The sequence below is a fragment of the Pygocentrus nattereri genome, chromosome 15 (genome assembly GCF_015220715.1).
Source record: "Pygocentrus nattereri isolate fPygNat1 chromosome 15, fPygNat1.pri, whole genome shotgun sequence".
Lineage (NCBI taxonomy): Eukaryota > Metazoa > Chordata > Actinopteri > Characiformes > Serrasalmidae > Pygocentrus > Pygocentrus nattereri.
In genome coordinates, this window is record NC_051225.1 from 30381249 (window position 1) to 30453337 (window position 72089).

The window sequence follows — 72089 nt, forward strand, 5'->3', positions numbered from 1 at the left end:
AATGGGTTTTTAAAAAACGTTTTTGGGAGGTAGCTAGGTTTTTCAGACGTCTGGTTCCTATCATCACCACTGTGAACAATTCTTACCTGATAATGTGCTCCACAACTGAGCCTCTCACACCAAACCGCCCCGAATGACTTTGTTTACGTCTCAACAGCTGACTTAACCATTTTGAATGTTCCTCTTTATTATGTGTTGAAGTGCATTTTTCCCTTTAATTCTTTTTTTAGTTGGTTTTGGTTGCTGCTTTTATTTCCTATCTTCTCGAGGCGTTTATTTTTTGAGGTAACAAGACCTTTATTTAGTTGAGGCTCCTCTACACGCCTCTCTGACTGTGCCCTCACACTCAGCCGCGTCATGTGAAGGTGGAGGCGGTGTGGAGAGGAAGGGAAGGGACTCTGTGGCGTGGTTTTTATGGAAAACAGCGGAGGAGAGGAGAACTTCATAACGTTACCGACTTGCTTCAAAAGGGAACGCGAACCGGAGAGCCTTCGTTTCAGTCCGAGGTGTTGAAAACGATGCTGAGCGAACGCAGAAAGGGGTTTGTTGTCACTTTCTGAATCCACAGCTGTCCGAGTCTGAGTCAGTGAGTGAGGAACTCCACTTCTCCCCAACTGAGGTAAACAGCGCTCGGCAGGTAGAGCGAAGCCGGAAAAACTCGCAGTGCAGGTTGGCGAGTGTGTGTTTACCTTCTGCTTCCGACCAAATGAATTAAGCGACAGATTGGCGAGATTTTTCCAGCTCCAGCCAGAGAAGTGAATCATGACGAACCTGAGGAAAAAGAAGCTGTTCGTCTTGATCGACGTGTTGTGTGTCATTGTGGGTGAGTAGATGGTCCAGAGTACTGCGACCCTGCGAGCTCCACACATGTGGAGTCAAAAGCCTATTTTAAAACGTTTTAGAGAATTGAATTCCTATTCGACTTTTCCGTTCCACCTTAACTGGCGCGGAAGTTACATTATGGACAATTTGGAGCCTGTGCACGCGCCGGGACGTAATCGCTGGAGCATTTAAGGTGGAACGGAAAATTTGAATAATAGCCAAATGGAGCTTCGTAGCTACTAAATCACTTTTTATAGTGACGAGAAAGATGGCAGTACTTGTATATCTTCTATGTTTTCAGCATGACAACAACATATTATTCTCAACCGTGTCGACGAGAGAAGCCTGTTGTTGATCTTCGGGTGCTATCGCTGTCATTTACGGTGAACCATATAATAATATTCAGACTACAGCAGGCGGATTTCGCTGAACTTAAACACGACGTTCAAACGTGTGTGTGGTATCACACTATATACGTCTAACGTGTTCTTTCTAATGCTTAACAAACGGTAACACCTAGCTGTGTGTCCTTTGGCCACTTTTAACATGCGTTAATTAGGTCAAATAGACTTGTGGCTAAGGTCGAGGCTAAAATAATGTGGAACCATGTTTGCCAAGTCAGTGCCAGCAGCCTTGAGGAGAGCATTTATTCAGAGGTGTGTTCACTTGGTGTTAGTTTGTTGTGTTGACTCTTCCTAAGGAAAAAAGAAATGCTCTCCTTCCTTAACGTTGTTCAGACTAACTTTACTTCTACAGGAGGTGTTATGTTTGTGTGAGAGCGTGACCCACAGGTCTGGGCTAACCGAAAATCATCATTATTTCTGATGAATCATCACTAGCAGTGCAGTTTGTCCCCCTGCTAGGCTATTCAGTGGCAAGGAAACCAGCTCAAAATGTCACATTCTCACATTCTTTTCCCTTGTTGTAGTTTTTGCTCATATTGTGGAGACCCTCTTCTCTAGTCTGACACTATTTTGCATGAGTTCAGTCAGGACCAGCTTGGCATATGTATAAACGGTGTAATGATTAGGAGCCAATTGATTACTAGTAATCAGAGACACCGATAACTGATATTTGGGCCTGCAATATATTCGCCGTTCTGTTAGATTTTTGATATATTATGTATGCGTGTTAAAATACAGGGGGATTCACTCGAAAAAGGCCCCAAATATTCTGTTGTAACTCCCGTGAGGATGAAGCAATCTGAACCAAAAAACATACACTATATTGCCAAAAGTATTCACTCACCCATCCAAATCACTTAATTCAGGTGTTCCAATCTCTTCCATGGCCACAGGTGTATAAATCCAAGCGCCCAGGCATGCAGACTGCTTCTACAGACATTTGGGAAAGAATGGGCCGCTCTCAGGAGCTCAGTGAATTCCAGCATGGTACCGTGATCGGACGCCACCTGTGCAAGTCCAGTCGTGAAATTTCCTCGCTACCAAATATGCCACAGTCAACTGTCAGTGGTATAACAAAGTCGAAGTGATTGCGAACGACAGCAACTTAGCCATGAACTGGTAGGCCACATAAAATGACAGAGCGGGGTCAGCGGCTGCTGAGGCGCATAGTGCGCAGAGGTTGCCAATTTTCTGCAGTCAATCACTACAGACCTCCAAACTTCATGTGGCCTTCAGATCAGCTCAAGAACAGCGTAGAGAGCTTCATGGAATGGGCTTCCATGACCGAGCATCTGCATCTAAGTCTTACATAACAAAGCGCGATGCAAAGTGTCAAAGGGGTACAGGGATACGGGGGTATGCACCTGAAAGTTGCAAACAGAGGTTAAATGTAGTGATGGCTGTCCGGCGCCTACCTCATCGCTCCAATGCAGGGGCGTCCCGGCTTGTTCAAGGCTCCATATATTGAGGAGTACATTGCACATTGTTTTGATCAGATTGCTTCGTCTCATCGAGAGTTATTACAGAATATTTGGGGCCTTTTTCGAGTGAATCTCTCTGTATCTTCTTTCTACAGAACGTATACTGGTTTCATACTACTCAGAATGGTTGACTGAGAAAAATGCTAATTTTACTTCAGAACTAAAGACTGCAAAGCAGCTTGTCCTTGTGCAAAATGGGGATTTTACAAAAATATACAAGAGCGATAAACAATACAGAAAACCTGAACTAGGCCTGTCACCATGAAGACATTTTAGCTAACCATGAATTGCCATATAAATAATTGCAATGAATAGTTTGTTTTTTGATCATTGTATGCAATTATAAAGTCCAGGTCTTTAGTGGCTTAAAGCTTCCTATTTGGTAGCACCCAAGTGACAATAGATTCAGCTTGAGCCCAAATAATACTACTCTCCTGTTACTTGCTGTAAACGTATGCTCGTGAAAGCTTACAGGACTGTGGAAAATAACTGTGATCAGCTCAAATAATCTTGATTCTGCTTTTCTGATACGGTGTCGAAAATTTTACACCCATATTTTCATCACATTTCTCATTTTCTTTTAAATGGAGATTTCGAAATGTCTCATTTGAAAAGTTGCTTATGCATAGTCATTATGCTGTCAGCGGCACATGTGTTGATTCGTTTGTTGTGAGCTGGTAAGAGCCTGTTCAGGAGAATGATGATGATGATGCACGAAGGCTGCTCTTAAGAAGCTGTGTTGTGTCTCATACTCAGCCTTTGGCTGTAAATTTAAGTGCAGATGCAAGATTGGAACAAGGAAAATGAATAATGGCTATTTGGAACACGCTTCAGGCAAATCTTCACGCAATGAGGGTGTAGGAATTCCTGTCTGTTGAGTACAGTGGCTCTTGCGTAACTATGTACTCTAGTAGTACATACCTGATTGTGGGTAGGCAAGCTGATGTCTTTTTGCTGTACCTTCATAGAAGAGAACCTTTAGGGCTCTGTGTGTTGTTTTTGAGCATCTGTTTGTGGCATTGTGCCATATTGGTTTTGGTTACATATGCTTATTTTCTTATTGCCACATGATCTTAACAGTGTGATACTTTGTGGTGAAATGCATACAGAGTAGAAACTTTAGCAGGTTTTGTATTGCAAAAAAGAGAGCTTTATGGCATTGTTTCCAAGCATCAAAAGGGTAAACAGTGTGATATTTTTTTTTTTGTTTTTTTTTAATGTTTTGATTTTTTTATGCTTTAGTGTGCTTTTTTTGCTGTTTTCAATCATCTTTCTGCTTTTATTTTATGTTCCAAATTCTCCTGCTATGTTTTGCGTGACTTGTTTCGATTATTGTTATTGCACTAGGTTGCAATAACCCCAGGAAGAATAGCAGCTGTCATGATAGCAGCTAATGGGGATCCTAGAAATAAACAAATAAGCAAGGGTAAGGTTTTAAAATAACCATGCATCCACCAAATTTGAATACTTTTTATCATGATCAGATGTATTCATTTAAAGAATTTATGTCAATAGAATCTGTTTCTATGGTTGAAATTAGAGATGGCACAATACAACATTTTTTCGGTTCAGATGCCGATACTGAAACCTTGAATATCGGACGGTACCAAACCGATAATTCCTCTTTAAACACTACTAAAGATGAGCACCAAAAGGTAGGCTATCATGCTAGTTAAACGCTCATCTGCCCCACAGGAAGAAACGCGTAGCTGGCATCACATCACACAGTGTGAGTCTCCGCTGTCTCACGATAGATTTGTTACAAGATTGAATCCGATTTTTTCTCTAGAGATGCACTGAAATTTCAGTGACCAAAAATCTTCAGCGGATAATTATTATGGAATGAATGGCACAAGAATGGGGGGAAAAAGATGAAACTGATGAAAGAAAATACAAGCATTAAGTTTGCCTACAATGTAGTGTCAAAATTGAAGACAAAGAAATGAAATAGTAATGGAAAAGAGGAAATAGATTAAAAGTAAAAAATGCTGTTCCATCACGGCACTCGCATTCAAACAGTTTGAGCAGCAGCAGATCAACAGTGAATGTTGACTGTTTGGCACTGTTTCACAGTTTTTACAAAGGGCATTAAACAAGCATTCTGTAGTTACTGTTCATGCCGAGTACCTAGATGGTAAACAACACCCGAGAAGTTCTCCATTGCAAGTATAATACCATTCGAAAACACAACATCCTATTGGATACACAGAATACAGTAGAACAACAGAAGCAGGAAAGAAACTACCTGCTACTGCTCTGATGCCATCTGTAGCCTCAGTGTTTGAAAAGTTCAAAAGTGCAACTTATAAATACAAAATCGTGGAATTCACTGGAAGACTAAACTGTTCTTGGTTTGTTTTCAGAGTTTTTTTTGGTTTTGAAGCCCGTTTTGAATGTGGGTTTCGGCCATGGATTTTTATTCCGATCCCTATTTTTTCCCTTCGATATCTAAGCCAGCGTTTTCTGCTGACTTTTCCAATACAGTGTCAGCCAACAATGCTAATTCCTGAACTACTAATACTGATACTAAGTGAACTACCGCTGTTTTTTATTGACTAGAATTCTAAAATACTGAAACAGAGAATGACCAAATGGTAATGCATGCCCATTATCAACAATGGTGAATCACTGCCAAATTAATAAGTCTGAAATCTATTGAAAAGACTTGTATCTCTGAGGTAATTGTGGACATCTGGCTCGTAACAAAAGGTGGGAAATTCCCTGCGCTGATTCAGACATTCTCAAATAAATAACTGCTTCTTAGATTGCCTTAGCAATAACATCAAGACTCAGTAGTGGGTCCAGGCAGCTACCAGAGGAAATTCTGCAAACGTGCAGGACTTGGCCACCTCTGGCTGCTTTAATCCTTTTCCCAGCCTTGTGTTTGACATTCTATCCAGGCCAGTCGGTCCCCCACCCTCTACTGTCCTCCTTCTGTCTGCATAAACCCCCTGTCTGCCCAGACACACAGGCTGAGTGTTGGCTCACTGCACGGCCTAGCATTTTGGATTTAAGCTCGCACCGTCTGCTGAAGAGGCTGCCCTGTAATGATTGGGGGCCAGCTTTTTGAATACCGGTCAAACCAAGCGTCAGACCAAATTATAATGTGATTGGTGATTATCTGCTGAAAAGGACAAATCCTTTTTAGCCTAGGACTAGGCTTAGTCTGTGTCCAGGATGGCACTCGTCCCATCAAATACCTCTGGCATTGTGGCTCAGTCATTTGGCAGTCATGCATGTTGATTTGGCCGTTCTTCTGACTGAAGTGTGCGGCGAAATCCTGACATGGAGTAGAATTTACGAAACTGATCACAATGAATTAAACAGTATAAAATATGATTTTGTTCTACTTTTGAGCTTGGTACAGCAGAATTATCAGAGGCAGAGCATGACAAATGGCAAGTTTCAACACTTTTTAAGCAGCCTTTCTTTTCTTTGTGCTGCTGAATTTCAATATCGTGTAGAGCCCTTTACGTGTTTCCACATTCGCATAGCTCTGACCTCTCTCTTCAAGTTCAGAATCACAATTCCTGTAAGCCTCCTGGGACACATGCGCTATTTCCACTGCTTTGGGAAATTTTCGTCATGAGTTCTCATGTGATTTCCACGGGAGAGAAAAAAGCAGGCACTGCTGCAGAAAGACTTTCCTTGTTCGTGAAAATATATATTTACAAAATGAGACGAATTGTCATTGAAATGATTCCAACTTTTATTCGAAGATGAATTATATCATTTAAAATGTTTGCCTTGCCTTGTTTTATGCTCATTTTGTAAACCTTTAAATGATGACCGTCTTCACTGAATACCCATTATTGTCCGCAGATTATAAACTGTTACATACTTTCCAGCTTACAGAGCACTGCTGCTTGGTTTGGCTAGTCTAGCCAACACATCATATATCGTCCTGCCACATCTTAAAACAGATTGTGTTGTTTCGTTTGAAAGCTTAAAAGCATGTGAGCAGTTCAGAACTAACCTAGTTAGTTCTAATGTAGTGTGAGTTACTAATGTTTAGTGTTGCACTGGTGCCTCATTGGCATTGACTCCAATACTGGCTTGAATACAGTGAGTGTGTTTACATGCACTTGATAATTTGATAACTAGGAAATCAGAATTTGTCAGTAATGCAGTCAACACATTCACATGCACTTTTCATAATCAGATCAGTGTGAAAACTCTGGGTCTATGTGAGTCAGGCAGTAATCAGATTTCTGCTTTACAACCAGCCAATAAACTCACAAGAAGATGGGACATCAACGTAATGTAAAACTCAAACTTCATTAAAAAAAAAAAAAACCGCACCATTTTACCTGAAAATATGAACATGCGTCATCCAGAAGACAAAGAATATTTATATCCTTCTTTTTATCAGGCATGTGTTTTGTTTCAGTGTTGCTCCCGTCCCGCAGCATTGCCGCTCACTTATTTCTGGTACTCCGGTCTGTTTTCACACATGCACAGACTGAGAAACCCGAAAGAAATCAGAGTAAGAATTTACATGCACTGAGAGATCTGATTACTCAGCTAAAATCCATCTCTCTTTATCAGATTTCTTAATTGCATTTCTAGACCTTAACCAGATCTAATAAATCGGTGAATGATGTTTAGTTGACCATTTGAATAGTCAGATAACTGCAGAAATCTGATAATGATTAGATTATTGAGTGCATGTAAACACACTCACTGTCGATGTTGGCAGTAGAGAATACCGATACCATGAATCATTTTCTGACACATACATGCACTACTAGTGCCGCTACTAGGGCACCTGTAGATGGAGCTTAACTGAAGCAAGAAACATGTCGTTGCTGTGGGATCATTTCACGAAAAGCAGTTATAAAAACACACAATGCAAATTCTGTAACACCAATATTTCATGCATCATTTTAATGCATCAAATTTAATTAAGCATTTAACTATTAAACCATGCTTTGAAACCATCCAGATGTGAAGTTCTCCAACCTGTGAGTGCTGTTTATTCAAGCTTAATATGCTTTATCTATGACACACAACACTGCTTTTACCAAAATCAAATATTTAAAAAGCATAATAGTATAAATATCTAGATTTATATGTTATGTAGTTAGGTTAGACAGAGTTAGGATCATATCGGCAGGTACTTGAGGATCAGGTATCGATATCGGAAGAGAAACAGTGGTATCAGTGCAACCTACGAACATTAAAAAGCACAGTGGGAAAAAAGATCTTACTTGTGATTTAATGTACAGTTTTTCAAAGGCTCCTAAAATCTGAGATCACATTGAACCTCTGGAATTGTTTTATTTAAACCTGGAAGTTTTAGAATTATGAAAGATTTAAAGCAAAATATTGTTATGAAAAGTAAAATGAAGAGAAAATATTGAGGATTTTGCACTTCCAGGTCACTCGTCAGATTTAAGCAAATTTGTGATCCTGACCTTATTAAGACCCTTGTTTTTAAGTCTTACCCTCTCATGATCAAGCTGTTTGGACGACTCTCAGGTTGATTTGATCTACTGATCAGAGGCTTTTGCAAGAAAGGAATTCAAATTAGAAGCATTTGCTCTGGTGGTCTCAGACTTTTGGACCCCACTATACTCTTTGTTGACTTGAGGCTGGAAAAGGGAGATTTGCTACAGGTCAAATGACCTTCAGGTTGCTGACAGACTCTCTCATCTGCTGTTGATCTTTGTAATGTGTCGTGTGGCCCTACCTGAAGATATAATGCTGAAGGCATAGTTAACAGTGGTAACATCGCGTTGACTAAGTACAGTCCTATCTTGAGCAAACTACGGCAGCGCTGCATGAGTCATAGCCATATAAATCTAAACTTTGTCATGCCTTTCTGCTATAGCATACACCCTGCACAAGTGGCTGAAAAAGCCCTGTGGCCTCTTTGAGAGCTTTTCTGCTCTAACTCACCAGGTGTTGTTTAAGAAGCACTAGTGTGAGATGAGGGGTTTGAAAGTAGAGTGAGCCGGGGGGATTACATTAATGAGAAGGAAAGAGGAGGGCGTTCCTGCGTGAAGCAGAATTCCAGACCCACCTGCAGAGGCTGTACGTTCAGCACATACCTTCCATATGAGCCAGGCTCATTCAGACTGCATCACCGCAGCAAGATGAGCATGCCAGCTCAGTTCTAAGTGTCCAGCTGAACCTACAACGCCGGGCATAAAACATTCCACCGGGTTATTTACCCTCTGATGCTCTGGAAGAAAGGAAGAGACATGATGTACTTTAGGCTTGATTAATCTGATAACATTACTACTGAGATGTCATGGCGATATTTTTCTTTTTTGCCTTTGAGCTCTACTTATGACGTTTGTGTGGTGTTATGTAACAAAAACTGTCAAATATTTTCTACCAACTGTTTTGCAACCTCTTTATTTTTTTAGAATTAAACAAGCTGTTTTTGTTACGGTGCCTTTAAGACTGATGTATGTAAATGAACTCTGTTCTGGTTGGCAGCCATGTATTGTACCTCATTCTTAAAGCAGTCAGGGCTGAAATTCTCCTCATAGCTTCAGTGTGAGTGGGCTAAGAGTACCTCACTCAAAAAGCAGCCAGGGCTGCTGGCGTTCCTCCACAAAGTCATAGCTAAGTACAATTATATGCAAAAGTTTGGGTACCCCTCATCAAATGTTTTTGTTAGTTTTCTAAGTGACAGTTAGTTAACATATCCTCTATTTCTTTACATTGTAAGGCACATTTACTGTTTATTTGCAGAATTTAACATATTTGGGGAACAATATTAAATGTGACTCATGCAAAATGGTTAATAGTTATGGCTGTTTTATAGTTTGTTTTATTTTTTTACAATATGTTCAATAACCAGAAAACAACTAAATGTGCAGAAAAGATGTTATATTCAGGTTTACATTCATATTAGCCTTATCACTTAGTTCTAGTTTGGCTCAGATCTAATCATTGTGCCTTGATGGTTCCTTTCCTCCTGTGGTTGGTAGTGACCTATGTATCCCACATATTCATACTCATTTTGCCAATAAGTTAACCAAACACTGGGTGTCCACAAAGCTATGCGTGTGCACTGTCAAGTGTGTAAGTTAAAAATAAATAAATAAAAAATTCTGATGTAACTGTTCTCATTACATTCATGTGACCTCTTATCAGATATATGTCCACCTGTGACCGCATATGTAAATGGCTCGATTTAACCCTGTAATGTAAACTTGTCCTATGAAAACACAAGGTGTGTATGGCAGAATTGGCTAGATCAGTCTCCGGGTCAAAGTCCCACTTAATATGGAATAATCTACCTCCTGTGGGAATGTGTTAGACAAAACACATGGTATGAAACAGTTAAACGGGTCTGCCAAAATCTCACCAATGTTGTATTGCTGTAGAGTAGTCGTCCTGTGTGGGTGGGGAGCGTTCATGATGCTTCAACACCTGCGTTTTACAGACACTATATAAATAGCACTTGAAGCAGAGGCTCAGCTTAAATATAGCTTGGAATCAAAGCCTCAAGACCTATAATAATCTTTCCGGTCTTCACATGTTAAAAGTACACTTCGTTCCCATCTCTCAGATTTGTGTCCCGCAAGTGCAAATTCAGGAAGATTGCTAGATTCATCCTTTTAATGAGTCTAGCTGACTTCCACCAGGAGCACTGAAGCCATGAGCGCTCCAGACTCCCTCTGTTTTAAAGAAATTGCTGCCTCTGTGCTGTAATTGCACATTATTTTGAGCTAAATAAAGCAAGGCCCCATTCCACCCTGTATATTTTTAGTTGTGTGAGAGAGTGGGAGGATGTGCACAACAGGGAGGAAAAGAAGAATGAATGAGGAGGAGAGTTCGAGTGATCACATACATTGTGTACTGATATATGCAGGGCAACAGTTTTGCTCAAGCTTGTGAATTTCTATCTCTAGACTGGCTGTGATAGCTAGGACCTATTACAGGGAGAAGACACTTGATTATTATAAGTGGTACCTCGACAAAACAATACTTTGTAGAAGAGTCCCGCCTTACAATGCTTTACACTAATTTTATCTCATCAGCTCAGGTATTCATCACTAAGGACCATCCCATTTCTACCCCTTTGTTTAACACGTTCACACCTAGAAGCAGGGTGGTCCCGGTTTTGTTGAGATAAAGGGGTAGGGTGAAGTGTTAGGTTTTTGTGTTAGGTGGAGTCTCACTCCAAACAGTGTTATGAGGGCCAAGGAAACCCAAAAATGTGACTATTTTCTCTATTAAAAAAATTCTGATAACCATTGTATTATTCAATTTTTCAACATATTATGGTCCTTTTCTTTATGACAGGCATACAAATTACTACTAATATGCTGATGTGATAGCTACTTAGCTAAATTTAATAAACAAAAACTGAAGAATAGCTGACTTCAGCCTCATATTACCTTAGAATTAGGGGTGAATGATAATAAATACATGATGCTCTAAAATTAAGTAAAGCTCAGCACAGAGGTTCTGAAATTTACCCTCCTCTGCCTGTTAATCAAGTAATGTTCTTCTTTATTTGAGTGTCCCATTTCATAGGGAAGACCACTACCCCTTTAAACTCAGTTTCAAGTGGCAAAGTGACATTTAAAAGCAAGGGGTAGGGATAAAAATAAGAAATGAGATTGGGCCTAAAGCCTTATCCAACAAAAAACACTGACTCACAGTGGCTAAAACATTTCCCTTGTCCATGTTTGAATAACAAAACTTGTCTTCAAATGTCCTCCTGTATGTGCTACTACATTTTCGTGCTACTGAAATATTCAGCCTATACTCTTAAAAAATGTTTTTTAAATAAAAGCAATGACTCTATATAGAACAACGAACATTCATAGAACTATTTGCATCCTTAAATGGTTCTCTGCATCATGATGTTTCTTCAGCTTGATGCAGAATGTGTTGTATGTAGTTCTGTGTAGAACTTTTTTTCTTTTATTCTTTTTTTTTATAAAACAGTAGAAGTTGTGCTAATTGATGCTGATTCACTAGTGATGGTTCATTAACAACTGAAGTGGCTTTAGTAGACCTTACAGACCGTTATGTAAGCCCTGTGACACAAAGCATCTATTCAAAAACAGCAGCTTTTTCTGCCATTTTAAAAAAATTGGTTTTCAGTTTGCGTGATGGACTGTGGATGATTAAAGGTCTTGGAAGGAATGCATCAGTTGTGTCCTTGGATTTTTCAGAAACATCAGCTGCAGCTAAAAGGTTCTACAAAACCGAACGGTCAACAGTGACGCAACGGCTTAAAAATGCAGCCCGCCGCGACTGCATCCTTGGCTTTGAGACGTGTTTGTTGATTTTACAGGAGCCCCAGGTGTTACGATGGTTGCTGGGTGTGGACCAGAACCCTCGGAAACCACAGCTCCAAAGCTCTGCATTTCCAAGGTCCAAACATAATTAAATAACTGCTTAATTCCCACCTGTGAGATGAAGGCTTTGAAGTGGAGACATTTGAAGTGCTGGCTTTTCAGCCTACACATACAGCTACAGAATAAATGAATGTTTTGAAAGAATGGTCAAAAATAGGTAACTGGTTTGTATGTCTGACAGATGGACTATCATAATGAGTTTTGTCAGTGTGGATAAATTGTTGGGGAAAGCATTTGTCCAGGAAGAAAGGCCCCTCGTTAGATTGTATCTGAGAGTGGACTGTGGAAATGTTTAGTCATCGTCTCTGAAACAAAGCCATGTATCTTTCATCTTCATTCATTTCTAATATTATGTTCCAGGCAGGCAGTAATCTGGAGGGGGGAAAAAGGGGAAAAAAGACACATTTGTTTATTCATGGTTTGGTGGAAGAGAGTTACGCTCCAACTGGCAAACAAAATGCAGAGGTTGCAGAGAGCCGTGCAGATCCTTTGTCTTTCAAAGTCTCAACTGGGTGTAAAAGGTATCGCCATTGTTATGGGATCTGCTCCAACTGCATGCCGTGTCGGGCCTGAGAGAAGGTGCTGATGTTCAGCATTGTTGGCTTCCTGCAAAAAAAAAAAACTGTGGACAACGAGTAAATAGGTTTGCAAGTGAGTGGGTGAGCCTTTTTTTTGTTGTTTAATGGGTAGCAGATGGGCTCCAGCTGTTCCTGATGACTGAATAGAGCCTGGACAGAGTCGAGCTGAGTTGAAAGAGATGAAATTTGAATAGTCTGCATTTGGCATTGAAAGGCTTTGCCGTTTGCACCCATGTGCTTCAGAACTCACATCTGTGTTTGATCGGTTCAGTAATGTCATTAGGCGGTTAAGACCTCCTTCCATGTGTCTCGCTGTAAGCAGATGAGCCTTGATGAAGGATGAAGCGAAGCCTTATGTTTTTTCCAAACCGTACATGAATTCATTTTGAAATTACCTTCAGATTTTTTATAAACAGCACATGTGAAACGTATTTCCTATAAAATCTGTTAATTGTGTTGGCTGGTTGGACTTCAGCCACTTGCCATGAAAGTGATTTGCGATGCATCAGTGTGAAAAGTAGCTGTTCAACTGCGTCAGTTGCAATCACCTATAATAATATTCAACAATCGCGCTTTTTTTATTTTTAAAAGTAGAAATGCAAAAAAGCTTGTTTTGATTATATGAAGTCTGTCTGTATCTGTGTGAGCTTTTCTTAAAGAATCATAATCAAGTTTGAAAGTTGAGAGATCGGAGACTTACTCTCCTGGTATTCATGACGTTTATCCCCACATGGAGCCCTTTAATGGTTGTCTTAGGAATTTATCAGTCTCTCTTTGAAGGCTGTGTGTCTAATTAGATGAGTGGAAGAAGTTCAATTTTTTTCCCCCTAGGCTGCAGTTGAAGCTACTGAAGTAATACAATATGTGATCTATAAGACTAGAAAGTCATAGACCAACAGCTACTGAGTAAGGTTTTTACTAAATTAAGTTTCAGCATCAGAACAAAAGTTCAGAGTATATTTACCAGCCTTTGCAAGCTTATTGTGACTTTTATTCAGTTTATCAGAGAAATCTGCAGGGATATTTTCCCACACCTCCAAAGTTCAGTCTTAGAAGTTGGTTACATTTTCTACTCTTCACAATCAAATGAAATCCCTGAGATCTGGACTCTTAGGTTCTGAGAACACCAACAGTTTCTTTATTTGATGTGCAAATTTTCTTCTTCCTTTTTTGTCTTTTTCCTTTGCTTAGTAAGGGCTTCTTTACAGCTACACATGCTTTCATTCTTTCAGCCTTGTAGTCTTCTTACAGTGGAAGGATGGACAGAAAGGATGGATTTTCCCCCTCCTTCTCAAATATGAAGGATTGTTTATCTAAGGGTGACAGTTTTGGTGGTCTACCAGGTCTTGCATGGTTGGTTGTTAGTGGTCTCATTTTCTCTGCATCATTTAATCATTTTGTTGAATTCTGGAAACTGCAGTTTTTTTAAACTTTATCTTTCCTTATGCAGATGGATTATCTTACATCTATATTGTACTCAAAAGTATCTCTTGAAAAAGGAACAATTTGTGGTTAAAGGCCCTCTTTTACTGAAAATTAAATAAATTAATGGTGGACTTTGACTTCAACATCATTTTGGTTATCGAAATATTGTTATACGTGCATATTTGTCAAGGTGATGATTGTTTTTGGCCTCTCTCTAGACTCTCTCTGTCTGAGTGGTTAACCACGAGAAGCAGGACGTGTCTGAAATACCAAACCAAAACATCTCCATTTTATGTAATTGATAATGATAAAAGCTGTAATGTGATGTTTGTAGCCTAGCGTGTTCTGCATTTCTCACTGCAGAGCAAAAAATGAGAGGCATTTGCTCATCTGTTTTAGACAGCATCTGTGGATTACTATCGTTTCACTGAGCTGCTGGTGTTGTTCTCAGCTGAAGCGTTGTAAACAGGGCTTGAATCATAGGCTTTGACAATGGGGGGCATCTTGTGTAGGCCTGTCATTATAGGCTTTATGGTTCTCAAAATCATAGAACTTCTCTTGCTTTGTGTTAAATTAATTGGCTATCATTATGAACTGTCTGGTTACTGTCTGGTGATAATTTGATTTGCATTAAGGCCCTTTGGCATCAGTTATCTAGGTCCATATGGCCTTATAGTCTGACATCATGTTCATCATTAGGGATGAGTATCAAATCCAACTGAACGAGGTAGGTAATCCTGTAAATAATCTGTTAAATAGAAGAATAATAGCCGTGTAAACGCCTGTACATGATTACAGTCCTAATTGGAAAGTTTAAGTATGTTCTGTGCATTTGCGTCGAGTCAGAGCCAAAGTTTATAATGCCCAACATGGCGGAGCAGAAACTGGTCTGCAGACGAGATGAGGTTTATGCTGTGACCTTTAAAAGATGGCGATGGGACGGGCGTCCAGCTTGTGTGTGTCGGAACAGGACGCCTTCCTTTTACCCTTCTTTCATAAGTACATGTGAAGGACGTTTTCCTGAGTTTGACATCATTTTAAAGTAATTGAAAGCACAAGCACATCAGCTGAAAACTCAGGTAACAAACTATAGCTCGTCTCACTCTGACTGGACTCGCATGATGCTCACTGTCATGGTAACGTCTACACTAAGTGGTTCTCTATGCATGCGCGTAATTTTGCATCGTATTACGTATAATGTGCATGTAAATGGAGTCAGGTTGTTGAGTAGAGTGAGCATATAAACACATCAGTCTTAATTTATAATCGGGATGTATTTAATTGAATTGGCAACAATTAAAGTCACTTAGAGAGGTGATTGTACGTAGTATATTGTTGGATCGTTCAGTATGCTGCCCCCCTGCGGTTCACTTCACCCACTTGAACCATGGTGCTGCCTTATGTCTGTTACTTTTCTATAACTTCCAGATGCCTGTTGTGCTGCCAAATTAGGCTCATTTTGTAATCGGGCATGTAGTTAGTCAGTGTACTTCAAGTACTGATGATATCCAAGATATGCTCAGGAACAAGTATTGTAGCATACTTTCCTATATTACTCACCACTGTGCAGGTGTTCAGTGACGCTGCACTGACTTTGATGCATTGATATGAGCTCAGTTCTGTTCTCAAATGTGTTGGTGATGGTAGTCATTCTTGATGTCTCGCATGGAATAACAGATGGCTAGACTACAATAGTTGTCTTTTACACTCTAGTCATAGTAGACTAGACGTAGACTTGAAAACAATGCAGCTTCAGCCATGGGTGGTTGGTGGTGAGCTCTTTGGTAGAGCCTTTGGAATGTGGAATGGCAATGACACGTTACAAGTTATCCCTCATTTAGTGTTTCCTTTGGAGTCTGTTGTTTTTCATACGAATCATAGATAACATAATGGATGACATAACGACCCGCCTAACCAAGGTGAAGATGGAGACATGAAAAGCTGTGTTTTCCTTTGTGTGTTAGGACTAAGATAGCACCAAGAGGCCAGTTATTACCCTCTTAAAAGGGGAAGGTGCCAAAATGGGTTCCTAAAAAGCCCTTTTAACTGAGATTTTGTGTTTATATATGGGTGTTGGTGTAGTCATCAGCAGATATGTACATGATAAATATTAAATATAGTCTTCTATCCCCAACTTCCAAAATCTGTAATGCACCCACATACATGTACATGCATGTAAATTTCTTTATTCTTTTCTTTTTAAATACTTTTGCATCACATGTGCATCAAGCTGTAAACCAGCTTCCACTTGTGTATGCAGGAGCTCCAGGTGGCTGAAGACTGTCTGTGTCATTAAAATGGGCTACACAGGGAAGGGACCACCTGTTTCAATTCAAAGCAGAGCCAAGACTGGAGTTTATATCATGCACTTCATAAGGAAGATTTTTTGCCATCATGCCTGGGAATGTGATTTGGAACACACAAAAAATATTTGTTGATTTTGGTAATTTGGCTAAAAATGTTGAAAGGCAGATTGACAGTCTTTTTGGATATAAAGAGCCGAAATCCAACAGTTTTCTTGTACTTTTTCTTCCCTGACGTCTACTTATGACATTTGTGTGGGTTCATCTGCCAAAATGAATTTGTTTATATATGAAAAATTTCCAACTTTTTCCAGATTAGAGAGAGAGAGAGAGAGAGATGCTTCTTCAGATTGATGGAGAATGTGCTGTAGATGGTTCTACATCTATATTCTGTAGATTCTTTTTCAAAAAGATTCTGTATTACACCAATATATAGCATCTGTAACAATAGAGGAATGTTTTTGTTGCTATGTAGAACCCATTTTAATCTGAAGAACCCCTTTATTATACAAAGAACCCTTATTCATGTATGTTTTTTCTTTCTCCTGTATATACATTATATTGCCAAAAGTATTTTCTTAGCTGCCTTCACGCGCATATGAATTTGAGTGACATCCCATTCTTAATCCATAGGGTTTAGTATGATATTGGCCCACCCTTTGCAGCTATAACAGCTTCAACTTTTCCCACAAGCATTAGGAGTCTGTTTATGTGAATTTTTGACCATTCTTCCAGAAATGCTTTTGTGAGGTCAGACACTGATGTTGGATGAGAAGTAGTGGCTCACAGTCTCCACTCTCATTCATCCCAAAGCTGTTCTACCAGGATGAGGTCAGGACTCTGTGCAGGCCAGTCAAATTCTTACACACCAAACTCGCTCATCCATGTCTTTGTGGACCTTGCTTTGTGCACTGGTTCGCAGTCATGTTGGAACAGCAAGGGGCCGTCCACAAACTGTTCCCACAAAGTTGGGAGTATGAAATTGTCCAAAATCTCTTGATCTGCTGAAGCATTAAGAGTTCCTTTCACTGGAACTAAGGGGCTGAGCCCAACTCCTGAAAAACAACCCCACACTATAATCCCCCCTCCACCAAACTGTACACTTGGCACAATGCAGTCAGACAAGTACTGTTCTCCTAGCAACCGCCAAATCCAGACTCGTCCATCGGGTTCGGATTGCCAGATGGAGAAGCTTGATTCATCACTCCAGAGAACACGTCTCCACTGCTCTAGAGTCCAGTGGCGGTGCTTTACACCACTGCATTTGACGCTTTGCATTGCGCTTGGTGATGTAAGGCTTGGATGCAGCTGCTCGACCATGGAAACCCATTCCACGAAGCTCTCTATGCTGTTCTTAAGCTAATCCAAAGGCCACATGAAGTATGGAGGTCTGTAACGATTGACTCTGCAGAAAGTTGGCGACCTCTGCGCACTATGCACCTCAGTATCCGCTGACCCCACTGTGTCATTTTACGTGGCCGAGTTGCTGTCGTTTCTAATTGCTTCCACTTTGTTATAATACCACTGACAGTTAACTGTGGAATATTTAGTAGCAAGGACTTGTGTTCTGATTGGCTGACATCAAAGAAATAATTACTTTAAAATGTGCTGTTGTTTTTGCAGCTTAGTTTCCATGTATGACTGGATCATGAATGGTACATTTTGAAGTTTACATGCTACATTTAAGTGAGGAACATACATTTTTCCATGATATTAACTTTTTAACAAACACTGGAAATATGACCCACATTCCACAGAGATGTGGGTTTGGCACAAGCAGCATCTCTTCAGTGGAAGACCCTCTGTGGGATGTAGTTCTAAATGTCACTGAACTGTAACCTAATTGCAGTTTAGAACATGTGGATTTGCAGAAATGAGGGACCAGTCAGATTTAGCCAGCTTATTTGGTTACGAAACATGAAATTGATGAATGTTGGCATCGTTCTGTGCAGTGTGTGTTCCACTTGGACCATGTGAGTCTAGCAGTCTGAATGATTCAACTAATGGAACAAGTCTTGAATTGCTGTATAACAAAGCAAAAAGGGTATGTAATATTCTCAGCATGCTCGTTATTTCTTATACTTTATGACCTTTTTTGGTTGGTCTATGTTGTAGGTTGCCAGTTTTTCTTCACAGCCTACTGATTTTGCAGGTTTTACCTCTTTGCTCTCATGCAATCATGAAAACATGCCCACATAAGATGTATAGGGTTATAGATTTTAACCCAGAAAACCATACACATTTAAAAAAGATGGTTCCCTTAAGTGTTCTTTAGAAAGGAATATGGTTCTGTATAGAACTTTGAACACTCAAAGAACCCTTTGCATGATTAAATGGTTCTTTTCTTCATGAAAGTATTCATCAGATTGATGGAGAACGTGTTTCAGATTTTTACAAAGAACCTTTTTGAAATGGGTTCTACAATGCACTACAAAGGGTTATTCTATAGTTACAGGCTTGACGTTGGACCATCTACAGCACAGTCTCCATTGCAAGAATGATTTATTGATGCAAAGTACCCTTTAATCATGCAAAGGGTTCTTTGCGTGTTCACGGTTCTATACAGAACTGTTTACTGTACTAAAAACTCTTGAAGCACCATCATTTTTAAGAATGTACACAAAAGACTGTCTTCAGAGAAACTTGAATTTATTTCAGGTATCAGATACAAGCAATTCACACGTACCATGTATACGAATCTCTCTCTTTCCAGAATTACTGGTTATACCACATTGTCAAGTGCTTCGGTAAGCTTGCTGGAAAGGCTTTAACCTTTTTAACTCCTTAGGACCACCGGTGGTTCCAAAATGCACTGTCATATTCTTCATAACTTTCATATTTCATAAGCTACATTCAGAAGGTGGGTGTCGTATGACGGCAGTAACTGTCTTCATTCCAGTTAAATAGATGGGTGATGTACTTCTTTTATGATATAAGAAACTGAACTCTCAGTTTTTTGTTCTACTGAAAGTCGACCCATTTAACCACAAATCTGGGCTATAAACTGTAAACAGGTGGCTTTTCTTCAGTGGACCACGGTGTCTTTGCTTGTTTAATTTTCGTATGAAAGTTTCAGGAATCAGATGCAGAGTATATATGTATAGTTCATACGTCACCAAAAGTGTTATGTTACAAAAGTTTGATTTTATGAGGTCCAATGCGTTTCTAGATGTAAAGAAAATAATGTACATAAATGCAGTAAATACTATGTCCAGTAAATTTTCTGCATCTTCAGAAGCCCCACTGTGTCATAAATGAGTGGTTCTGAGACTAAAGAAAAAAGAAAAGGGCCTTTTGCTGACAAGGTTCACTCTTCTCACAGGTTAATAGGTGCATGAGTGAGAGCACATGTACACCAAGTATAGCAAAAACAAGTACAGAAGTCTGTAACTGGCACCAATGGCTGTGGTAGCTGTGCAGCAGTGCTTAGCCGAACAGTTAAACTAGCAGCTCACTTTGCTACCTTATAAATATTACTTCACTGTTGACTTACTATACTGCAAAACATCTGTACTTGAAGCATTAGCTTCTTGGTTGGAGGCTGCCAACTGATATAGTATAGGGCATATTCATATTATTCTGTCTATAAATCAGGCTTTGAGGCAGCGTTAAACATTTGAACAGACTTTATCTTTGATTTTGAAATCTGAGCTGAGCTGGGATTCAAACCTCAATATCTGCTGTTGAAGTTATAAGTTGAAAATGCACTTTTTGAGAGAGATTCTTTTATAATATTCAGTGACACCATATTACCTTCAATAAATGTGGCATGTAAAGGTTAAGGTGAATGCTATGCAGAGGTGTCATTTGAGTTTAACCGGATCGTTTGTAAGATGCCAGGAATGTTGGACTTGCTCTCGTACGATAATCAGAAGGAACTGCAGTAATGTCTTCCTCATTTCTGGGTTGTTGTTGGGGATCATATATCCATATGTCAGCGCTTTTGGGGTGGTATCAGGATGTTACGGCATGTCTCAAGGATACTTTCCATTCATCAAAACAGCCTAGCAGAGACTATATTTATTTATCTATATCACCAACCGGCCGCAAGTTGGTCTTATGTGGCCTTGTGGTGAGGACGTCTGGAGTGTGGGAATGTGCACGAGTATGTATTTATGAAGCAGCTGACTCTACATATGACTTCCATGTTAAATGTATGTCTCACACACACTTTCATCTTAAGTCTCACTGCTTTAGCTCCTTGGCAGCTCTTATGACTCTGTATATGCTCCACATGACCTTCACCGATTGTATGTTCCGATTAAAGTGTGATGCAGTGCCAGTCAGTCTGTTTGTAGAAAACCAGATCTCGAAAACATGATTATGCAACACAAGAGGAATGAATTTGAATGGACAGTCACATTTGTTGCATCGCAAACTCTGCTTTACCTTTGGAACCACACCAACTGATTAATAGTGTCAGTTACTATTCTCTGAAATTCAAGCGTGTTCTATATAAGGCATTATTTAAAGTTTGTTTCAGATTGTAATATGATAACACTACAATTTTGATGAGAGATTATCTTGTGCATATGAACGACACATTCTTATCTACTTTGTATATCTGTTTTGATGTTTTCAGAGTTTGTACACTGCCAGAAATACATAACTAGCTTGAATAAGTTTCATATGAATAAGGCTCAAACTGAGTCTCTCTCTTTCCCTCACAGCCTCCCTGCCCTTCGTGATTATGAACATTATTTACCGGCCGTACCAGCGCGGCATCCACTGTGACGATGAGAGCATTATGTACCCTCTGAAGTCCGACACCATCACACATGGACTGATGGCCGCCGTCGCCATTTCCTGCACTGTTATCATTGTGAGTTCCCCCTCCGTCCCTCCTCTTCTAACCATTGTTCAGTGTCCTTTCTTCAGAGAGTGTAAAGCCATTTGTTGTAGAAGCTTGGCTTGTAATCCTAATGATCTGTCCATGCTCTACCCATGAACACAGCTTATTTCTCAGCTGTTGAGATCTGTATAAACAAACTTCACGGAATGCTAGCAAAAATTCATCAACCCAGTGAGGAAATTCTAGTGATCCTTGTTTAGACCAAGGGTCGGCAACGTGCGGCTCTTTTACTGCCCTGTTGCAGCTTCACAGCAGAAATAATCCTCCTTTGCAGTAAAATAAACTTCTGCTGATCTTTTATGATCCTGATACGTTTAATCTGCAATGAGAAACTGTCAGAGTCACAGAGCTGAAAGCATAATCACGTTCACTGGCTTCTTGTTCAAGTTTTCCTGTTTCACCAAACGATGCAGCAGTTCCGGCACTTCAGGCAGCATTTAAGGTGGAACGGAAAAATTCAAAGAAGCTGGAGAATGAGAAGCTGACTTCAGCCTTGTAAAAAGTCAAACATTTTATAAGAAACTCCTATTTTTTGGAAAAGTTTCCTGCCAGAGATGTGAGAAATGCGGCTATAGCTGAACTAAAGCTTAAAGCAGAGCAAAGTCTGCATTTTCGTTTATATTAAATTTGTTAGCCTACATCAGCACATACTGAGACATTTACAGCCCAGATGGTAAAATGGACATAAAAATAGGTGGCTTGATTTTTGTTGAAAGGACAAAATACCTCCTCTAAACATTTCGGTTACTGACCCCTGGGTTGTTTTTGTTTTTGTTTGTTTGTTTTTTTACTTGGGCAGTTCATAGCTATAGGCAATCTAAGAAGTTTGGAAACAGTGATCAATTCTAATGTTAGCTTACAGTATATTACAGTATATTAGTTAGTTTACAGTATATTACATTGTATTATATTACAGTAAAATATACAGTAGCATTAACAGTCAGAGGCCATTCCTATTCTAAAATCATATTTAGTTGTTGAGACTTCTGTGCAATTTTATATTAATATATTAAGTATTAAATATTTATATTAACTATTTTATATTCAACGTTTTGCCTACATTAATTACTTAATTACATGATGGCTGTTTTTACTGGAAATGATATAAATGAAGGGTGATTTCTGACTTTTATATCAAACCACATACATGATCTATCCTAAATAAGTATGATTTAGAAAATATTTAAGAATATTTTAGAATTGTTATTGCAAAAAATGTAGTTAACACCCAATAAACACCCTCTAAAGCTTGTGCAACCTCACAACAAAACTGTAAAGGAACCCATTTGTGGGACAAGATATAAGATAAGATAAGATAAGATAAGTTTACAAGTATAATTAGTGATACATAGACATCTCAGATTTCGGATTTATTTCTGTAGTAATAGATAATGAAGATGTTTTATACACTTTTTTTTCTTATTCTCTCTCTGTCACTCAGCTGTCATCGGGTGAGGCCTATCTGGTCTACAGTAAGAAACTCCAGTCTAACTCTGGATTTAACCAGTACGTGGCTGCCCTTTACAAGGCAGTGGGCACCTTCCTGTTTGGAGCCGCTGTGAGTCAGTCACTCACAGACCTAGCCAAGTTCACCATCGGACGTCCGCGCCCCAACTTCTTAACAGTCTGTGCCCCCAAAATCTGCAAAGGCTATGTGGCAAAAATCAACTGCACTGGTGACCCAGGTGATGTCACAGAGTCCAGGTAATGTATGGGGCTTTTGGTAAATGTGTGGTCAGGAAGATTATTTTGCATTTGCATTGTATTGGTAAAAACTAAATTTGGTCTTAAAATTCTAGGCTGTCCTTCTACTCAGGGCATTCGTCCTTTGGGATGTACTGCATGCTGTTCCTGGCGGTGAGTACATTCACTTTGTGTACCTAAGAAACTGCAGATTTCAAGGCAATCGGAGCTTTCTGAGAGCCCTTTGGGCACACTGTGTTACTGCTTTGTAAAGCTAACAGTACTGCAAGATCCAAAAGTAGAGCTGCTTGTTGTTAAAAATTGAAATGTTTCATTCCAAAAAGCATTATAGACCACTTTAAAATTTTTCCTTTTTTCTTTTCTCCATGATGTGGGGCTGGACGAGAAATATCAAATGCTATGTAGTGATTAATACCACCTTTATTAGAGAATTGTGTTTTCCCATTATATGTCAACTGTTACTCTTGTGAAAAACACACATCCAAAATTGTTACAACTGGTTTTACAGCATTTTGGAATAAAACTTATTAACTTCTTTACATCTTAAAACATCTTAACTTCGATATTGATTCCTGAATATCTTCTCAAACTCAATATTTTTTGTTATTTAAAGAGCATATATTACTTTAAAATTTTTAAAAATCTGTTTTTTAAATACAACAATAGATAAATATAAAAATTCCAGTTTACTAAAATGAAAGTTACATGATTCATGTCTGTTAAAACTAAATTTGTTGGCTAACGGACTTTTTGTATTGAAGGACAATTAATTTTTCAATACACTGTGGTACCATTTTTGTTACTTAGTATCATAAAGCATTTACATAAACACGTACTAATACAGGGTGATTCAAAACAATTCATCCGATTTCAAAATGATTTATTTCACTTGTAAATCATTACAGAACAATTCAGTAAATTGTAAATGGTTCAATGAGCATAGAGGTTTATGTAATTTTACAAGTGCTCAATATGAACCTCCTCCAGCTGTACGTACATCAACATCCATAGTCAAATTCATCCCACACTCGAATGAGCATGTTGGGTGTCGCTGGGTGTTTCAGTGCGATTTCAGAGATCATCCAGTGTTGTGGAACCAACAGCGAACACACTGAGCTGTTGGAGCTTCACTGCCCACGAAAATCTTGCAACGTTATGACGGTTTCATTCTTATTGAAGTGGAGAACGCAAAACGCTTTCTGCTCAGGGGTCTCCCATCTCCTCACAGACTGAAGGGGGAGCCATCTTCCAGTAACACTCAGAGACCCTATGACCCTCTTTTTCAATTGGTATATGATTGGTTCCCAGGGGCTTCACGGTTGTAAAATATGGCACTTTGAAATCAGATAACTTTTTGAATCACCCTGTACAATTTTTTTGTCTAAATACTTATCTCTCAACTATATTTTCTAGTATTTACTGAAAGTCAAATATCTCCGTATTTCTTGCCATTTGTCTTAATAGTCACCTTGCAGATCTGGTGAAACCTCATTGCTGCTGCAGCCTAGACACAGCGTCTTATTGTATTCTTGAATAATAAATATTAGTTTTTGAAATATGGTTCATAATAGTTTCTGGTAAATGAATAAAAACAATACTTGACAGCCTTTTGGATGTTGGGGTGCATCCAGTTTTTAATTTAAAAATAAGAATTTAAGAATTTAAAATTCTCATTTGCTGTCAGTCCAGGTCGGAAGGCCTAGAGATATGTAGGCCTATTTGTGAAGCCACTGAGAAAAAAAATTAATGCCTGTGCATTTCGTTATGCGTAAAAGGATGATTTTTATATTGATTTTAAAAATGTTTTTAAAGGATTCTTGAATAAATATTTGACAGAGAGCTCTGGTCATGCACAAGTAAGGGCAGAACTACACTGAAAAGTGCCCCTGAGTTAATAAAACCTTTTTCTCTTTCTCTTGAGTTGGGCTTTTTACCCCCTTCCGTCTCACTCAGTGATTCTCGTTTTTTGGTGTCACCAGTTTAATTCATATAATTGGCAGTTAAAACATTCCATTGGTTCTCCTGCTAATGGTATCATTAACCCTCTAATGTCCTCTAATGTAAGTGTGATTTTAAACGACTGTGTGTGTGTGTGTGTGTGTGTGTGTGTGTGTGTGTGTGTGTGTGTGTGTGTGTGTGTGTGTGTGTGTGTGTGTGTGTCTGTATATCTGCCATAAGAGGCCTTGGAGTTCTCTAATGCCAGCCATTACAATACATTCCAGCTCTAATTGTTCTCCTTTTTAAGACTTTTTTTCTCCAAAGTAAACTATATTTAGTATACTTAGATGTGCTGTGTACTGTTCCTAATGTTCCTACTTCAACTCAGCCGAAGTAAAAAGGAATGAATGACTTGCATGGGAATGGAATGGTTTAGAGATTTCCAGGATAAAACTGGTTGCACTTCCAAAGCTTTCTAAACCTGTATACAGTTGAGTAGAGAAATCTCTACGTACTAATTTTGATTGACATCCAGGAACTAAAACATTAAAACAAGGTAGAAATGTCTGCATGACCAGTTAATTTCTCCTGTTCCTCTCTCTCCACAGCTGTACGTGCAGGCTAGGCTGAGGGCCAAATGGGCCAGACTCCTGCGGCCCACCATTCAGTTCTTTCTGGTGGCATTTGCCGTGTATGTGGGCTACACCCGAGTGTCGGATTACAAGCATCACTGGAGCGATGTTCTCGTTGGGCTCCTCCAAGGGGCGCTAGTTGCTGTCCTTGTTGTGAGTATTCTGACTGTTTCTTTGAGAACCGTTCACAGCCCTCCATAAAAACAGCCGTGCTGAGCTAAAACGGAGCACTTTCATAATAGCACAAATTGTGTGCAACTACTGCAGTAAACTTGCTTTTTCACCTACGATGGTTCTACACATTTCTACACAAATTCTACACATTTTCATCTGAACATATTCCATTGATGTTATTGAAGAATAGAAATGCATATTTCGACTGCAGCACCTCCAAAACAGGGCAGTAATCTACTGTGAAAAAGATTAAGCTGATCTGAGTTCAGTTTTGCCCATTTTCAGGAAACACTTTTGGCTAGTGCTTCTGTTTTAATCAGTGGAACTAAATCATTCTCATGGAAATGGAATAGAAACCTGTGCTCTGCGTTGGTTAAACAAAAGGCATAGGTTCCTTACATCTGTAGGTAATAAGTGGTTGTAAGATTCCTCATTGAAAATTGTTGTGCCCAGAAGCCCAGTGATCGTTACACTGCAGTACTTTTGGGAAACTGAAGCCTGCTCTTTAGGGCTAGTTACTAATTTGTGTTTTACCAGCTTTAAGTTCCTTTCCTGGTAAGTTCCTTTTACCAGCTTTAAGTCTGCAGTCCATGTGGATTTTAAAGCTCTGGTTCAACCAAAATCCAAAGTTTTTCCCAAAAATAATCACAGTTCATCACAAATAAAGTCAACCCATAAGTAATGAAAGGTCATGTCCACCAATTAGCACAGTGTAAAGAGCACGCCTAAATCATTGCACACTTGCCTCAAACCATTGAGTTGTTAAGAAGCCTCAATTTTTGGTTCAACCATCGTTTTAAAAGGCAAGTATCTTGAAAAAGAGGTTGATATAGTATATATCACTATAAAAGTTTTAAAACTAGTCACTCCCCAGACTGTTCAGTTCAGATATGAAATGTAACCTGCAAAATCATCCTTACTTACAAGTAGACATTGAGGAGAGAGATAAATAAACATAAAATAGAAGAAACATAAGATATAGGCTGTTTTAAAGTGTTCCAAGTGTTGTTTGTACTGGCTTAAAGATCCTCTTTCACACTTCACAATTTCACAATTCACACTTTTCCTCTTTACCGTCTATTTAATGTTATTGCTACCACATGGGGTCTGAGAGTAACGTAGTTTCAGTACACTGTATTTCCTGTATATATTGTAGTATTGATGATAAAGCTGACTTGACTTGACTTTCTGGCCTCTCTCTCGTCCAGGTGCGATATGTGTCAGATTTCTTCAAGCGACATCCTTCAACTCAGTGCTCAAGTCCAGATACAGTCGAGAGTGACATGCTGGAGAGAAAGCCCAGCATTCAGGTGGGAGATTTGGAGCACAACAACCATTACGGCTACCACAGGCCTACATGAGACAGTTTGCCGTACCACTCAGACCTCATCTCCCACAAACCACTGAAGTGACTGGAGCAACTAGAGCACCACACCACCTACTGCGGTGGCATGCTGGCCTCCCTAAACACAATCTGCAATGATTCTTTCCTTTCTGTGTGTTTTTATGTGTAAGCAATCTGTCCGATGTTCAAAAACTGTTTTTAACATTTTTCATGTTATTACTTTAATAAAAGAACAGATTACAGCCTGGCCAATAAATTAGTTGACCGATAATGAGGTCCCACAGGTTGTATCTGCAAAAATTCCTGCAATAAGGCACCGATATGTATTGACTTCATTTATTTAGTGAAACAACAGATGTGTAGAAATACATTCTCATTATAGTTATATCTCAATATAGTTATTGAAAACCATAAAAACATGTAAAATGCAACTCAAACCCATAGCATGACGATAATTTGGGGTAACCCTAAAAAACTTGAAGAAAATAAGAGTTTAATTAATTGTTTAGAAATGAACAAGCTAAGACTTCTGGCTCCACCCCTGCCCTACAATATTTTTTATTATTTAAAGCTTCTATATTATTTAAGGATTTGGCAATCATATTTGAAAATGTTTACAGTTGAAAGCTGACAATCATATTTACTAAAGCATTGTTTAACCAGAACCATTGGAGTTTGTTTGTGTCAATTGATTTTATCACTTGTCACAATTTTTAGCTCCTTAAAGTTGATATTCTGTCAGTCAAAGAATGTTCATACAGGCTGGGCCCTAGATCAGCTATTTATGATCTGAAGATAAAGTGTTGAGGGTAGGAGCAAACATTGACTAGTGTACAGTGAGTTTTGTACAGTCATACTAATTTCTTCCTTATTTGAGCTGGAAATTGCTTTAAGGCAAAGGCTGGAGTTTGGTTTACATCACCCTTTCATCTTCAAATTAGAGTTGGGGGAGACATGTGGGCATATCCAGTGGAAAATGCTGTGCTGTGGTTAAAACTCATCCCCAGCTGCTCTCAATATTGCTGCAGTAATGGTTGCCATTCAGATTGCCGTCATTAAACTTTATGTTGGGCACCTTGGTTGCCTGTGTTGGTGGGCTAGTGAGCTGGACAGTAACATATAAAATTGATGGCAAAGATTTGTTCCATGCAAGATGATACCACTACAAGCCCTTTGAAATGCTATTCTTTTTCCTCTCTTAATCTACCTTCATTTATAATAATGCTGGTTTTTCATTTGTTTTGCACCAACTTGGTTATTGCTCATTTGAATAGCGTTATCTGGACAAGGTTTGTACCAAACAAAGGCAGTGATTAGTGTGTAGATGTCTATGTTTAGCATATTGTTTAGCGTGTCTCTTTCTGATAATGCACCATTTAGGTAAAGGTTCTGTTCTTGAAATGGCAGTTTGCCACACCTGTTGTCAAACCATTGGTACTTTTATTCATATTAAAGCGTAAATTAAATATTTTCCATAACAAACACTTAATATGCTCCTGATATCCATGTTCTTTATAGTTTTGTTCATTCACTGGCTCAAACTGCCTGTTTGTATGTGAAATCATATTTGACTTTGTGTCACATTCTGTTCTGATGTGAAACGTACTTTTACGTTGAATTTGCATGCAAATGTTTGCTGATGGGAACCAGGATTTGATGTTCCAGAGGGTACTTTGATTCAAATTCTTACATACCTATGTGAGCTATATGCCTTAAGTCAGATTGAACTCAAGCAGCGTCAAATGCTATCTGCAAATTTTGCTTGTGCTCTATGAATAATGGACATTATTATAATGGACAATTATGCTTGTATTCATTTACATTGCTTTGTTTCTCTTGTGCTCAAGTGCATTTATGTCCCAAAGATATCCGCCGAGCAAATGGTCAGCCTTTTTTTTTTTTCGATCGGCCTGTGCCTTCAGTTCAGCATTGCCTAGTTTTCAGTAGCCTTGCCATGTTTCCAGTAAAGTAGCCAGGCGTCAACCCAAATCTGAGACTGTACGAGAATACCTCTTTATGAGTGGACAGACTGGATTCGACACCAGAAGCATTCTCCATTAGCTGCATAGAGAGAGTCCAGGAAGTCTAATCTGTGTACTGGCATGATATTTTGGACTTCATCCAGTCAGAAAGAACTGACATGGAAATGCCTACTGTCCCTTTGAATAAGGATTTCTAAACTGACCTTGACATGCAGGCCATGCATAGAGTAAATACACATAGAACATTTTGTATGGAATGGGTTGATTTGCAATAAATAGTTGGTATGCGTGAAGTATGTTGTGTCTACTTCATCATGCAAACTTATGAAAACAAGAACAGAGCAGAGAACATATTGTACAACCACACCCAGCTTAAACATAAAACTGCAAATGAAAATATTTAGTTTTGCACAGAACTACAAATATAATGGAAATGTAATCCACCCATATATTTCAGTGGTTACATTTATAATCCAAATTCCAGAATGAAATACACTATATACACTTTTCCTAGAATAAGAATCTGTGATTATTTCTGGTCACAGTAAATTTCTACATTACTACATTGGTGTCAGATGTGGGCGTTTCACATCATTGTTTTTGAATTGGGGCAATATGACTGTTACTACATTTCAGACATGATAGTGGCGTGGTACTGTGTATGAGTAGAAGTACAAGTATTTGATTTCAAGAACATTTCAGTAAAGTACAAATCTTGCAAAATAAAACCCAGGGAACCTAAATCAATGTTTTCATTCTACATAGGTCAAATTTGCTCTTGTGGGTCCACCATGTACATGAAAAATATGTCCTGTTAATAACGCTAATGCTTGAAAAATAGCTAGTGTATTTTGCTAACATTGCCTTGATATTAAGTGGGCAGTCTTAATAACATAAGCATAAGCAGTGCCCTCACCGATTACAAGGCTCCTCCGGTCCACACAGCTTTAATAGTACTTTTGTCTGCTCTATGTTCAAGTCGGAGAAACTTAAAGTAAGAACGCTAAACTAACCTTTCAAGCTTAACTAAGCTAGCAAGAACGTCCGTTCATTCAGCTGGCCACACCAGCATTCCTGGATCTACATCCAGCAGTGAAAAAGTACCTTAGCAACCACCTGGTATAGCCTAGCAACTGCCTAACAACACCTTTACAACCACCTGGGATGCCATAGCAACACTTTATCAACCACCCAAAACCACCAAGCAACTAACAACAAGCAGAAATACCATAGTAACTACTTGGAAATACTGTATAAACTAAATTAAGCAATAAAAAAACAAGGAATTATGTAAAATAAACAAATTTATCAGAAGTTTCTAAAAGACCTATAGGCTGTTGTCAGCTCTAGCTGGTCTTCTTTAAGATCAGGCTAACTCAGAAGTGACACACATTGTAGAATTAATTTGATACTACTTTTACAGCCTTAGAAACAGATTCTGCTATACCATTAAAACATTTAAACACAGATTAATATATCATAATGTCTCAGTTTTTTAAAAGTATCATCAGCTCTCACATGGTCACAATCTATTGCTGTGACACCAGCATTTGGAACCTAAAGATCGCAAGCATATATCACCTAGATTTATACACCCTTCTTACTTACAAGGCCGAACACACTGTTAAGATCTACAGGTCTTTGTAGGTTTTTGATCATTCCGGACAGGTTTTTTGATTTATAGCACCCTGAAGTCGGTGCCGCCCAACGGGCGCCTCATTCAGAAACAGTCTTCAGCTGCATGGTCTTGCTTAAGAGCCGAGACAACTGGATTTACTTCTGGCTCTTCGACAGCACAAATCAAGCCCAAGTGCCATGAATGGGCATGAGCTCTGCTGAAATTTTTCTGCTGAAAAGTCCCTGGACCAAAGTAAACACAGTTTATATTGAAATAAACAGTAATCTTTGGAGATTTGTTGCCTTCTATATTTTGGCAGGCGAATAAGAAAATGCTGTCAGTTCTAATTTAAAAAAAAAAAAAAAATCTTATTTTTTCATGTGGTTTGGGTTTCTGGTTGGACAGTGTGAACAACACACAAGGCTACAAACACAGCTTTCAGGCTGAGAGCCACAACTGGTCAACTTTACAACTTTACTTCTACTGACAAGAAGTAGCTTCCAATAGGCAGGCAAAAGCACGGGTTAGAGATGAGGATGAACCAGAGGGCCTTGATTATTCAGCTGCAGATCATCTGTCAAATTTGTTTTCTTGATGTTGTCATGTGGTCACGGTCAATATAGACAAAGGCAGGGAGATCACTTTCAACAGCTAAGGCGACTGAACCAGCCTGCAGTGAATATGGTTTCCCTTATAGTTCTACTGGACCTCTTATGATACTGCTTACAGTATTGCTTACAGCGACATGGAAAATACAGATGTTCTGGTGACTTAAGTAAAAAAACACATCTTTAAAAAATTAATTAATATTAACAATTAATATTCATTTGCTGAATTTGACAAATTGAGGGGGGAAAAAATGTGGCTTCTGCAAAAGTAATGGCACATTTCATATTTTAACTTTAATATTTGTCCAATATGTTAATGTTACACTCATCAAATAAATCATTCACAAACCAGAAATAAACACATAAACACCTATATATATATATATATATATATATATATATATATATATATATATATATATATATACATATATATACATATATATACAGTACTGTGCGGACGTTTTAGGCATCAAAGTTAACTTTTAAACAGTTTACCTCGGCAGTGAGTTTATCACAATATACATTAGAATAAAGTCATATTCATAACTGAAATAAACATAAAAACAATAAAAAGTAACAAGAATTTCTTGGGTCCATATTTTTCCTTGACACCTTCAGAGCCACTGCAGAGACTTGTTAATATCATCAATTACACCATGAGGCACATGAATTACATACTGAAGCACTGATTGGTCAAACCAGGAGTTGCTTTTTAACTACATATAATACTGTACTTCCTTAAGGAGAGGTTTGAACAGTTAAACAAACACACTAACATTCCTAATATCACTATTTACTGTTGATATATATATATATATATATATATATATATATACACATACATACATATATATATATATATACATACACACACACACACACACACATATATATATAACCATGATTAATATTCTATAAATTTAGTTTATTCAAATATTAACACTTTTCTCAACAAATAAACACATACTACACAAATAAATAGACTTTCACACAGTTATATATATATATATATATATATATATGTGTGTGTAATTGTTAGATTTTTTTCAAGTATTCAGACCTAGATAGACTGAGGTAGTAATATGCTAAATAAATAGACCGTATGTTGGTGAATACAGGTTGAACTCTAGTCCTAACTTCTTGCTGCCACTGTATGGATATATATAAACATGACTCAGAGAAAGTGAGGACGGCTGTTGGGCGGTCTGGCTGTTGGGAACATGCTGGCTGTGGGACTGTGGGATGCTAAAATACATCTAAAACAGTACATCCCACAAAAACGCATCCACTAAAGGAATCTCAGTAAACGGTGGTGTTTCCTGTAGGTTTACTGCCTCATTTCAGTCCCATAACTGTGAGTGGGAACCAAATGCAGCAGCAGCAGCAGCAGCAGTAACGCCTGAATTCAGCTCTGCCAGTGTTTTCAATACAGTAACCACAGATCATGTGTGAGCTGCTTATAAAGCTTCCTTCCTTTCATCATGAGACGCTGGGGTATTCAGGGCATCATGCTGGACTGCACCCTGCTATTGTTCTCTTTTGTCTCCATCTATGTGTTTATTCTGTGGGTTTCTATTTTGTGAGGTTCCTGTTTATGCCTGTGTGTGTGTGTGTGTGTGTGTGTGTGTGTGTGTGTGTGTGTGTGTGTGTGTGTGTGTACCAGGTTTACATCACGTTGTGGGGCTTTCTTCCTTGTGAGGCCCATAAGCTGGTCCCCACAGCGTAAATCATTAGATTATAAGGTGGCCCCTTGATTTAAGGTTAGGGTAAATTTAGGGTGAGGCTAGTAGTGTTTATGGTGAAGGTTTGGGTAAGTTAATAATTTGACTCATATTATTTGACCTGTATGTGGCTATTAGTTTTTTTTAAGAATGAGTACTTTTGTGGAAAACAGATATGTGCATCTTGTAAAAGTGATTATGTGATTATGAAATCTATACGGCATGTTGTTTGGCGCTATCCACCATGTTTTTGCAATCAATTTAATACTTTATTTGGTACCCAAAAAGAAAAGCTTTAAAGCATTTATTTAGATATGAACCCAGCCCTGAATGATATACACAGCCTGTGGAATTTTTAAGCAATATTGTATGTTTAAATTGCTGGGGTGTTGTTCCCAACAGAGTCTGATCAGGAGTACCAATCCTAGTTTAGAACCCGTCATTCATGATCTCTCATTCTTTAAGCAGGGTGTTTTTAGGCTTTACATGGAGGCCTACGCACACTTTCATGTTCAGAGAGGTCTAAATGTGGCTACTACAAATGACATCATTCAACTTTGTCGTTGTTTATAAGAGGCTACCACTTGAAAAACCCATGGACATAGGAGTGAATCAAAGTCAAAGTTTACTCCAGCACATGCCAGAGCTCTGCCTTCGCTGTATTATAAGGCTGCAGTCTGAAGTGTAAAAATATTTGTTTAGCCTAAACAAAAACAAAAATGGAATGCTTTTTACTGTGTTATTTCATGTCCTTGGTCATATTAAGCACAACTGATCAGATCACGTCATTTAAGGGACAAAATTTCTTGTTTTCTAATCATTTTTCATCAAAATGGAAAAAAAAAAACATTGACAACATCTTCAGATTTATGATGACATCACCACGCACCAGCAGGCAGAGATAAATAATACTAACCAATAATATCATGTTTCACCTTCCCTTCCGTTCTCCCCAGAAAAACGCTCAGCTAGCTCAGAGACCACTCACAGTATGGGTGTGGGATTATTTAAACAGGCTAATTTAAACTGCCAGTTTGTCTCACTAAAGACAAACAATGTTATTGATGCTGTTGCTAACAGAAAATACTGAAATGTGCTAATGTGTTTCATGTACACACTTAGCAACATAGCGTCTGCTTCATGAAGTTGAAAAAATAATAATTTGGTAGCAGAAGATTTATATCAGCCATAACAGTTCATGACCAGTGCACCTCTCTGCTTCAGTCATTTTCATGGAATGAAACACCGTCCTTTGCAATTTCACCATATTTTTGTCCATCGTTGACATTTGACATGAAACAAATGGAAAAAAAACAAACTTGCGGACGCTAATCTGTCCATACAGAATGTTAATTGACTCTTATTGTAATTCAGCATCTATGTAACTACATAATTATGCAAATGTATTACTGCGTTTATGTAATAATGAAGTAATGTAAATCAAATATGTTCCTAACTGACAACAGCTACTCTAGATCTCTAAGGCCTTCAGGCCAAAAGGACCTTTCAGGGAAAAGTGCGGTGGATATCAGCGTTTACCCTCCTCTAACGCTCTGAATTCAGTTTGTTTATGAAGGCCTTGCTAATTAGCTGAAGACCTGAATCAGGTGTATTTAATAAGGCAGTTTGCTGAAGTCTGCAGTGCTTTGACCTGCGAGGACTGGAACCTGATACTTGTGTTCTAAACTAAAGTTGCAAGTTTGCATGACCTTACTCACATCAATGACATCGACCATTAAGATGCATGTGAGGGGGCTCCTGAGTGGTGCAACTGTCTAAGCATTGGCCCTACTGCAAGTCTGGGCTATGTAACAGCCATCCCAGACTGGGAGTCCAAGAGAGCAAAACTGTCTTTTCTCTGGGTGGGTAAGATGCCCCTCCCCCATCACTCAGCACATTGCTAGAAACAGCAGGCATCTGTTAGCTGACTCGACAGATTTAACAGTTAGTGTTCTCCTCCAAGTGCATTGATCCTTCAGTGGTGTTGTGTTAGCAGCAGTTCCAAAGAATGCAGTGACGCTTCGTCTCAAAAAGTGTTCATGCACGCCTTCACCCTTCCGTCTCGAGAGCACTGTGAGATATAAGCCTAACTAGGATGGGAATTTGACAAGACTAAATTAGATAAAAATAAAAGAGTATATACATCTGTCAGTTGTGGTGGTCTGTGACACCAACTGGTGATTTCAGTACAAATGTGTCATTATTATGATAGTAAAACTGACGACAGCAGTTTTCCAGCAGGCCTCACTGCTGCCAATGGAAGCCTACGTGCCCTTTTTCTGAGCTGCTGCAGGTAGGAATGTCTCTGACAGCAACAAGGCCTTAACCAGCAAAAGTAAACCCAAGCAGGCAGGGATCTGTCCTCATTCTGCATGTCCACTTTGGACAGGAGTGGCGGCTGAGGCCTTACGGGACAATGCTGCACTTCTTTGGGCCTGGAGAGCAGCAGCGTCTGGCTTCTGGCTAGCAGCCATCCCTACCTCTGACTCTGTCGACAGATTTATATGTGTATGTATTTATACACATTTACTCTCTGAGGCTCTGTGCACTTTTATAGCACAGAGGGCCAAGCGTGGTCAGCGGTCATAAATCTTGCCAACGGTTGGGAGACGACTTTTGGGTTAAAACATACAAATGTCTTCACAAGGCTGCAAACAGAGAGTTCAGATCTCCTTCTTAAGAGAAGGTGCGGTGCATGTTTGGTGATGACGCAGGCCTTCAGGAGGAATCTGGTAGTTTTAAAAAGAAGCGTGATGAGTGAAAACCTTGTACACTGTCTAATCAATACACTTCATCTGTTTTACAGCAAAATAACGATAATACTCAATAAAAGGATAAAAACAATAGATACTGGTTGGACTCTGCTGCTTGTTTTCTGCTGTAACTCATAATGTATTTTTTGTTTAGTGAAATGTGCTGCACCCACTACGCCTCAGCACGGCCTTCCCCACAAGCTGTTTATAGCACTGGTACAGTGTCATGTCGTGACTTGGATACAGACGCCTAGCCAAGTGATGCATCTCTGTTATGCAACGCTATGATCCCAAATCAACATGTTTGATTTAGAAGAAAGGAATTGACAGAACTAATTAAGTCATAAAATACCATCTGTCTTGAATAATAAAGTGTTAAATACTCGCATGATTACTTTTATATCCATGATCTATAAATATGCCACATTATGCTAATTATTACCACCCCCTTGCTGCCCTGTTTCTAAACTGCACCCATTCCCTCACTACCCTGTATGGTGTCTCTTTATTGAGATGAGAACAGAAACAAAAATAAGCTCCCACTGTAACTTTAATAATCAGAAAGATTCTGCCTTTCTGCCACTACGACACCTGTCACTCGATTTCACTCCATTAGATTTGTCTTTATTCTACACACTTGCATCAGTGTAGCATCAGTGAGCCTGAACTGCTAGTAGTTTAGCCTTCTTGATAAGCTGCCCTTAACCTCTGGTGCTAACAAGGATATGACTCAAAAGAACCTGAAGCTAACAGCCACACACAAAAACACAGGCTTACCTGCTCAGACTTGAGTCTTTATTCTATAAACTTGCATCAGGAAGGCTTCAATGAGCTGGAATGATCCTTGTTACACTAGCGCTAGCTTCTAGCAAATGCATAGAAAAAGTGGCTTAAGATAGCAGGTCCGCATACAAATCCACAAGCTTGCTTTCTCAGATTTGAGTCTTTATTCTCAAAACCTGTGTTAGTGAGGCTTCAGTGAGCCACAATGAATCTGTACACGAGGGACATAAAAGACTTTATCACATATAGTCTATTACATATACAACCTTTCTTTATACTTAAAGCCCAAACGTCATATTTATCTTTTTTTCTATCAAAATAAGGTACCAAATCAGATGTTTCCTATAGTGGTGGTGATATAAACATTCAACACAAACATAGCAATTCTATTTACTACTCAAAATGACCAGTAGGTAATGTTGATAGTGATAAAACAGCTGTAAATCTGAAAAAAATACTTATAATTCAGGTAATGTTTAGCCCCAAACTTTTGCAAAACAATCATAAAACAATGCATTAGTCAGCATATTCATTACCATTGTATGTACTAACTTTCTGTGAGGCAGCTGTTAGAGCCATTGAAGTTTTCAGATGTCTGGTTCCTATCACCACCAGTGTAAACAATTCAGGCTAAGGATCTCTGGAACGAGGCATTTCACATCAAACCACTCTGACTGGCTTTGTTTACATCTTAAGGATTTAATTATACTTTTTGAAAAATCGGTGGAATTTCCCCTTTAACTTCCTTCCAGCCAGTTACCCAGTTAAGGGGATCTGGCTGGTCATACACTGTCCTAAGTGCTTGTCTACTGATTCCAGTCTCTATGTCTCTCCTGTGCACAACATACACACTAGCAGTAAAAACCAAAAAAAACTTGTGTTCTTTAAGTTGCAGTTCTAGTAAATGAGGTGTAATTACAGTGCATCTACAAGTGATCTTATTTTCACATCCTTCATCATTTTCCTTCACATCTAGGCTTTTCCCTTCATCTCTGGCTTTTGTGCGAACGACTTGCTTGCCCTACTTTTTGCTTACAACCAACTCTTGTGGCTCTTTTTTTCCTTCACTGTGTCAAACATCTGTAGACTTGCACAAACACAGACCAAGGGCCAGGGCGAAATGATAAACTGCCCAAATATTCATTTAAATAGTGACCTCATCTGTTATTTGCTTTGCCTTGAACTAATACAAATGCTGCAAAACTCTCATGCAAAAGACCCATACTTGTCCCTGTATTCAGAAGGGCTGATATGGGATGGACTTAGGAATATGCAATTGACATTGATTAATACTATTTGAGTTGCGATGTACCGACTCACTTGGTGAAGGAATTTACTGCAACACATCAGACTGGCTAAATCTTAATGATCAAACTAATCGCGTTACTTTTTATAGTCCAATTCCCCTTTATATATTGCGATGTCTCTTCATTTGTGCGAGTAAAATCTGGAGTTTTCGTACTGACATTTTGCTCAAAGCACAAAGACGAGAGGAAAAGAAGAAAGTAGGTTCTACCGAGATTTGAACTCGGATCGCTGGATTCAAAGTCCAGAGTGCTAACCATTACACCATAGAACCACACCTACCCGCGACCTCGTTATTATGGTATCTGTACACAGAACAGCCAAAACGTCTTCCCAGTATTTCAGATTTATCTTTTATCGCGTCTTTGCTTTTCTATATGCACTTAATGTTTCGTTTAGATTCTGAAGAGGAACAACTGCTACAGGGAGACATGAAGCTGGCCAGAATAATCGAGCTGATAACGTTACAAAACACTCCTCTCCTCACCACCTCTCTTCACCTAGCTAGCTACCAAAGCTGGCTGCTGGTTTTCCAGACTAGAATCATGCTCCTGTAGTTTAACACTATCCTGGTGCATTAGACACTGTAGTAGACTTTATTAACGGTACTGAATTAGAATTTTCGAAAGCGTGAATAAACTCATCAGTGAAAGGCCATCTTTAACACATGACCACATCTTATTTGAGGGCACAGCTGAGCTTACAGCAAAAATGGCTGCCTATGCACAATTATTTCGATAACTGTTCAGTCTGGTATCCGCGGTTATTACAGTGTTCTCGGGAATAATGGCAAATAGGTCTGGCTCTGAATGAATGCTTAGCTGCTTTAAATGTAAATGAAACTACATCAGTTTAAGTTGCAATGTACCTCAAGCTTGACACTCAGTCGGCTTTGTGAAACAGCCAATCAAAACGCTAAAAAATGTACCACGTGATCACGTTCAACGTCATTTCATTCAAATTGACCTTTATTTTGGACAGTTATTTTCTTAAATCATTTTATTTTATATTATTTTCATTTATTTTATGTATGACATAATGATGGCTATTGTTGTTGTTATCAGGTTTTATCTGGGTAATTTGCTTAATGATGACTAGTCATTCTACAGAAACGTCCGTTTTTGTGTCTCTAGCGTTTACAGTTTTAGTACACTTGAAATACACGTTAGGATTACAATGTATATATATATATATATATATATATATATATTTTTTTTTTTTTTTTTTTTAAACAATACTTTTTAACACTTACACCTTTTTGAGACATTAATTTAGCAATATTGGTTTTTAAATCAATTATATAGAATTCCAAGAACCGCAGAAATGCTTGTCCTCACGGTCATGTGTAAAAGCTGAGGCCTTATTTTGAGGTAAAAAAACATGTTTGTCTGCTATTTTTACTGTAATAATCTGCCCATGACGATGTAATATATGATTCAAACAACATAAAGAAAACAGATGCCAAAAGATATTATAAACTATATAATGAAGGTTGTAGTCCCCAGGAGTGGTGTCACTGGTGTTACTGCATAACAAAAAAATCTCTTATTTTGTAATAATCATCACACTGATGACATCACTTGACTTCCATATTTACTGGGGATCTATGAGGTAAAGCATATGGTAAGTCCGCTGTGTCTTCAGTTATCACACATTTTCACATTTAGTTCATGATTTCATACAAAGCTTGCAGTTGAATTCACTGGTGTGATCTACTTTATTCTTAGGTAACTGTGAAAAAATACAAATAGTTTTGTTCGATTCAGTTTCAGACTCAAAACTTGATGGTTCACATCGGGTCGGGTTTGAACAAAATTATGTGGGCTCAGGTGCTGTTTGCGTTGGGTTTGACTGCCCATACGTAGATCTGATTTATGGCCTTATATGCACATACATCATAAAGGGTCAGGCATAAATTCTAAATATATGTACACACACTATATTGCCAAAAGTATTCACTCACCCATCCAAATAATTTAATTCAGGTGTTCCAATCACACCCATGGCCACAGGTATATGAAACCAAGCATATAGGCTTGCAGACTACCTCTACAACATTTGTGAAAGAATGGGTTGCTCTCAGGATCTCAGTGAATTCCAGTGTGGTACCATGATAGGATGCCACCTGTGCAACAAGTCCAGTCGTGAAATTTCCTCACTACTATATATTCCACAGTCAACTGTCAGTGGTATTATAACAAAGTGGAAGCAAATGGAAACGACAGCAACTCAGCCACGACATGGTAGGCCACGTAAAAATGACAGAGAGGGGTCAGCAGATGCTGAGGCACATAGTGCGCAGAGGTTGCCAACATTCTGCAGAGTCAATCATTACAGACCTCCAAACTTCATGTGGCCTTCAAATTAGCTCAAGAACAGTGTAGAGAGCTTCATGGAATGGGTTTCCATGGCCGAGCAGCTGCATCCAAGCCTTACATTACCAAGTGCAATGCAAAGCATCGAATGCAGTGGTGTAAAGCTCCACCACTGGACTCTAGAGCAATGGACATGTGTTCTCTGGAGTGACGAATCATGCTTCTCTATCTGGCAATCTGACAGATGACTCTGGGTTTGGCAGTTGCTAGGAGAACTTTACCATTGGTGTGGGGTTGTTTTTCAGGAGTTGGGCTTGGCCCCTTAGTTCCAGTGATAGGAACTCTTAATGCTTCAGCAGACCAAGAGATTTTGGACAAGCTCATGCTCCCAACATGACTGAGCACCAGTGCACAAAGCAAGGTCCATAAAAACATGGATGAGTGAGTTTGGTGTGGAAGAACTTGACTGGCCTGCACAGAGTCCTGACCTCGACCCTGTAGAACAGATGAATTCGAGTGGAGACTGCGAGCCAGGCCTTCTCGTCCAACATCAGTGTTTGACCTCACAAATGCACTTCTGGAAGAATGGTTAAAAATTCCCATAAACACACTCCTAACCCTTGTGGAAAGCCTTCCAAGAAGAGTTGAAGCTATTATAGAGGCAAAGGGTGGGCCAACATCATATTAAACTCTATGGATTAAGAATGGGATGTCACTCAAGTTCATAAGCATGTGAAGGCAGATGAGCAAATACTTTTGGCAGTATAGTGTCCAAACCTTTTGCATTTTGTATTGTACAATGTTCAAAGTCCAAGCACAATGTTTGTGTTACAAAATAGTATGCAAAAAAAATTAGGTAGGTTTCAAAGCGAGATTGAAATGTTGATTTTATGGTGGGGTTAGGGAAACTTTCTGGCCACACTTTTGACAGCTCTGGTCTAGATGCTTAGAAATGCATTATTGATGGGAAGAGGCCTGACAATGGAAGAATGGTCAAATATTCCCATAAACACACTCTTAACCCTTGTGGAAAGCCTTCCAAGAAGAGTTGAAGCTATTATAGAGGCAAAGGGTGGGGCAACATCATATTAAACTCTATGGATTAAGAATGGGATGTCACTCAAGTTCATATGCATGTGAAGGCAGATGAGCAAATACTTTTGGCAATATAATGTATATGTTATGTAGATATTTGTAAGTATCAAATAGTGGACATACATAGAGAGAAGCACAATAACCACAACAGCTTTCAGTTCCAGTTGTAGACATTTCAATTAACGCTAAGCAACACTATGTATGTGCATAAATGTGTGAGCAGGAGAGAAACTATACTGAGAAAAATACATTTTTCTTTTAATGCCAACTGTTACACCAGCTGTGTTAATATTCATAAAGACCAGGATACCTGCAGAGAACTTGATGTGATCATGTTTTTGAGGACACTGAGGACACAAACCTTTGCAACCTGCCAAAAAATTATAAACATGTTTCATAACATTGATTATTCTGTTCACTCTCATTCAGATTCAGCTAAACGTTAACTTCATGTATCTGCAAAAAAACATTCTAGTAAGTTTTGCAAATATTCTTTGTAATTTTCCAGATGCAGATATGTTTTTATTTATCTTTAGAGAGAATATGTAAAATATGCACAATTATGTTAGATGTTAAGGTAACATTTCAAATGAATTCTTTCACAAACGGTTTATTTAGGAGCATATATTTTGGTTACGCTAACTGACTAAAACTAATTACCCCTCTTGACATTAACTGCATGTGTTGGGCTTTAAGTGTGAATTTATAAACACTCTAAACTTGTTCAATGATGAAAAATGACATATTTTGAACTTAACATAATTTTCAACTGGCACTGTAAATACAACTTGATTAATCAAGAAAAAATTAATTCATAAAATGTATATTCTTGATGAACAGTCTTAGGATGTACTTCACAGTTTAAATGCTAAACTTGTGTCTACAGGTCATTATAAAGCTATGTTCAGCACTCTGAAGGTTCTCCACAAGGGGAGCTATTAGCACTCCAGTCACTTCTGCAAGCATGGCTGAAAGTGAGTAAACCACACCCGCAGGGTCTTATTGTTGTGTTCCCCACGCGCTGCCGTGGGGAGCTTAGGGGTTGTGGCCACGCAAAGTGGCACTCCAGAGGCGCCACACTCCCAATTAAAAAGCACACTGACTGTTGCTGTTGGGGCAATTGTGTTTATTAGTGTAATTGTGTCTGAGGAGGCTGGGATGTGTAGTGTCGTTGGTGGTTAGAAGTGTCTACTCTCCTCCTGTGTCTTGTCCCCCTCGTCACCCCCCTTGGGTAGCACTGGGCTGGGCAAATTTGCTGCCTCTGTTGAAGTACCTGTTCAAACTAAAAGGGCACGGGGCTCCCAAGTGGCCCTATGACCTGGAGATAGTGAGTTTGATTCCAGGTTATGCTACAGCCATCTGTGGCTGGGAGCCCAAAGGAGCACAGTTGGAACCAGACAGCTAACAGTAAAGCTAAATGGGCTTTACTAAAAACTGCAACATGCAAAGTACATTGTGTTCTTGTTTAAGTAGACCTGGCCTAACGAATTGAACATACACCACTGTTAGCATGGTCCTAACACAGCATTAAAGCTCCTGTAGAGATGCTAGTATAAATGAGCAGTACTGCTGTAGTAGTACTATGAAGAGCGCTGTATGAACCACTACTATGTAATTCTATGAGCAGCCATGACAACTTTATTATTCAATTAATTGTCTAAATAATTGGTAGATTACCTGATAACTAATATAATTAATAGTTGCCTTGTCTTCAACAGTAAGAACATTAATAGTTTGTTTTACTGTACTGTCTAGATGAGAGGTGTCCAAACTGTTTGCATTTTGTATTGTACAATGTTCAAAGTCCAAGCACAATGTTTGTGTTACAAAATAGTATGCAAAAAAAATGTAGGTAGGTTTCAAAGCAAGTTTGAAATGTTGATTTTATGGTGGGGTTAGGGAAACTTTCTGGCCACACTTTTGACAGCTCTGGTCTAGATGCTTAGAAACGTATTATTGATGGGAAGAGGCCTGACAATGCATGCCAAACCTCACCCATACAAGATTTTTGAAGGGATATTGAAATCCAGTGGTTTCATTTTGTTTCATATTGTCCCTGCATTTGTTATTCCGAGGCTGGGGGCCTCTGGTGCTCTGAAATATCCAGGAACACAGCAGAGCCATTGGATAAGATCGCTGCAAGAGCTGAAGAACCATGGCGTCCCCTTTCTTCGCAACTGCTATTTGTCTGTAAACGCTAAGCTTAGGTGTTCCACAGCTTAGATGTTCCATTTTGTGCATATTTAACTATTAAACCATGAGATGAATTGAAGTTGTCCGCAGCACGGTAGGCCTGTGTTTATATACTAAATTGCAGTGGTGTTAAAGGAAACACAAAGATCCATTTGTTATAATCCACATCCAATAACCAACAGACTTGGCTATGAGACAGAACAAACAGTACAACTAAAGCTAGCAGTGTGTGGAAGCTGTCTGCATGTGAGATCTGACATACAACAGCAAACTGAAGGATTGACATCATTCGCAAACACTGGCAATGGAAACTTTTGCTGGTTCTCCTTAATACCTGTAGCCTCCACAAACCTCAAAATAGACCCATGACATTTAGAGAGGCGGCGTTACACAGGAAAGAACATCTGTATTGCCGTGGAGACTCTCTGCTGTCCGGCAACAACAGCAAATATGGACGCCATGAATGAACTTTGGGCTACAAGTGAGTTGTGTAGCTTTTTGTGCACTTTTATGAACATTATTAAGATGTTTAAGTGACAAATCACTGCTGTTATAGGGTGAGAAGTATTGGTGCAAATGGAAATGACCAAGTAGGCCCAGGAAAAGCAACTAGCTTCAATTTCAGAGGGGCATTCCAGAAAAAAACAGCATTTGCTAAGTTATTTGTGTAGTTATGTATTATTCTGTAACACATCGTTATATCCTTTAGCCTTGTCAGTTTGACAGAATTCCCAATTTTGTCTTCTTTTTATGTTTTCATCCATCAGTGTTCTCTCACTACAATACCCAGGGCACATTGCACAAATTGCGAATACATCATACAACCATTCAGAATCCAACCCACACACAGCCTTATAGAAATACACTGATGTAGAGGCTAAGACAGATTAACTTCCTTCTGCATTGGTCAGCTAGTGGGAATAAACGTCATTTCAAACAACCTCAAAAATCCTTGTAGTTTTCCAAATGTTCTTCCCATCCTTCAAGATACACCATCAGAAGGAGCTTTTCCAAGTCATTCAATCTAGAAACCTCACTTTTTGGGAGAACTGCGGCACAGCTATATGAGGCGAGCAAGTGTGTTTACAACAGATGTAGCGATGGTTAAAGTTTTCATCTTGGCCCAAGTGCCCCTTTAGGTCAGCTATCCCCTGGACTCTAAGTGACATTCATTTTGAAGAAGGAGGAAGACACTTCAGATAAAGCCAGTCCATTTCAGAGTGACATGGCTAGATTTACTGCAGCCCTCCTTCACACATGGAGCACAAAACCACTGAAACTCACTCCTCTTGAAGCTGCAGTGAAAGTGTACAAAATCCAGACAGCACTGCAGAGGTCATGATCACACTCCACTGGACGACGGTTTGAAACAGAGCTAAGCAACCCTATATGTCAGCGTCACTGCTAGGTGGTTAATAGTCCGTCACTAGAGACGATACAGAGAAGAGAAGAGCAGCTTTGTGGTCCGATGCTTAACAATGATGAAAGGGCTGTCGTACTGTACACCAGCAAGCTAGGGGTTTCTAATAAAGTGGCCAGTGAATGTCGACGCCAAGGTAAGCAGGGTAAGCATGTATATATATGTATATAAAAAACCTTGTATCTCCGTTTTTGAAGTTTTTCCGTTTTTGACATAATTTAAAAATATAAATTAGGGGGCAGTTGTGGGCTGGAGGTTAGGCAACTGGCCCTGTGACCGGAAGGTTGCCGGGTCAATCCCCAGGGCCAACAGCACATGACTGAGGTGTCCTTGAGCAAGACACCTAACCCCCAATTGCTGCCCACCGCTCCAGGCAAGTGTGCTCACTGCCCCCTAGTGTGTGTGTCTATTCACTAGCGTTTATGTGGTGTTTCACTTCATGGATGGGTCTAATGCAGAGGTGGAATTTCCCCGTTTGTGGGATTAATAAGGTATCACTTAACTTAAAATGCCTGTTGCTCTTTACATTGCACATAAATTTCATGATGAATGGGCCCAAACAAAGGACCCAAAATGACTTGGAAAAATTTCTGGTTCCATTGACTTAAATTAAAGGTAAAGAAAGTTTTTTCCTTCTCCTGTAAAGTTACCATTTTGGAGATACGAGGTTTTCTTCCGACAATGGTGACATATGCTAAAATGGAAATATATGCGCATATGTATGACAGATATACTCATAACCTGAGGTTCAAACTCCCTTGTTAAGTTACTTAGTATTTGAAATACATGTGGAAATACATTTCCTTTTTGTATATTTTATGGTCACGTTGTTTTTAAAGGCTTCTTTGTTTATCCTTTATCAATTAAAGTATTTTTGAATCTAAAAGGCTCGTTATTGTTCAGTAAAGTCCATTTTTATCACCGAGCCTTTTAAAAAATCTCTGATTACTGATTTCTTTCTGCAGGGAGATGCTCAGTTTGGTTCCACCAGTCTGATTAGGTCCAGTAGGTCCAGCTCATACAACAGTCCAGCTCCATTGTGGCATGGCAGGTTAGTGGCCACTTGATGGCAGCAGTGTACGGGGTTGAGCATGAGACCAAATGGTACGTCAGAGGGGCCGTTTCTCAAAAAGGTAGACAGTTTACAGAGTTATGCATGAACACCCAACCAACAAAGCTTTACGTTCCAAGAGATAGCAGTATAAATCCCAGCAGAAGACTATGGACTGAGGTCTAGCTGGCATGCTGATAATCTACTTGTCTACTTATTCACCTGGATGAAGTCCTGGATTATCACTCTAAAGTGTATTTATCATTCTTCATGTAGTACTGCAGACTTCGTATTAAATCAAGGCCATGCTTGGGTCTGTGCACCCCATCAGGATGGATCTCCATCGAGGAAGTGCTGAAGGTCCCAGTCGTGCGCCCTCTGCATGCAGTACCAGGAATGAGCAACAGGGGGCAATCAAAGCTAATCCAGCTACCAGGACTGCATTACTGTCTCCATCTACACTCTCTGAGTTGGGGGTGGTGGGTGGGGGGGATCTCAGTAGCAGAGTTAAAAAGGTTTTTTACTGTGAGAAGATAGATGATGGAGTTTTGGTGAGAAGGAACTCAGTCTTTACTGACTGACCTGCTATAATCCACTTAAAGGCTTTATGAACATTCTCACAGTGAAAAGAAGACAGAGGTCAGTGAAGAGGGTCCTGCGGTCCAGACGTCCTCTTAGAGAATGTCACTTTAAATGAAACACAGAGGTTAATATTATCTGTACATAACAGCAGATTCATATCACTGGGGATATGATAGTCCTGTATTGGGACTGCTTGTGTTTTGTGGGTGTGCATGAAAAACTAAGGAAGGAGGGAGAAAGAAAGAAAGAAGGAAGGGTGAAGAAAGAAAGGAGAATGGAAGAAAGGGACCAATAAAGAAAGGAGGAAAGAAGGGGAGGAAGAAAAAAGGAAAGAAGAAAGACAAGAAATGGGGGAAAATAAGAAAGAAAAAGGGACAAAGAAATTAGGAAAATAAAGAAAAAGGAAAAAGATAGAAAGTCAAAAGGAAGGGAGAAGGAACAGAGGAAGAAAGAAAGAAAGAAAGAAAGAAAGAAAGAAAGAAATTGGTGTAAAGAAAGAAAAAAGATGAAAGGAAAGAAGAAAGAATGAAGGAGGGGTACAGGAAGAAAAGAGGGAAGCAAGGAACAGAGGAAGAAAGAAAGAAAAATGGGTGTAAAGAAAGAAAAAAGATGAAAGGAATGAAGAAAGAAAGAATGAAGGAGGGGTAAAGAAAGAAAGGAGGGAAGCAAGCAAGAAAGAAAGAAAGGAAGAAAGAAAGAAAAGAAAAAAAAGAAAGAAGAATCAAAGGAATAAGAAATAAACTAGAAGGGGGAAAAGGGGAGTCAGTGAAGGAAAAGAAAAAGAGAAAGACATTAACGCTGTTAAGTGCTATGTGTTCAGAGCTGGTGAGGCCGTGTTTTATTATTAAATCATTGGGATATTTGTAGTGAATGTGTGCTGTGAGTGATGAGATGGTCTCGCTATGATGGTCAGTAAGGTGGGCTAATGATGGAGAAGTGAAATTCCTGTGTTCCCAGTTGCACATGCCTGTGGGTACAAATGTGTTTGATTGTGTGCGTGTGTGTGTGTGTGTGTGTGTGTGTGTATGTAGCGCTGATGTGGGTCATTACCCCCCCAGCTCCCCTGGGGAGAGCAGAGAGAAGAGGGGGGGGGTGGAGGGATAAGAGAGGGTGGGAGGAAGGGAGGGCTGAAGAAGGGAGGGGGGTATGGTGGGGCGGAGAGGAGGGGGAGGGGGTGGAGGTGGCTCCCAGGGGAGGAGAATCCAATAAATCAGCCCACCGTCTCTACTGTGACATGAGACTGTGTCTGTAAAGGGAGAGAGAGAGAGAGAGAGAGAGGGGGGTGTTTGATGACTGAGACTTTTTTTGCATCTTTTGTTGTGGATTAAATAAAAATTTGTGCACTGATTCTCCTCATGATGTGGTCTGCAGCGGCTGTGATTTGTGTCGTCCACATTTTAACACGTTTCTTTGCTCGGAGACGTGTGAGCTGCACTTCATGGGTCGGTCCAAGATACAGATAGCATTTACACCAGGGAGCCAAATATAGAAATCAATGGCATGAACACCGTCCTCATCTGTGTGATTAAGACAGTTTCACCAAGAAAATCCCCCCTTTAACCAGAGGGAGGAAAAGCACAGCGGCCGTCACTCTTTTCCAGCATCCAAACAATAGAAATCCCATTTACTACTAAACCTTTAGGGGGTGTAATGATATACATTTTCAGGTTTGATATGATGTTCAATTCTGAGCTCGAATGATTTACAAGCAGAGTCGTCAAAATAAATAATACATTTTTTAAGATGATATTGGAACTGAGTGAGATTTCATTTCTTTTGGAATTCTTGTATTCCAAAAGCAGAGGTTTCAAAATCATTTGTTCTCTGAATCATCATGTACTGGATTCATTTTATTCCAATCAGAATTACCAGTGTTTCTTTTGCTTAGTGCTGATGTCAGAACAAAACATTATATCTCCAAAATGGTAACTTTACAAGAGAAGGAAAAACCCTATTGTACTTTTAATGTAAGTCAATTGAACCAGACTTTTTTACAAGTCCTTTTAGACCATTTGTATTGGTCCATTCATCATAAAATTTGCACACAATGTGAAGAGCAACATGCAATTTCAAACTGTGCTGAAAACTGAAAAACAACAAAAATGACGATTTAGTAAGTGCTGAAATGAACAGGCATGTTGACCATCTTTTGGCCTTGGCAATAAATGAGGTCTCACTTTTTAGGCTGAATTCACAACAGCAGTTGAATACCATGAATTATAATTTATGCAGAATTACATAGAGTATGTACTCTTGACTTAGACTGCATGTATTTTGCTTTCAACCACACTGTCACTTCATACTGAATATATAATCATTCCTGATTGGGCACCTCATGGATCTGGCTTGTAATTCACTCGCTCACATTGGGCAGGTTTAGAGCCATTAGCACTCAAATAACTTGTGATGCTTCATATTAGCAGTGCTTCACATCCATGACACTGTGTCCTTGTTCATTTGGCCAGATTGCTTTGGCTCAAATACTAATTTTATTTCAAAATAAAAGCCTGCAAAGGAGTAGTAAATTAATACTGAGCTTATAAAAGATGTACATAATACAATAATAGACAGGATGCACTCAGATGTCCATTTCTGGCCACTGACCCTCAGAAGACACATAGGGGCGAGTCGTTGAGAAAGTTTTACCTCCTGATAGGCTATTCAGAACGTTCATTTTTCAATCTTTCAATATTGTATTGAAATAGTTACGCCTTTATTAAAAACGGACTCAAAATAGGCTGTTATTTATCACGTTTTATAATCACACCATTACCATTACATCAACACACACACACACACACATACACTGCAGCTGACACACCATCAGCATCTGACATGAACCCCTATGCAGTAATACACTCTGCCTTCCTTATGACTCGTTCTAATAAATGCGATCCCAGAAGCTGGAAGGAAAAGACCGGCTCTTGGCATTAAAATTCATAGGAAAAAAAAGGCAATAATCCCCTCCTCCTCCTCCTCCTGTAGCCTCTCCATTTCTGTCTCTTTTTTAACCATATCCCTCCATTCTGCTTCTTCCTCCACGTTCTCTCCCCCTCCGTTTCCTTCTCTTTCCTTTTTTATCCACAGCACCTTGGGCAGGTTGGGATCTCTATAGTGAGAAAATGACTTTTTTTCAATATCAGTCTCTAATTATGGCCCCAGCTGAAGGCATCGTGCCCCGGAATACCAATAAATGTTGGCAGGACATTTTTTTCTTCTCTCTAGCAGGGGACAGTTTAGCTCATATGTTGCAACAGCATAAATGATTAATTGAAAATAGCCAAACATTGCATGCATGCTTCATCAAAAAGAGGGAATTTGGCTGGGCTTCCTCTGGGACTGTTAAGGACAAAACAGTAGAAGCCTCAATGCAAATACTGCAGCTCTTATACCATAAATGAGTTATTAAAGGATATAGAACATGCAGCACATACACCCAAATAATACCTGCTCTGTGGTGCGCCTGTGGTGGACGCCATTGGAGGACAGTGTGAAAGGGGGGCTAACAAGATATACAGAGAAAGTGGCTGTAGAAGTACAAAGTGCTCCTATATGGTCAGTGGAGCAATGAATGTACTGTAGTTTTAAAGCTATGGCTGATCAGTGTGCATTTACATCATACTCGTGCACTTCTGCATTCACAGACCCCCTCAGGAGTGGCAGCGGGAGAGCTAATGTCGAGTTTTTGTGACGATGCCCATCATGAATTCAGAGGAATCTGATCTCAGATCAGGTTTAAAAGATCCTAGTTCCTGTGCTGAACGGAGAGCTCCTGACTCCAGAATTACTGACATCTGAAATGTCTTAATAACACCGCCTGTGAATGTAGGTTAGGAGACAAAACAGCCCGTTGCAACTCAGAAAACAGCCCCGTCGTGCACGACTGGCAAATATGCCAGACGCGAGTTCAAACAATTAAAAAACAGCGCGTCTTTGCGTCACAAAGCAATCAGATTCGATCTGCTGCGCGTGCAGCGAAAGAGTTAAGTGTGTTCTCGGCCGTTGGTGTGCACTTGATTGACGTTTCTGGGGACCGTAGTAGCAACGCGGACCAATCAACTCACCGCGAGGCGCACCCCACGTGGGTGTGCCGAGCTCCGATTGGCTGCCTGCTTTGAATGTTGATTGTGGCTGGGTCAAACCCCACGTGGAGATTTCATTCAATCATTGAACAATTCCACTGCGCCCGGTTTTCTATTGAAATTCTACACGTTCCCGTGTAGAAAATGTGAAAATCCAAACGGGACACAAAACCTACAGAGGCGTTTTTGGAGCGCGGGGTATTGTGTAATTGACCAACATCGAAAAAAGAGTTATCGCAAGAAACAAAAACAAAGGAAAAGCTTTTAAATTTAATAATGGGCAAATCACTTTTTTATGATCTTACGTGGCAGCAATTGATAACTTCTGAAGAAAAAAAAGAACGTTCAACGATAAAAATGTGATTTTAAAATGTACAATTGCTATAGTGAAAAACTGAGCATTTAGATTGGCAGAAACCCCCTCCTCCACACACACACACACACACACACACGCTGCGGGAGGGATTTCTCACAAGAAAAGAACTTGAAATGTCCCATTGAAAAGCAGTGGAGGTTCAGCAAAGGAAGGAGAGGGGGAGAGAGAAGAGAAGGGGAAAGGAGGACTGTGTGAAAGGACTGGGACAGCGGGCGAGACAAAAGAGGCTGCGGCGGCTGCGTTGAGTGTCGTGTCCGCCTCGGGAGCTCGATAACTAGCCTAGCCACCTCTCTGTTTTACCCCCCATTCTTCCTCTTCTTCTTCATTTTTGACTGCAAAACATATCAGAGCGGTGGGGGGAAGCGCTGAGAGCCGAGCGCCTGCTTTTCTCCTCTTTTTCGAAGTTCCGACGTGAAGCAAGAGTCGAAACCGACACTGGGAGCATCTTGGAGCTACATATTGTTGCTCCGCTCTCCTCTTTCTTTCCTGTGGGGTTGGCGATAAACCAGAACAAAGGGAGTCTTGAGGTGGGAATGAGGCGAGCCGAGACTAGCTAGCTTTAGCCTGCCACTGAAACGAGGCCAAATGCACTTCTGAGATCCACAATAGGCTCAAACTCTCTCTTTACTGCAGCAGCAGCCACAGAAAACAGCTACAACAACAACACTGGAAGAAGGAGAAGAGTGCTGAAACACGACGAACCGTCACCCACAAACAATGTTTCCTCAGAATCGACCCCCGGTAAGTTGCTGCACTTTACCACAAAAAGCCTCTTTATTGTAGCTCAGCCTGATCTCCTGAAGCTCTTTGTGGACACCCTTTGTCTGTTTGCTGAGGTATGGACGTTCCCTTGGATTTGGATACTAACGTTAGCTTTGGGGTCAGCGCCTTGGGACCAAAGTCAAACTCAGCCGCACAGTTTGTGCCTAAAACGGGCCCCGGCTTGGTTTTAAAGCTCTGCTTGGCCAAATTCAACAATGACTTTGCGTACAAAGTTCTTTCTGCCTCGGAAATGGGACGGTGTTGGGGTTGTTGTTTATATGAACTTGGTGTGTTCAGCTGTGGTGGATTGGCTTTGGAGGTTTGCGACTGAATGTAGGAGATGTAGCACACTTGGCTTTAAGCTGCTTTTGTTTTTAGGTTGTTATCCTCCGTGCTGGATTTTAAGTGGACGAAATGTAAGACCTTGATGTCTGTATGTATGTGCAGTATGAGTTTCACAAGTCCTCAGGCCTTTAGTGAGCATCAAATACCGGTTTTGTAGTGAAAACAATAGGCCAAACCTTACAACAGCAAGACCTTTTCAATATGCAGTGTTTATTGTCCTCTCAAAACAGACTTGCATATATATGCACATCTTGTAGGAAGATTATCAAGAAGATGAAAATAACACTGATGGGTCCAGAAATGAATTGAGAGCCTCTGAGATCACCATAGACAACCCACCCTTCCCCCAGTCTCCCTAAGCACCTATTCGTGGTGTTCTCCGTCCTTCATGTCCTAAGGGATGGAAATGAGATTCCTCTAGGGAGTGGGATCCTCTGATGTGAAGGAAGATGCACCAGGGCCTTGACTAACTCCCTCCAGTTCTTCCTCCTCCTCTCGCCCCCTTTGGCTGAACTAATCATTTCCATGGTTTTTGCTGAAATCCGAATATAATCTAATCCTCAGCCACCTTAGACACAGATAGAGAAGGCTGGACTGTGGTTCTCCATCCAGCCATCACTTATCCAGGAGCTTCAGTCTGTTTAGGAAGGAGTGAGCAACCAAACCTTGCACTGATGACTGGTGTCTGTATTGTAGCATGTCCTTTCTCTACCTCGTGGAGTTAATGTGGATGTGATGGCAAAATGCTGTTTACATGCACTGTATACTCTGACTATTCAGCATGACTAGGCCTAAATTATGTCATTGACACTCTTTGTGGTTTAGTCCCTGAGGTGCCTTAACTCACTGTAAACATGCACTTTATAATTTTTCATGGTATACTTTATATTAATTAGCTGTTGTCCAACTTGCAGTGGGGTTAGAGACTTGTTTGTTTTAACTGAGCAAGTTTCCGATTAAATCAGTCTAATCCAAAAGATGTACAGACACTCATTTGAAGCATATCTTTAGTGTAATATTCACTTATGTCGCTGAATGAAGCTGTAAAACTGTGATTGAAGTAGAAGTTACATCCTGCGTCTTACAACTTCTCCGAACATCAACAACCAGGGATCACTGAGTCAAAGACAATGACCTAATGTTTATTTATAAAAGCTGTAATTTAAGCCTGGTTTCTCTGGACTTGCTCATGGAGATCCAGCCTCTTGCAGAGTTTTAGTTGAGACTCTAATCAAACACACCTTGTGCTGTTATGCTGAACCTCCCAAAAACCTTGTTTAGCAGTATCACATGTAGTTGGTTATGATTAAGGGCCACAGGAGGGGAACACTCCTGGAACAGAAGACCTGTGATAACTCATCTAAGCTATTTATTTATTTTATATATGAAAGCTGGAGGAAGTGAGCAGCTTCCTCAAGCTCTTCTGCTTGGATGTTGCTCCTTCTGCTAAGGAATCCGGGTAAGAGAAAGAAAAACAAACCAAGTTGCTTAGTCATCAGTCATGCTGAATAAAGAAAAGTAGGAGTATTTATTTATTTATTTATTTATTTATTATTTACATAGAAACAAAAGCTTTATAGTATTCTAAGATGATTTTGTGACAGAATGCAATACAATACAGGATGTGTAGGGGGCAGCAGAGTTTTGTTGTGTCTTAAAAGAGGGAGGTGTGCTTGTACAGATGAAACTTTGGTGGCTTTGATTGGGGTAAAGTATGAAGTACATCTTAATAACATGGAAGTCCAGGCTGAGATGATGATCATCACAACGATTAGGCGAGCAGTCAAATAAGGCAGTCAATTGAGATTGAGAATGCATTCCACCAGCACCAGTTTGCCAAGGATCTTTTGCAGCAACTTGGGATTCTTCAGCACCCAGCCTACTCATGGCTGTCACGTTTTATGCTTTGGCAGTTGTGGTTTTCCCCATGATCTGGGATCCAGATCCATGCAGGTGTAGGTGATGTTTACACCCGTCCTGGAAGAAGTTGCAACTCACATAAAATCTCTGGAACGGAAGGAACAAGTAGTCTCGAGGTTACCTTATAAAGAAAGGCACCTACAGCAATTAACACAGCTGACAAGCCAGCCGTCCGACATTGCTAATGTATCCTGACAGCGGTGGAAATTTGCATAACGAGCTTGTGGAGACTGGAGAGAAAAGATGTGAGGCACTAATGAAACAGGTGCCTGGCACACCCTCCCCTCCACCCCCCCCCCCCTCTCTGTCTAAGTGAGCGATTACTGGGGCATTCCTTAGAGCTCAGAGCTGCTGGAGCCTGGGATCAATAAAATAAGGCCGTGCCTGGGTCAGATTCCTGGGGTGGTGCTTTAATATGCAAATAACCGGTGGTTGTTGACAGTATATTTGAATGATTTATAGGGTCTTGAACTTCAAACGCTTTATGTAGGGACACCATGTTGTGTGTTTCTGTGGGTTTCTGGTTTTGAGCAGTACACCTTCAGGATAAAGGAAGGAGTTGTTCTTCAGATCCTTCTTCAGTTGTTCCTCAGATGCTGCTCCTCATATCCGTGCTCTTAGGTGGTCTCATTTGAACCTGACTGCATGCTAACGGTAATGCTAACGATTTATTTTCTGGGAAAACGTGATTATAATTAGTAGGCTGACTCTAGAGGGCATCTTGTGGTAAGGGTGCCACAGCGGCTCATGTAACGGATGATGTCACTGGCTGCATGTGAAAGTCTCTTATTAGATTTGTGTACCATCACTTCTAGCCCCCCCACCCCCATGTCATCATATATGATTATTACAGATTTTTTTTTTAGCTTCTGTCATTTCACTTAAGGCCTCTAGTTAGTGGGTGAGGCATTAGTTATCTTCAGTAATTTGTGTTGAAAAACAAAGAAAATAAAGAAACCTCTTTACCGAAGTGTAGGCGAACTTGCTGACAAGTTTGGGAATCGTGGTCAGCATGGCCTACCACAGAAGCCCCCGGGCTTTACACTGTTTCTCAGGGTGTGTACACAAGGGACCACATTTCTCCCAGTCAGACCTCAGACAAAATGAAAGGAACTGTGGTTTGGAACCCTGTGGAGATGAAAACAGCAGATTCAGGGGGCTGTGAGTGTGTGTGTGTGTGCACTTCTGTGCTCCTGCTCATTTTCACTGTCTTTGTTGGTGGACAGAAGTATTTGTAATGTTATTAGGATGACTTACAACGTAAATAATCAGTGCTTACAGAGAGGAGGGCTCTCAGTCTTCCTGAGCTTTCCAGATTAAATACATACAGTATCAAAAAGACTGTAGATATAGTTGTGTGTGTGTGTGTGTGTGTGTGTGTGTGTGTGTGTGTGTGTGTGTAATTTTGGTTTCATGCTGATATCCGGTGTTTTTGTGTACATATCTGGTGAGGCTGATTCAAAAACATTCTACAATCTCACATTGTAGAAATTAGACCAAAATCTATCTAGATTAGCATTACGTTGTTACATGACATCTATTTTTTCTTGTATGAGTAGAGATGCAGTAGAAAGAATGTAATGCAAACATTTTAGCACAGCTGCTCAGTGATAATGAGTTAATTATAACAATAAATGAGTAGCCAGATTTGTGTAGAAACGTCAGCCACATCTAAACATCTGCCAATACTGAGATGATTACACTTTCACTTGCCCCCCCCCCCCCCCCCCCCCCCCCCTTTCTGTATGTTAATATTTCATACTAATGCTGTTTGCTATCTGGTGTCGACCAGAGGAGGAGGAGGGGCGGGGTCCCCTTTTGAGTCTTGGTTCCTCTCAAGGTTTCTTCCTCTTGCTCTGAGGGAGTTTTTCCTTGCCATGTTCACCAGTGGCGATGCTCATGGGGGCCTGGAACCAGGTTATTCTGTAAAGCTGCTTTTTGACAACGCCTGTTGTGAAAAGCATCATGTATAAACTTGAGTAGTTAGCTGTAATACAGGGAGTGCTAAGCTGTGAGATAATAGAACTACCTTGCTGTAGTTGGCATGAGGCCTCAGTCTCATTAGACAGTAATGACACTTTATTTACATTGCATGAAAGTATGACAGTAGCTTTTGCTTGATTTAGAGGTGAAAAAGGTTGGTTTTAAACCCCCCCCCACAAAAAAGTTTGAGTCTCAGAATCAGCCAATACTGGTGTTTATCAAATGCCTCTCAATTAGCTTGCCAGGTCAGTACTAACTGTAGCGTGTTGAGGGATAAAGCATAGACTATTTTGGGCATCATTTCCATTTAAAGACCTGTGCTGCTCGATTTATCACAGCTTTAAGTCTTTGCTGCCCCAGGATGGCTTTCTGGAGCTTTCCACGCTGACCCAGCTACACTCTGTAGGTGTAGGGAAGGTTTAATGGGCACAGGTGATAGTCATCTGTGCAGGTTACAGTGCCTCAGATTCTTGGAAAGTGACGAAGAAACACGTGACCAGACAGATTTTCATGTTACTGACAATGTGCTAGAAGTCCTGTGCAGGTCTAGTGCAAAAATCATTGATCCAAAAAGGTTGGTTATGGTGTAGCAGAGGACTCCCCAGTTGGAGCTGCAACCTGACTGAGTTGATTAGTATTTGATGACATTGATTTGTTTACTTAAACGTGCTCTATAACAATGTGGTTCATATGATGTCCGCAGTCATTCTGACGTACGCTAGACTACAGCGTTGGGGGTATACTTATCAGTATAGGCTGATTGGATATTGGAAGGGAAAAAAAGAATTAATTGGATCCAGTCCTATAACTAGCCTAGCCTGAAATAGCACTCTCGCACACTTGAGGTTAGAAAATAGTCAATGTTTATCACTGTTTATAATTATCATCAGAATTTGTTACATGACATAATGCACTGATCCGAAATGCTGAATTGGGATCAGCACTGATGGGGACAACAAATCAGATGTTGGCCAGATGTAACTGATCCACTGTTGATACTGTTTCTTAGATACACTTGCTTTGAAATGGAAAAGTGCTATTCCAAAATGGGAGACACACCAAATTCTCACTCTGTGTTTTAATTAATGGAACTGAATGCTCTACATCTGGCTGATATTTGAGTGATTACAGTCAAACTTTGAGATGAAATGAGTGTTTCAAACATGAAATTAATTTTAAAAATGCTTAATTACCATGGATTAACTGGATTCAGTGCAGTAGGTGAAATGCAAAATAAAAGGATTGTATTCAAAGTTAATAGTATTTTTTTCCTGCTTTTTTTTCCCTCAAATCTTCGGAAAAACAAAATATCATGATGCTAAGCATTCATCATGAAAATATCTTGAAGTACAGTTTTAGATGCTCATCTCAAGTGAAGTGCTTCATTTAAAAATAGCTAATCTCAACTAACACTCAAGGTTTCAGTAACTGAAAAATAAATGGGGTATTGTGCCGTCTTTAAGTGAAATGGCCTCTATTGGAAATAGCTGAACATATGCTGCTTTTCTTAGACAATTAAATCAAACAGCCAGCAGATTAATCGATTTTAGAAATAATTGTTATTTGCTTCCCTCTCAGTACTGACCAACATTCCCAGTAGTCTTCGAGAAGCTCCAGACTATTAAATGGCACTCCACTCTCCAGCCTTTCAGTAAAAGGCCCACAGTCCTTTTCCGGAAGTCTCTTTGCACCTGTGCTCGGCGGCACACAATAGGAGGTAAATATCAGAAAGAGAGAGAGAGAGAAAGGGGGCGGGGGTGGATATAAAGAGGAAGAAGGGAACAGAGCCAAGTGTCATCATCCCTCCCTTCCTGTCTCTTTCCATCCTTCTCATCCTCGTCTCTCTCTTTGCCGTCAAATGGCCTTCCTCCTCTTGTTCCTCGGGCTCCATTCTTTGGGCTGGGAGGAGTAATTGATGTGTGTGTGCGCTCCCTGCTAGGCTGGAGCTGTGTGAGCCCAGGCATCTGGATGGCAGATTGAATTGCAGGGTTGGAGAGAAAAGCTCGTTATGGGCTCTAACAATGCACCGTCCCTCTCCTGAGCCCCAGCCGAGGGGCTCTGTCCCACGTAACCCCCCCCCAAGGTCCCGTCCCGTCCCACACCCCCCAACCCCCCCACCCCCGCCGATCATTACTCCCAAACTCCCCCAACCCAAGTAACACCTCAAGACCAATCTCAATGCAAACCTCACTTTTATCCTCTGTCACTTATCCTCAAATGTGGTCAGTCCACCAGGATGTTTGCTTCTTTAGTTTTGCACTGAAGCTACAAGGCTAATGTAGCTAACAAGGAATAGAGGCTTGAATCAAACATTTGCCAAAGAAAAATTATCGTTTCAGCCGCCACAGGTTTGAGGTCTTCGTATTTTCTGCACTTTTATCAGTTGTTACGGTAAGTGTTAGTACTGTAACAACTCTCAATTCATAATTTGTATGATTTTGATATGGCGGTTTCCCGATTTGATAGATTTTTTTGATACAGCATCAATAAGGAGTGCCTGAAAATCTGCCTCAGTTTGTTTGTTACCGTTTTCAGATTATTACAGCATTCAGCACTGCAAAAAAGTGTGTTAATTATTCGTCTTAAGCTAATATGTTAGCCCCAAGCTACTGTACACTTGTGAGTAAGATGCTTTTCCTAACTTCTCTCAATTTTTATGTGAACAGGAATGAATGTTTTCAGAGGAAATGTTTTCTATGTGAAGTTTTCATTTTTTTTGTTATACCTCAAGCAGTATAATCATTAACTTGAACACTTTGAGTAGTAAATAATGTCATAACCATGTCTTATTGTTGGTCGCAAGCTTCCATTACTTGTTAGCTACATTAGTGTTATGGCTCTAGTTCATGTGTCTCAGCAGGTCAACTGCATTTGGATTAGAGGGAAAACGATCCAAATTAATTTCTCTCCAAATTATTACTTCAACTCCCTGCCTCTCACTGACCAAAGTGCATCATAAAAGCTTATAAAGCCTTGTGTTATAAGCATTTAACGTTAGTTGAATAGGTCGTGCTGTAACGTTACTTTGGTGCAAAGTTGAACTTTGTGACGTTCATGACTGTCGTTTGGTCACGTTTCGCTTAATTGCGTCCTCTTGATGGTCTCTCTCTTCTTCGGCTCATTAAAAGAAGAAACATCTTGTGCGAACAAAAACGCTCCCCAGCAGCGTTCAGGAGCGGGCGAGAAGGCCTCTGTTAACAGAGACGCAGTGAGACAGACAGACGGACAGGCCTTACAGTACTGTGGAGGGGCTTTTGTCTGCCTGTCTGTCTGCATTACCCTGAGGCTGGGGTCCTAATTGCTGTGGCTGGCAGGGATCAGGCAGCCTGGTGGGAGTGGATCCCTCATGGGGTCTCCTTTCTTTCGCCCCCTTCTAATCCATGCTTAATTTTAAGCAAATGTCTTAATTTGAACGGAGGCTCTGCCCCCCCCAATTCTTTTTTTGGATGCACACATCCACACACACACACACACACACACACACACACTCACACTCACACTCACACTCACATACATGCATGCTTGCGCACACACACACATCTGTCTCTAATGCTTTATCCCCTAACAATGGTCCCTGTGTCAGAACACACCCCCCCCCCACATCATTAGAGCTCTTGGTGGGGAGCTTGTCTTTCATCTGTGTCCTTCAGTCTTGTCTTGTACACAGTATATGTGTATACACATGCACACAGTCCTCACTGCACTGCTTTTGGAAGTTAGTTCTGTTTAATACATCTGTTACAGGTTGAACTTGAAGGCATACAGAATAACCGAGTTGAGGTTTGAGTTTTGGAATGGGATGCAATAAAAATGCCCCAAACCATTTTCTGTTTGGTGGATATTTGTCAAGGGTTTCCCTTCTTTTAGTTGTTACAAACCTGTGATCACTCCTTTTGTTGTCATTTCCTCTGCCATGTGAACCATACCAGACAGGAGTACCTGGGCACAGGTACTTGGCACTGTTCACCCCTTAAATTCCTAGGATTATTACATACTAAGGCTTATTACACAGTAACTAAAAGGATTTCAATGCAAACTGACTGAGCTGTTCTTAGGTTATAGGGTGGGTAATAATACTTTGGACCCACTCGCAGGCCATGGCCATTTAAGGGGTGAATTGTTCTTTTTGCCAGGGTATTGAGTGTACTGAACTAGGACATGTGGGCAAAGCTAGAAAAAAATGAAAATGTTAAGCTGACTTATTACACATTGACATATAGGCTTAAATTATTTTTTTAATAAATAAATGAAACACTAGTTGACCTGCATTGATACTACACATTAAACCTAAGAGCAAGTAAAAGCTAAATCAGAGTATTTGGTTTTTCTTCTTAGGTTTTATATTTATATATATATATATATATATATATATATATATATATATATATATATATATATATATATTATTTTTTTTTTTTTTTTTTACTTTTTTTTTTTTTCTGTAAGGGGGCTGTGGACCTAAGATTTTCACTCACTTTTCACCTGTGTAAATGTGATGTGACAAACATGACATGATTCATTTGATTTGAACCTCTGAATCACGCCAAGAAATCAAATCTTGTGGCCATCACAAAGCTCCGGAGAGCTCTGTCTAGTTCACGGTTCTATTGTACTATAGTAAATGGATACGGGTGCTCGACCTGCATGCAAATAGTTCTGGGCACAGGTTACTAACTGCACCGTGCCATGCGAAGCTGCCCACTTGAAAAACTGGACAGGGCTACAGCACGCATGAGTCGTATAAGAAACTATTCTGTTTATTGTCTCATTTACATTAACTTAACGTTCGAATTTGGTCATGACTTTTGTGTTCTTAACACAGACAAATTTGAATGAGACTGGCAGTCTTAGGCTAAAATTGAGCTTCTTGTGTGCCTAAAAACAGTTACTGACTCTAAATTTCCTAGTTCACAAGTAATCCTAGAATTTCCCACTTTGGTATTTTCCCTGCACCGTCATACCCACTTCACTTGATAAAGTGCTTATTAAAGACCTGTTTAGTTGGATCAGGTGTGTAAAACATGTCTAGGTTCTAAATGTACCACTGTTACACATTTACTTGCCATGTGATCTGAAGTCCATCCTGCTGTCTCCGACATCAGTCTAACATCAGTTGTACTTTTCTCACAGGCACCTCTTCAGCCACCCCCTGGGTCCTCAGCCTCAGCTGCAGCAGCTGCGGCCGCCGCCGCCGCCGCTGCGGCTTCTGGGACGGCCCAGTCTCTGAAGCTCACCTACCCTGAGACGCTGGACCGCATCAAAGAGGAGTTCCAGTTCCTGCAGACCCAGTACCACAGGTTCTGATCCAGCATACTATTTTAATGTCTTGCATGTTTCTCTCTTACAAGTATGTTGTTCACATTGAGGAAACGTGATGGTGGTTCGTGGTGATGTCATGCATTCTGTAAACACATGAGGTGCACTTTTTTTTTTTCTCGGGCATTCATGCTGTATTTATCTGAACACTGCTTTTGACTGCGAGTCGCTCCGTTGCTAAGCAGCGCCAGTGTTGTAACTGTTACTCAGCTGTGATAGCAGGCTGTCATTTTGATGTGTACAATTTTGTCTAATTCAGTCATAGAGAGGCTCATTGTAGAGAACCTTATCGCCTTACATGTGTTTATAGTGGTTGTGATATGGGGGTCTAAAACTATCAGTGAACCTGCACTGAGTTTTTATATGTAACGTTCATCTCGCTAAAATCTGCTAAAAGGTTTTCTTTGAGTCCTGTTTGCCTTACAGCCCTATACATGTACCTCTCCACCAAGAAATGTGTTTTAAAAAGGTGGTTTAAGGCCGAAATCTTATCTCAAAACTCTTTTGCAACAATGGCCCAATCCCAATTCACCCCTTGCCCAAACCACTTGGCCGATTTTTGTTGAGACACAGGGGTAGGGCGAAGTGTTGGGTTTACGTTGCCCTCCAAACTGGGCTTTTTGCATTACACTCCAAGTGGAGTGTTATGCGAGAGAAAAAAAGGAAAATCACCAAGATGGCTGTGCGAGCAACCAAAAAAACCCACTAATGTGAATATATTCTCAGTTAAAATTTAAAATGACCATTGTATTATCTTAGTTTATTGTCGTTTCAGAGTATTATGGTCCTTTTTTCATAACAAGCATTAAAAATTGCTAATAGTATGCTAATGTCTTGGTAGCTAGCTAGCTGAATGTCCTGTTCCACCTTAAATAGTCCTGCAGTGATGCCTGAAGCGCCAGAATGTAACTGCTGCTCCATTTAAGATGGAACAGGAGAAATTTAAACAGCTGTTGATTATCTCACTTTAGCTTCATATCACCTAAGAATTAGTGGTGGGCGGTAATTAATAAATAACTGTCGCACCCCCCCCCCTCTTTGAAAGCATATGATGCCCTAAATGTAACTAAAGCCCAGCAGTGAAGTTGCTGAACTTTACCCACCTCTGCTTTTACTGCAGACTGGCAGGTCTACAGAGCACTGCTAGTAGCCTGTTAATGGAGTAATGCTCTTTTCATTTGAGGGTCCCATTGCGTAGAGGAATATTTCTCTGTTCCAAGGGGCAAAGTGACACTCGAAAACAGGGGGTAGGGGGAAAAGTAAGAAATGGCAATGGGCCAATATCTTAGGCTTCAGGCAGCATATTCGTAAGTATTATAATTAATAACTTGGTGAAGAACGAAACTCTTCAGATGTTTGGTTCCTGTCATCGCCACTGTAAACAATTCTGATTTATAAATCTCTCAGGAATGGTGCATTTTACATCAAACTACTCTAAATGACTGGTTACATCTTTACCATTGAATTATACAAAAGTTTTGAAAAGTGAACTTTCCCTGAAGTTACTATAAACTAACAAATGTACTGCTAGCAAAAACAGGCTTTTTTTGGTCCATAAAGAAATGCAAACACTAATCCCTCCTCCACTACAACAGAATGCCTTAGCTTTGATATGATTGCTGCAGTGTACAGTATGAACACCACCCTAGTCAATGTTTCCTAGCTTTGGTCCTGGAGGCACACTGCCCTGCACATTTTAGTGTTGTCACTGCATCCAAAACACCTGATCTAATCAGCTTGTTAACAGCTCCTTACTAACTGGCAGTGGGTGTGTTAATTCAGTGAAAGCACAACAATGTGCAGGGCAGTGTGCCGTCTGTCTCAGGGCTGGGAAGCACTGCCCCTAGTCGAAGTGTAAACAAACACGAGACGCCGCACACACAAAAACAGCAGAACTCATCTCTTCCATGAAAAACAGTGGGAAATGAGAGTATAAACAAAACCACACTGGCCCTTATTCATTGCATGAGTGTAGATTTGCCTGCCTTTAATGACGTACACATGACTGCGCTTGACTCATGAAGCTTTCGTATGTTGAAACACGGTTTGAGTGCAAATGAACCAGCTTCAGTGCATGAAATCAAGCCCACACCTACCTGTCCATCATTTACACATCATTTACATGAACCACACACTAAATCACGCAGGTGTTTTGGTAGGGTGCCAATAAAACAACAGCATTTAGTCACTCACGGGAAGATCGAGCAGTGAGAGCACTGGTGCACCCACTGACCAAACTTTGAAAACTTTTAGTTTTAAAATTACAACGACTGGGAAGAATGAAATGTGAAATAAACACTGCTTCTTTTTTTTAAATGGGAGATGTGATTGTGTTTTTTCATTATTATTTAAAATAACACATTGAAATGCTGTTTTAATGCAGTGTGAGAGATGCTTCTGCACTAGCTGTGTTTTGTGTTGTTTGTTTTGTCCGTAGTGAAAAACAAAAGTGTGGTATACGTATCAAGTTGGGCTGCAGCAGACAACTATTTTGATACTCAAATAATGTATCGATTTATTGAAAGGAATAATCAGCTGTTGTGATTAAGACTGCAAAGTAGCAGCTATAAAATGTAACAAAACTAAATGAGTATTCCCTTCATCACACCTGCAGGTTGTCTGTGCTTTAGCAACCGCACGACAACTACACATAAACATCAAAACACAAACGAACAACACAGAAGCATGAGTGTGGATCGCTGCGTTCCGTCAGCCATAAAATCCTATTTCTGAGTCTAATATTCTTGAAATTGTATAATTTCGGACAGTAGTTTTCTTAAAATGCTGCTCTGTAATGAGCGCGCTGAATGCTGTCCAGCAGCAATGTTGACCACCCCAAAAAGGCAGTGTTGTTGACGTGCCTGGCTGAACCCATTGCAGCATCAGTGTATGTATATCTATAAGCAATACTATCTACAGCCAGAAGCATGAGGTGTGTTCAGATTCGGTGCCGAACATTTGTGGCAACTTGTTCTATAATGAACAGTTAGATTAAAATGGTCCCATACTTTTTTGTTTTTGAGGTCAAGTATTTTAGTCAAGTAACTCGATTAATTGTTGCACTCCTATTATCAAGATACATTTATAATAAGTAAATACGTCCATTTTTGTCAGCGTGCATAAAAGAAATGTTACCGTTATTTTGTGTTTTTATGCTTAGTAGTGGGATTTGTAGTTGACCTTGATTATTCTCAGTTAGTTAACTGCAAATCTTTTTTTTATCATCAAATGTTTACACTAAAATTTCCTGCTCATATTACTCTTTGTTATTGTTTGCTATCTGGTGTCGACTAGAGGAGGGTGGGTTGCCCTTTTGATTCTTGGTTCCTCTCAAGGTTTCTTCCTCTTACCCTTAGGCAATTTTTTCTTGACACTGTTGCCCTTGACTTGTTCACGGGGGGCTTGGATCAGGATTTTCTGTAAAGCTGCTTTGCAACAATGCCTGTTTTAAAAAGTGACTTGACTTGATTTAAACCCACCAGAGATGAAATTGATACATTGCAGAAATTACTATTAAATTTAATCGCAAAATGCCTTTGGTGAACATGTCACTGTCTTTCTCAGGGGAATGTTCTTTACATAACTGAGTATTTTATTTTTTTCTGCTTTTAGTCCAGAAAGGCACGTTTCCACCAATAACCTGGCAAGGGTAGTAAAGCCTGAGTAATTGATTACAGCGCTACCTTGGTCTTGTTTTCATTAGAAAATCTCCAGGATCCTAGAACCTCTGGGTTTGGTTATATTCATAGATCTTAGGTTAGAAGACCTCTGATGATTGTGATGGGACACCACACTCCTATTAGATTAAACTGCTCTAATTCAGAAACGGCATATTTCCACGAAGTCTGGCAAGGCTTGGAAAGAATGGGTGAATATTGAATAGAGAGTTTATTGGTTTAGGTTTAGTTAGAAGATCTCTGCAGTTTCTAGGAATTGTGGGTTTGGTTTTGTTTGTAAATCTTTGTGATGGGACTCTACACCCCTCAGTCTTACACACACCCACACAAACACGTTTTGATTCTGCAGGCCTGTGGTGGATGTTTGATGTGCACTCTGAAGCTGAGGAATGTGGCCAGAGCAGACATGACTGGCTGGGATATGTGGGACTGTGCTGGTGTCCCGACCCCCTCCCCCAGTCCCCCAGCTCTCTGCCTCCTCTCTCTTGGCACACCTTCACACACTCGCTGCTTTGAGTGCTCAAGCCAGAGCGGGCAAATCCACCCTCTCCCCAGACTCCCATTGTTGGGGCTCATTTTGCTCCTGCGTTGAGAGCTCAGCCAAATAAAATCAAAGGCTCTCTGTCCAAATAGCCATCCAGCAATGCTAATGGTTGCTGATTTTGCGCATATCTTCCAATGCCACTTGTGTCAGTCCCCTGTCTTCTCTCTCTCTCTCTCTCTCTCTCTCTCTCTCTCTCTCTCTCTCTCTCTCTCTCTCTCTCTCTCTCTCTCTCTCTCTCTCTCTCTCTCTCTCTCTCACTTTTGAAAATAACTGGTCATTCACACATCCAGAGAATAACTCATTCAATCAAATATTTCGATAGAATGTTCTCTCCAAGTGGTACGTTTGTTCAGGCATTTGATTCTGGCCATCGTTCTGCTGTAATTCTACTAGAAGTATTACCTTTTGGCCTTGGTGTGTAGCCAAAGCACAAAGATGGAGCAATCAAACTCAATCTGCTGTACATTCAAAGCCATGCTCTCACTAACATTGACTATAAAAATTATTTAAATGTAATATGCAGCTGTGATTTGGTTGCTTGGCTGTAGTTCTTCGGTTATCTTTTTGGTCAAAAACGGATTGTTACAGAAGTACATTGACGGTATCTTGAAACGAGAATGTGTCTGGGAACAACTTGTCAAACTTTTGGTGCTGAATTGCACCAAATTTGGTGCTGCCAAGAGCTTCTCCCAGTGGTGGCCACTGACTTAGAGCTAGGCCTTTAACTCAAGCCATAATGTCAAAACCCAGTCGAAACGCCTCCACTTCTGCTAGCATCCCTATGGAGTTCTAGTAGTTTGGCTAATGGCAATTCACATGAACTTTAGATTAAACGCAGGCATTTGAAGCTTCAGTAGAGATCAAGAGTTGCCACCATTGTTTTTCATTTCTAAAAACCCATTTATTAGGCTGCAGCTCATTTACAGTAGTTAGGACTTCCAGAAAGCCTAGAGTGACATTCTTTGTCTTCAACTAAATTGGTCCCGCCTAATATTGGAAATTAAAATGTGATTGGTTGATTCTTCTGCCGTGTTTTAACTATAATGATGGTTCATTTAAAATGTTTGGACTTGTCTTTAGCTCTTTAAGTCTTAGCCAATAGGAGCGTTCGTTTAGCTATATCTGCCCAAATACCGTAGAGAAAAACATTTCCTGACTGGTCAGTTTTGTGCTGGGCATTTTTAAACTATATAACTCTTTTGCTTTTATTTGAAGCTTAACAATGGAAAAAGAAGGCTGAAATGGCCCTGAAGGATCCCTAAAAAGCCCTGATAGCACCTTCTATAATCCACCCCCAATTTTTTTTAATGTCTGTAGTTCATAAGTATGACAAGCTAACCAGATAAATGTTGTTGTTGGCTAACAGAATCTTTCCCTTTTTGCTTTGCCTGTTTATTTTTACTTTTTTGTTTAATATCAATCCCATTTTCAAAAATGTTGCAATGCTGTGCAAAATAATAAATTAAAAACAAAATTTAATGAAGTGCAAATAATTTATGCCCTATATTTAATTGAAAATAGTACAAACATAGCATATCAAATGTTGAAACTGAGTTCAATGACAGTGATGCATGTTAAAAATCGGCCATGATTGGAATCTGACGAGTTTTGTTCCGAACAACAATGTTGCAAATTCATAATGTAAATAACATGAACTGAGTCAGTACAGTCACACTGTATTTGAATGCTGCTGCTAAATCCTGTACTTTAAAGGATTTTTTCGTAAGATCTGTGACTCATTGCGCTAAATAGCCAAGTGACTCTTACTTTTGATGAAGCTCATTATGATTCGTGCTGTTTAAATAGGCAGCTGATTATTCATTTATTTAACATGTCAGTTTGGCTAATTATAGAGCATGATGTTTGTTATACTGCGACTTTGGAAGGTATTTGCGACTAATAGAAAGTACTGAAATGTGCTTGTGCACATAGTGCAGGTTTGATAAAAAAAAGTAAGTAGTAAATAATGTGTGTGTGTGTGTGTGTGTGTGTGTATGTATGTATGTATGTATGTATATGTGTATATATATATATATATATATATATATATATATATATATATATATATATATGTATGTGTGTGTGTGTGTGTGTGTGTGTGTGTGTGTGTGTGTGTGTGTGTATATATATATATATATATATATATATATATATATATATATATATATATGTATATGTATGTGTGTGTGTGTGTGTGTGTGTGTGTGTGTGTGTGTGTGTGTATGTATATATATGTATGTATATATATATATATATATATATATATATATATATATATATATATAATATTTTATAGTTAGATAAATAACTGTTAATAGCTGCAGTGGACATGAAGCAATTCTCAAAATATCCACTCTCCTTTAGGTCAGACAACCAGATTACCATTTGCCTGCTTTTGGCTTTTCATTTTATCCCCGGCTCCAGTGCCAGCTCACATTGTCTGTGTCGTAACCAAGCCCCCCTGGGGTGTTGATAATGTCCTAAATAAAACGTGCCCCGCACACACTCACACAGGCACTGGCACTGCCAGATCTCCGCTATACATAGCCTGGCTTAGATTTTAATTTTAACTCTGTTGATTGAGGCCCGAGTCTGATTGTTGGATTAGGGGACAGGAAAGAGACCGAGGTAAAGCGATTTGGTGAGGTGAGCTGGAGGAGTACTGGGTGTGCTGTCGTAATTTAGTGAGGATACAGCGCTAGTGCTGTTGCTATTGGTTCCTATAGTTATGGAATAATCTACTGAAGAATTTGACTATTAATGAAGTAACCAGACTGAAAAAAACCAAGAAAAATTAACAGTAAAATTGTATAGACAAATACAAGCTTTTTAAAAGACCTCACTTTAGGTGTGTATGGCAATAAATGTGTAATCGGGTTTGTCCACCAAATTTTTTTTCTTAGTGCATTTTTATCTGTAGTTCAGTTAGCACTGCTTATGCCAGGGATCAAGCTGTGCTACAACACCCTAGAAGTTCTGCCTTACATAGTCTATATACCATTTGCAAGCAGAATACAGCAAAACAACAGAAGCAAAAATGAAGGTTCCTGCTAGCACAACCACAGTTTTTAGAACGTTTAAAAAATTTACAAAAAAATGAGTATGAATTAAAATGAATGGCTTTGTATGACCAGCCATTTTTCTGTTTCTGAGCATGTTTGATTTTATTGGCACGTACGTATTTTAGTATGTATACTTTATAAAAGTATTTTACACTTTTTTTTTTTTACTATCTGCTTTTTTCTTTTTTAGATTTTGGTTGGATTTAGAGTTTGTCTCGATAGAGCCAAGAATTTTCATCTTGGTGACCAAAGCAGGAAACGATCCTGTTGCACTGTGGGTCTAATTAACTTGGGCCCAGTCCCATTTCACCCCTCGGTCCTACCATTTACCCCTCCATTTTGCAGGTTCACATCTAGTGGGTAGGGTGTCCAGAATTTTTTTTTTTTGTTTGTTTGTTTTGATAGAGGTGTAGGGCCTTCCAGACGGTGGTTTTTCAGAGGCACACACCAAACTGAATATTATGAAGGGAAAAAAAGAGAAAAAATGGCAAGATGGCTGCACAAGCAACCAAAAATCCCAGAAATTAGTCTTTTCTCTATTAAAAATGATGATGTATTATCTTGGTTTATTGTCATTTCAATGGATTACTAGTTGTATGCTAATGTCTTGGTTGGTAACTAGCTAAACCTTAGTCCAGCAGTATTGACGTCTGAAGTGCCAAAATTTAACTGCTGCTAGATTTAAGGTTTTGCTATATTTAAGGTGGTCAAACAGGAAGCTGGAGAATAGCTGACTTTAGTTTCGTTTCACTGAAGAATTAGTGGTGGGTGATAACAAATAATCGTATCCCACTCTTTGAAAGCATATGATTCCCTAAATTAACTAAAGCCAATCAGGTTACTGAACTTCACCCCAGGTCACCTACAGAGGACTGCTAGTAGCCTGTTAATGAAGTAATGCTCTTCTTTATTTGAGGGTCCTGTTTTGTAGATTTCAACAGTGACCCCTTTTAACTTTGTTCTAATGGGCAAGGTGACACTAAAAACAAGGAGTAGGGGTAAAAATAAGAGATGGGATCGGGCCTACCTTTTGTAAAGAGAAGTCGTATACAGAAAAAGTCTAAACTGTTTGGAAATATTTAATGGCCTAGCTGAGCACACATTTTGTTTTGTGATCATGTTTTACGTTTTTGGTTGTAATATTGCTGCAAACCATTAAGTCTCCATGGGCATAGCGTTGCCATTGCTTTTCCACAACAAATAAAAGTAAAATCACTAACACACAGCCTCAAGTGGCCCAACTGCCTTTATAGCATTAATGCATGATCAGATCATTGTATGCAGTCGTGTGTGTGTGTGTGTGTGTGTGTGTGTGTGTGTGTGTGTGTGTGTGTGTGTGTATATGGCCTATATTTGTTTCAAGTCACTTGTTTCATGTGCATTCTGCATACGTGCTTACGTCTACAACCAGTGGACAATGAAATTTGGAAAATATTACTTGTATAACTTCCTGTTATCAGTACCTGAGGCCATGAGGCCATGGCACTGCCTGATACAGCTGGACAAGTGAGGCAGACACTGTGGGAAGAAATAGAAATGTGCTAATAAATCTGTTGTCCTTGCTAGGCTAAAGGCTAGTCCTAAGGTACTGGTTACTTCTTTCATATTTCTTTCAGACCTACTGCGCTAACTCTGACTGCGCAGTGAGAGATGATGGAAGAACTGCTGCATTTTCATTTTCACTTGAAGTGTGACTAACAGGTTATCATGGGTGTTTTCACTGTCTGTATGTTGTGTTGTGCTGGTGTAAAGGTTGGATTTTCAGCCTGCATACCAGATGAACTGGTAAATCTCCCAGAGGTACTGGCAAGTGTGAACACACCCTTGGTGTAAGAGAAAGCAGCATGACTTTTTTTAGAATATGCTTTATCAGGAAAAGTGCCAGCTTAGCATTGCTGATTCATTGAGAATGTAAATTTTAATTGATGAGTTTTGTATAATCAAATAAACGAGACCACCACCTGGTTCATTCCATGAACTAAAAAGGAGAAACCTGAACCACAGCCCTAACTCTAAAACAGAGAACAAGGCCAAGTGGTGTCGCATGCCTCTTGCTGCACATGTTTTTTGCATGTGTGTTTGTATGAGGCCGTCTAATCAGCAGGCAGAGAGAGACTACAGACAGGAGGCTCTCATTACTGTAATGATCCTCAGTCGGCCCATCCCACCACACACACGCAATTTTGGCTTAGAAAGGACTGCACGTGTGCGTGTGTGTGCGCGTGAGTGAATGTGCACAGACGTACACACTCTGTGCAGAACCCCCCCTGAGAGTCCTGCATGCTTCCACACGCTTTGGCAGAGTTTCTGTATGTGAGTAAGTGCACGATCTGACGTCTGTATTGTAAAACGTGGAGTTTTTGTGGTTGGTGTTTGGTATGTGTGTGTGTTGCCTTGGCGCTCCTCTGAGAGTGTGTGTTTGCAACATGTGTAAGCAGTGGTTATGTGGAAACATTTTTTAATGTATGTCTGAGAGAGCGAGAGAGAGAGAGGGGGAGGTCTCACACTTGTTTCGGGCTGTTTAGCTGCTCGTGCCTGTAGGCATGGGTGGGACTCTGGAATACATTTAATTGATTTTATCAGTGACAGTCGAATGCAAAAGTTTGAACACCCTGATCAAAAGACATTTTGTTGATTTCTATTTGTTTTTTATTTATTTATGTATTTTTTCTTCCAATTTTCCCCCACAAATTTAGTCCTATCCAGTTCCACCCACTAGTTATGGCCACCCATCAGGTGGCTGAAGGCTGGCACAGGCTTCCTATGAGACCTGTGAAGTGCTACCGCTTCTTTTCGAACTGTTGCTCACACGTCGTCATTGGACAGTTAAGCGCGCTCGGAGGTCTGTTATGTCAGCTAACGGATGCCTGCGCTGGCTAGCAGCATGCTGAGTGATGAGGTATAGGGAGGGCCATCCTACACACCCAGATAGAGCGAGGTCAGTTGTGCTGTTCTTGGCCATGGATAGCTGTAGCATCACCAGGGAACGAGTTTTGTTGATCTAAGTGAAAATAAGTTAATACGTCCTCTACAGGGAACACACTTAAATATACCATTTATCTGCAAATTTTAGTGCACAATGTCTGTTTATTTGCTAAGATTTGCTAACATATTGGAAAACTATAAAATGTGCTGTAACTTTGCACATTTGACCATGTTTTATGCATTGTGTTAAATTCAGCATATAAACAGTAATTGTGTGGTAAACAGGAGTGCGTTCTCTGTAGAGGATGTAACTTATTATCCCTTAGAAAATGCACCAAACATGTCATTTCACAAGTGGCACCCAAACTTATGCACATGTCAGTATAGTTTGAGTGCTTTGGAATGATCCATTTTATCCATTATATGTAGTGTAGTCAGTCATTGTGTCGCTGTTAATTTGCTGAAGGTTTAGTCACTGATCCTGCTGTGGTTTATGTGCCACTTTCTGAAACACTAAACAGATCAGTAAAATATTTGGAAAGGGTCAGTCATTTAATTACATTTGTTCCTGAACACATCTTTTGTAACGTTGAGAGGTTAATGGGGTTTTTGTTGTGTATCATCATCAATGCTGTGGGTGGGAGTGAGCGGGCCTAATTCAGGGGTCAGCAACACGTG

The 72089-nt window shown here is 39.8% G+C and overlaps 2 protein-coding genes and 1 non-coding gene across 7 annotated transcripts in view; 2 read left to right on the plus strand and 1 right to left on the minus strand.

The window, feature by feature from the left end:
- Nucleotides 1-319: 319 nt before the first annotated feature.
- Nucleotides 320-29265, plus strand: plpp2b (phospholipid phosphatase 2b). The gene is made up of 6 exons (XM_017702268.2): nt 320-823; nt 21016-21167; nt 22639-22901; nt 22997-23054; nt 25448-25624; nt 26854-29265. Exons 1-6 carry the CDS (start codon nt 763-765, stop codon nt 27004-27006), a joined length of 864 nt encoding a protein of 287 aa, XP_017557757.1. The 5' UTR covers nt 320-762; the 3' UTR covers nt 27007-29265.
- Nucleotides 29266-37965: 8700 nt separating this feature from the next.
- trnaq-uug lies at nt 37966-38037 on the minus strand. Its single transcript has one exon. It is a non-coding gene; the product is annotated as a tRNA-Gln (tRNA).
- A 12885-nt stretch (nt 38038-50922) lies between these two features.
- Nucleotides 50923-72089, plus strand: part of tle2a (TLE family member 2, transcriptional corepressor a) — a 52750-nt gene continuing 31583 nt past the window's right edge. For 4 of the 5 annotated variants that reach the window (XM_037545517.1, XM_017702269.2, XM_037545519.1 and 1 more), the window contains exons 1-2: nt 50923-51618; nt 61018-61184. In XM_037545517.1, coding sequence (XP_037401414.1) covers nt 51595-51618; nt 61018-61184 — 191 coding nt within the window. In that variant the 5' untranslated portion in view covers nt 50923-51594. The remainder of the gene's footprint in view (nt 51619-61017; nt 61185-72089) is intronic. The other variant, XM_037545518.1, reaches the window with a different exon arrangement.

Excerpts from the sequence above, each read along its gene's own strand:
- plpp2b (XM_017702268.2), top strand. The coding sequence starts at position 763 with ATGACGAACCTGAGGAAAAAGAAGCTGTTCGTCTTGATCGACGTGTTG. Across the intron at positions 22,902-22,996 it reads GGTGATGTCACAGAGTCCAG|GCTGTCCTTCTACTCAGGGC; the intron begins GTAATGTATGGG and ends TTAAAATTCTAG. Across the intron at positions 23,055-25,447 it reads ACTGCATGCTGTTCCTGGCG|CTGTACGTGCAGGCTAGGCT; the intron begins GTGAGTACATTC and ends CTCTCTCCACAG.